This window comes from Dipteris shenzhenensis, chromosome 21, assembly GCF_047967505.1.
Source record: "Dipteris shenzhenensis isolate YYH24624 ecotype China chromosome 21, Dip_SZ_1.0, whole genome shotgun sequence".
Lineage (NCBI taxonomy): Eukaryota > Viridiplantae > Streptophyta > Polypodiopsida > Gleicheniales > Dipteridaceae > Dipteris > Dipteris shenzhenensis.
Genome location: NC_141616.1, coordinates 25,303,743 through 25,375,831, shown reverse-complemented (window position 1 = coordinate 25,375,831; position 72,089 = coordinate 25,303,743). Strand labels below are relative to the sequence as shown.

At 42.0% G+C, this 72,089-nt stretch overlaps 1 protein-coding gene across 1 annotated transcript; it reads right to left on the bottom strand.

The window, feature by feature from the left end:
* Positions 1–36,148: 36,148 nt before the first annotated feature.
* LOC147888680 (wall-associated receptor kinase-like 20) lies at positions 36,149–38,942 on the bottom strand. The gene is made up of 4 exons (XM_087392344.1): positions 37,970–38,942; positions 37,693–37,881; positions 36,338–37,587; positions 36,149–36,265 (listed from the first exon to the last, which is right to left on the bottom strand). Exons 1-4 carry the CDS (start codon positions 38,919–38,921, stop codon positions 36,149–36,151), a joined length of 2,508 nt encoding a protein of 835 aa, XP_087248470.1. The 5' UTR covers positions 38,922–38,942.
* Positions 38,943–72,089: the final 33,147 nt, after the last annotated feature.

The window sequence follows — 72,089 nt, the reverse complement described above, 5'->3', positions numbered from 1 at the left end:
TCTGCATCTCAAGGCTATTGAGGATACAAAACTTATTGAATTTCTCCATTTGCTCTTCGCTCATCTTTCTTTCGATCCCTTTTCCTTGGGGAACCTCGCCAACGATGCAATCATCATCCTTGTTATGCCAAGCTTGCGGCATATCAGGATCCATGGATGCAAGAAACTCCATGATATATACTAATGACTCTTGCACAAGCCATCCCTCTGCCATGCTTGCTTCTGGTCTTGCTCTTTGTCTTACAAATCCCTTCAAAGTTTTCATAAATCGCTCGAGAAAGTTTTCATAAATCGCTCGAGAAAAAACTTGAGTTGTCATATTGCTCGAGGGAAAGTGCTTCTCAAACAAGCATACGGCTTCGATGGATTCCACCCTAGCCTTCTCGATGCTCAATATGGAGATCTCTTTTTGAGATATCCACCTATTTCACATGTCCATGTAAGATATTTTCATAATCAATCTACAGATTAATCAGCTTAAATTGAAGAAAATGCAATCAATGCGATTTGATAGTAAGCATACCTCACAATACCACTGATCTTGAATGTAGCATTTCTAACATCTTCTTGTAAGCACCCTTTTATTATAATTGGGAGGATGAACTATCAAAGCAACAAAGAAGTCATGTCAACAATATAACATAATCATCATTACGCTAACGCATCACGATTATCGGTATGCTAATTCTAAAGCTTAGAATACCTATAAGACCTTGTGCCAATCATGGGACTTGAGCCCACTAAGCTTAGTGTCCTTTGAAAATGCTCCTTTCAAGCAACGCATATACCTTGTCAGTGTTTGAAAAGAGGCAATGTCCACCTTGACTGCTGCCTCCTCCCTTGTAGAGAGGATCTATGTTGCTTTCGGGAGGACAAATTTTCCCGATGCATGCACTTGGGGCCACAAATGAGACATCCCATTCATAGCACGCAAGTCTTCTCACACTCCTCTCGAGTCTTTAGAACCAACCAAGTGTGCCCAAATAGTAGCCCCCACATTCTTGAAGATATGCATGGGATCCAAGAGATGATTGATTTGTAACTGACCCCAATAAGGAAGATCGTGAAAGATCGATAGCCTCTTCATATGAAGAGGACGTTCCTCTCCATTCGCCCTCCAAGCTTGAATCTAGTCACTTGCCTTCAAATATGATGGTGGTGGATCAAGTTGACCTCCATGTGTGAGATGGTCCAGCGGAAGGTATCAAGCATGACCTTCATAAACATTTTTCCTAATATGTTTGGAGTAATGTGCAAATGATTTCAAACCTGGTCCACAAACAGGACAAGCATGGTACCCACTTGTAACAAGTCCTGCACGCGTGCATGAATGTGTTAGTATAAGACATGCATGCGAAAGAGAGTCATAAAAGCATAATTCTATATTATACTTGTAGAGACACAACCACGTACCTGCGCACTCTCCATATCCTGGGTAATCATGCATGGTCCACATCAAGATACCCCTGACCAAAATATCATTGGTATGTCTAGGAGCTCTGGAAATATCAAAGACCCGCACTCCTCTCCATAATATCTGTAACTCCTCTATCAAAGGTGCCATGTACACGTCCATATTTTTTGCCTTGTACTTCCCTGGCACAAGTAGTGCAAGCATGAGGTGTCCCTTTTTTATTGTTAGCCATGGTGGGATATTGTAATTCACCACGACTATGGGCCATGTCGACCAAGATGTCAAGCATAATCCGAAAGGATTCACGTTGTCCATGGCGAGCCAAGATGCAAGTTGCGTGGCTCCCTCGCAAAGTCCGGCCACTGATTGTCTATGTGCTTCCAAGTTGCACAATCTACGGGAATCCTCAATGTGTCATCAGTGGACCGATGAGATGCATGCCATGTCATCAACTCCGCTATGGATTTGCATCGGAACATGTGCTGTATTCTTACAATGATGGGAAAGTGTCTCAAGACCTTTACCGGTATCTACTCACCCTGCAATTCATCTCTATATCATTGTTCCCCACACTTCGGACAACTAGCCAAATCTCCATGCTCACGACGAAAGAGAATACAATCATTACGGCAAGCATGGATGGTATCATAATCCATATCCGCCGTTGTTAGCATCTTTTTTGCTTCATCTCTTGATGTGGGCATGGTATTTGGTGCAGGCAACATCTTCTGGAGCAACCTATCACAATTCAAACATACATAGGCTTCGAACAATGACGATTCGGTACACTAATCCATACATGATGATTCTCAAAACAAACAATATCCAAATAATGAATCAAATTAATGCAAGAGCTAACCTCGTTAAGGCCGAGACACTTGTATCCGACCACCCATACTTTACTTGCAGATTCAAGATTGAGAGACAAGCACGTAGTTTAGACATCCTAGCACCCTCGTACAATTGTGTTGATTGCAACTCTCACATTTTGACCTCAGACTCTGACATCACGTGTACATGGGATGTAATGCCCCTAAAAATAGAATCTATCATGTCGACCATACCCTCGTCATCATCCGGGAGACTATAGTCTTGCTCAACGTGTGAAGGTATATGTGTACCCTCGTCAGCCTCCTCATCCTATTTTAAGATTTCGTGTAAATATAAGATCTTGTATTTTCTAGTATCTAATATTAACCGTGAACTTAAATAGCTTTGACTTATCGATAATCCATCAACACGTGCAACAATGGCAGTGGGTACTAGTTCGGGCTCCTTCCCATACATCCGCAAGTGGTGCATGATAATACGATGTTGATGTCCTACTTCTTGCTTGCAATGAGTGCAATGACAATATAACCTCTCCGTAAGCCACTTTGTGCTCCCGGGCATTGGCGCATCATTAGACGAGCTTCCACTTGTCCCTTCCATCTACACTTATAAAATCACAACATAAGTGGCAAGGAAATATATTAACAGTTATAAAATAGCATCTATGAGTTTCTTTTTAAACTTTAAACATAAAGTGTCTTGAAGCATCGCTATATAGCGACGTTTTGACCTGTTCCGTCGCTATATAGCGATGTTTTGACCTATTCCGTCGCTATATAGTGACGATTTACTCTATTTTGTCACTATATAGTGACACTTTTAATAGCGATGTTGTGGATTAAAACCTGAAACTCAACGCGACGCACGGCGCTTTCTTTAGCACTCTCTAATCTCTATTGTAAGCAAAGCAATCTCTCCTCCCACCTATTTTCGATGACCTCCCACTCTATTCTCCACTCCTCACCACTACTCACCCCTCTCCTAACACTTGTGCTCCCTCTCCACCCTTCTCCCTCTTTGGTTTCTTGAAAGGAAGTTTTTCAAGAAGGTGAGTCTCTTTGAACAATGTAGGTAGGTTTTTTGTGAGATTTCGTTTTGTGAGTGCTTCTCCTTGTATTGCTAAAGCTGTGTACTAGTTTTCATGCTTGATTTCAAAGGATTGAAACAAAAAACGAGATTTCAAGAAAGAAAGAAGACTCACCTCTTCTAGTCTTTTTTTTATTTCTCTTCCTTCTCTTTCTCCTTGTCTCCTCAATCCAATCTCTTTGAGAAGTTGCTTTTGTAATCTCCTCCTTCCTCTAACATCTTATTTGAAAAATGGTATGTTTCCTCTCTTTTGTAGGGCCAGTCCACAAAACACCGAGCGAGACGTACTATTCCAGGCAAGTGCTTCCTCTTTTTTCCATTTGTTATTTTTGTTATTTGAGCATTGGCCTGCAGTGAGCGCCTTAAGCGCTAGCTATAGTGATGGGCGTAGGAACCCTCTCTTCCCCTCTCTTCCCTCTTCTTTCCCTCTTCTCTCCTCTTCTTTCCCTCCTTTCCTTCTCCTTCTCCTTCAATCTTTCAATCTCTTTCCCCCTCTTTTTCCCTCTTTCCTTTCCCTCTTCTTCTCTCTTTATAATAAGCATAAGCATAAGAGAAGGAGACATATGCTCATGCTTATGCTTATGCATGAGCATAAGAGAAGGAGACATATGCTCATGCATAAGCATGAGCATATGTCTGTTTTTCCCTCTTTCATTTTCCTCTTCTTCTCTCTTTCCCCCCCCCTTTCCCCTCTTCCAATCTCTCTTTCCTTTCCCTCTTCTTCTCTCTTCCCCTCTTTTTCCCCCTCTTTTCCCTCTTCTTCCTCTTCTTTCCCTCTTCTTTCCCTCTTCTTCTCTCTTCTTTCCCTCTTTCCTTTCCCTCTTCTTATCTCTTCTTTCCCTCTTTCCTTTCCCTCTTCTTCTCTCTTTCCCCTCTTCCAATCTCTTTTCCTTTCCCTCTTCTTCCTCTTTTCCTCCCTCTTTTCCTTTCCCTCGAGCATCCCATCACTGAAGGCGAGCGATCACCAGGGCCAGGGATCAGAGGCAAAAACGAGGATCAGGGAGGAGGCACAGCTCACGAGGACCAAGGATCATGCCAACAAGATGAGGGTGAGGACAAGGACGACGAGGACGATTCGAATGAGTAGTAGTAGTAGTAGTAGTAGTAGTAGCAATTTGCATATACTTCACCATGTATGTCATTTTGTATATCCGCTCATTTGAGCAATTTTGTATCACCCTTTTCGCTCGGGGGGGGGGGGGGGTCACTTAGTGTAATATGTCTATATCACGTGCATTCAAGGGTTCTTTTCTAAATCCCTATGTAACCTATTTCTAGTATTTCCTAGTATCCCCTCTGTAAATTTTGGGAAATTTTATAAATCCCCTTCTGTAAGTATATTTATTTTCCTAGAGGAATTTTAAAAGTCCTTATGTGAGTCATACAATACTACTTTTGGAGTCCCTTTAGGTAGGACGAGATATTTAGAATGCAAGATCTCTACATCACCTGCATTATTTGAATCTACACAAAAAAAATTGAGGTACGGACTGCAATAATGGGCAATGCATAAGTTTAAGATGGGTTTGTGTTGTGATGATGCCATAAGCAAGAGAAACAAAGAATAAAGACATATGTGCAAAAATTAAGAGGAACAAATATCAAACAAGACAAATCACGTGTGCCGTATACCAAGAGCAAAGAATTGTGCAAAGTCACTTTAAACACGTAAAGAGCTCAAGAAACAACCTTTATAAAAATACTACATGAAAGATTGGGAGCTTTTATAAATGCTTTATATCTTTCAATTTTTTACAAAACCATATGCATGGGTGTTTCACCTAGGAGAAGGGATGATAGATTAGCCAATTTTACAAAGCATTCAATGATGATATATAATATTTATTTCTTGCCAAATACAAACATCTAGAGCTTTCTTATGTGAAAAATTGGAAACTTGTTTAAACAATGTATATCTGAGACTTAGTAATTTCTTCCATGTCTTTATTGTTAGAGAAGGAGTAGAGAAGAGAAAACTAAAACACCATGCTTTCGGCCACATTCACGATTGGCCTTGCCACTTTTTCCATGTCTTGATTGTTAGAGAAGTAAAACATGGAAATATCATTCTTCTTTGTCACATTTATAGAAGACCTTTCCACTTTTTTTCTTCCATGAAAACCCTTACTAAGTCATATCAAACCATGGTATTAAAACCATAGAGGCTACATTCATACAACATCTTGTTGTACGTGATGCCAAAATAGCATTTTCAAACTTGCTTTATGGCATTCATATAAACAAAAGTACCCAGGCGGTTGCAAATCATCCACTTCTGTGATTCAAGGTCTTGCAAAAAAATAATTTAAAAAATCCGTCAAGATAAATCAAACTAAACTCAGCGCATAGTAATAATCGTAATAAAGCTTTTATCATATTAGAAAGATTACAAAGAAGCCCCTACCAAGTGTGTTTAATGCCCCTTTACAAAGTCATTGAATCCATTCCAATCATTCTCATCTAAAGTATACTTATTGCTATTACACTCATAGGTGAGGTTTGCCAATGCAATTACACTCTCAATATTTATCATGTCAAGGTCTATAAGGTCATATGTGAAGCATCTTGAACCTTTTTCCTTTTGATACCACCCAAGCTAGACTTCTACTCCAAAAGGTCTATTTGAAAGGTTGAACCCTCTTCTATATTCCACATACCCCCCACCAACCTTTCTCCTCATTTTTTGAACTCATCCAAGGTACCATATAGCTTGTGCTTTCTTTTTTTGCACAGATCTTAGATTGCATTTCCTTTTGGTTTTCCTTGTTTTGTGTTCTTCGTGAAAGAATACGGCACAATCAAAACCTATTCCAAATAGGTTCTCATTTGATGTAGCAAGAGGTATATCTTCCTTAGAGTAGTATACTCCTTGGCGAACCCTTGTGAGTCTATCTTTAGAGAGTGTGGGATTTCCATTAAGTTGGCTTACCAATGTGGACTTGAAGAGAGTTTTACCATCAATGGTAACAACTGGGCTCACGGCTTCTTGTTCATCTAGGAGAGAATCCACCACATGTCTGATTTCACTTATGGAGGCATCGTTGTCATTATCATCTATTTCTGAGACATGATCTGCTTGACATTGGTCTTCTTCTTCAGAAACAGATTCTTGTGAATATGCATCTGCAAATCCATTTGACCAAGGTTCCATCCACCACTTCATATTCTCACCCTTTGGCTTCATATGCAAACTTTCACACCTTTCTTGAGCACTTTTTAGTCCCTTCTTCAATGCTTCCATGATTTTATCATCAGTTGACACACACTCATAGTCCCCTAGATTAACTTCTCGCATGTTCTCTTTGAGATTCAATTCTCTCTAGACATGTTCTTGCTTCTTATGTGCCCTTGTAAATAGAGGACTATCCTCTTTGCATTCAAAGTGTGCAAGCCTATTCATACTACCTGCACTATGTAGCATATCCATCAAGTCATAAGCGCGTTCTTGTCTTACCATGCTTCCAATCTTGTTGAAGAAGATTTCAACTGCATCTGAACCTGTAAGATGTAAAGGACACCTTAGGCCTGGACAAAATTCTCTAAAGTACTTGATTAGTAGGACCACAAAATGGCATGAGAGTTGCACATCTAAGAAAGCTTCCTTAGTTATGAAGTTTCTATTCAACATATAGTTGGCATGATGAACAATCCAAGACCTCCGAATTTGAAAGAAAAAAAAGACTTTGCACGCAAGATAGACTCGATCCACAAGATTCTAATGTAGAGATAGAAGATGTCGATGTAGTCTCCAGCAATTTCAAGATAAGCTTGTGTTCCTAGCATGCTCCTCTCTTTTCTATGAATTCCATTGTTTGCCAATTCTCCCAAGCACCATTGCACTTAATTCTCCCAAGCACAATTGCACTTGTGTGGGGGTTAAAGGTCACTGTGCCTTTACCCCAGTTATGTACAATACTCAAACACATATATAAATGAATGAAAAAGAAGATTAGGGTGGTTTTGCACCCACCAAACTTGTGTGGCTCTCTGTCTCTCTCCCTCCTTCTTCCATTCTTGCTTCCGTTGAGAGCACTCTCAACTGCTGGTATCAGAGCCCGGGTGATCTAGCTGAGTGTGCGTGAATGCTTGAAGCTCAGCAGCTCTGTGGGAGGAAGGAGAAGCTCTGTGGGAAGCTTTGTGGGTGACTTTACTTGCATCCGAGTGTGCAGAGACCTTGGAGGAACCTTTGGAAAAGTCACTTTGGCTTTGCGAAGTGGTTTTGAGAGCCTGTTAAGAGTTTTCAAAGAAAAAGTCGTTTTTGAGGTTTTCCCTGTTCCGTTCGATGACAGAGACTCCGTATTGACTTGTAGAGATAACTATTGCTTGCTTTTGGTGTCCACTTCACTTCAGGAGCTTGGAAACACCTTCATTCTTGAATTTGAGATCATTTCATTGGATTTCTGGCTCACTGTGTCAGTTTCTGCGTTTTTTGCCCGGGTGTTGGAACTCAAGTTTGGGGCAACCATTTGCAGATCTGTCAGTTCCAGTGGACTCAGGAGGTCCTAAAACTTCTATGTTGCTTATCATTCGCACTCCGGTTGAGTTTACAAAGAGCTCTGTTTCCAAAAACGTTTTTCAGTCCGTGTGTTGGACCCAGTGATTGAGACCACGGTTTCCAAAACCGTCTGTCCCATTGCGTTCCGGACGCCCAAAAACCCCTACCTGTCAGTTCTTGCACAATTCGGTGGAGGATTTTTAGAGTTATAGATCTCTGTGTATTCGATTTCGTCTCTCTGTTATGCATTTTTCATTCTAAGGTTTTGAAACCTCAGATTTATGCCACATGGTGCTGGCCCAGTGGATAAGTGTTGACTCCCATTTCTCACTCATCGGTTGGGATTTTGGAGTTCTGGCAGAAGAGAGATATTTGCAGATTTTCTTGCTGATTCCGATTATGCAATGGCACCCATGTTTTGAGGCATCTCAAGTTTTATTTGCAGTAGCGGTCATTACCGTGGGACTATGATTTCTTGAGCATACCTTATGCAGATTACTCTGGTTGCAGAGTTTGAGCAGCGTGTGCTCATTCGTGGTATGCATTGGGTTGCAATGGATGATTTATAGGCCATTTGGATGCATTGCGGTCCTTATTGGATGCGCTGATAGGCCCAAATTGCCTTGTGGGATGCTATTTTTATGGACACTTTGCACATGGATGCTATTTTATGCTGAGGGACAGCTTTGACACATTGTTGGTGATGCACTGATAGTGCTATGCTCTCTTGGATGAGATATTATTGATGCATATGCCAGTGGACGATGTTTATGCTTGAGTCAATTAGCACTTATTGGCATTTTCTTTTGGGCCAGATTTGCTCATATCGATGCATAGTATATGCACATGAGTCAGATGCATCTTTTGATGCTTTGAGCTTTGAGTTTTTGGTGATATTTCAGTCTATTGTGGCATACACATTTGGATGCACCTGGTATTTGTTGTGATTCTCTCTTGCAGGCACTAGCATTTGGGATTTTGTTTCATTTGCATCATGGCATCCTCTTCCATGTCTGAAAAGGAGTTTTTCAGCATTAAAAAGTTTGATGGGACAAACTTTTCTTTGTGGAAAGAACAAATAAGGGATGTGCTTATTCAAAAGAAGTAGATTAAACCCTTGGCAGGGATTGAAGCTAAGCCTGCAAATATGTCTGAGGATGATTGGAATGAGTTGGATGCATTAGCAAAGTCTACTATTAGACTTCATCTTATAGAGTCAGTTTATTTCACAGTAGTAAATGAGCAGACTACGGAAGATTTGTGGAAGAAACTGTGTGCCACTTATGAGAAGGAAACTGCCTCTAATAAAGTTTACCTCATGAAGAGGGTGTTTGAGCTACAGATGAAGGAAGGGGTCTCCATTGCATCTCACTTGAATGAATTCAATATTATTTTCAGCTAGCTTCAGGCTCAGAAAATGAATTTTGATGCGGAGACTAAGGCAATATTTCTCTTATGTTCATTGCCATCCTCATGGGATACCTTTCGTACAGCTGTTAGTAACTCTACACCTGGTGGAGTACTGAAATTTGATGATGTTGTGGGTAGCTTGTTGGCCGAGGAGATTAGACGGAAGTCTATGGATGGCAACAAGCAGGATGCAGCCTTAAATGTGCAAAGGGGCAGATCATAGTTCAGGGGGAAGTCCCAAGAAAGAGGGAAGTCAAGTAGCAAATCCAAGGCACGGAACATTGAGTGTTACCATTGTGGCAAGAAGGGCCATATGAAAAAGGATTGCTACAAGCTGAAAAGAGAGCAAAAGGATAAGAAAAAGAATGCAAATTGGGGTGCAAATCAAAAGGAAGAGAGTCCAAGGGAGGACAAAGGAAAAGTGAAGATCGAGGAGATCAATGCAGTCACACATGATAGTGACAATGATGTTCTCTTCATGTCTAGTTTATCTACAGAGTTGCTTACCACTTCAGATGATGCATATTCCCAGGATTGGATTTTGGATTCTGGTGCTTCATTCCATGTTACTCCCCATAGGGAATGGTTCTCCACTTATGACAGTGGAAAGACAGGTTGTGTGCATCTTGGAAATGACTATGCATGTGACATAGTGGGAGCAGGTGACATAAAGTTTTCTTTTGCAAATGGGTCTGCATTTGTTTTGAAACAAGTGAGACATGTGCCTAAGCTGACCAAGAGTCTTATTTCACTGGGTCAGCTAGATGATGCTGGTTTTCACACCACTTTTGGCTTTCAGAGTTGGAAAATTCAGAAGGGCTCTATGCTTTTGGCCAGGGGTGCCAAGTGTGGGACTTTGTATCCCTTACATGTATCAGGGGTATTTGATCATGTTGTTGCAATAACCGAGCAGCCAAGCACTTCTTTGTGGCATTGCAGGTTGGGGCACATGAGCCAGAATGGAATGAAACTCTTATGCCGTTTGGGTTATGTATCGCATTTGAGTTTCTCTGATTTTGAATTTTGTGAGCATTGTCTCTATGGGAAGCAGACTAAATCAGCCCATAAAAGAAGGGGAAAGAAAGAGTTTGAAATGCTTGATTTGGTGCATTCAGACGTATGTGGTCCCATGCCTACACGGTCATTAGGCGGGGCTGAATACTATGTGACATTCATTCATGATGCAACTAGGAAAGTGTGGGCTTATGCTATAGCTCGGAAGAGTGATGTGTTCCAGGTATTTCAGAAATGGCTGGCCTTGGTTGAGAATCAGTCAGGTAGAACGCTTAAATGCCTACGGACTGACAATGGTGGAGAGTATCTCTCTCATGACTTTCAGCATTTCTGTGATACACGTGGGATTAAGAGGGAGCTCACATCCCCTCGTACTCGAGAGCAAAATCCAGTTACAGAAAAGATGAACCGTACCATTCAAGAAAGGTTGCAATGCATGCTTTCCAATGCAAGTCTTTTTGGTGGTTTTTGGGCTGAGGCAATGAAGTCTGCAGTGCATGTGATCAATAGATCACCCAGTAAGAGTTTGGATGGTGGTATTCCTGAAGAGGCATGGAGTGGCAAGAAGCTCTCTTACTCTCATTTGCGTATATTTGGGTGTGAGGCATATGCACATGTGCCAAAAGAGCTTCGAAAGAAGCTAGATCCTAAGTCTAGGAAATGCATCTTTCTGGGTTATGGTGAAAGTGGAGAGATGGGCTATCGTCTCTGGGATCCAGAAGCAAAGAAGATCATACGCAGCCATGATGTGGTCTTCAATGAGAAGAAGATGCATAAGGCACCCATGAGGGATGTGGAAATGAGGAGAATCACTTTCCAGGATGTGAATCCACCTGCATATGTTGATAGACAGCAAGCTGTCCATGCACCAAATGTGCAAGAAATGGTACCACCAAGTACTCCCACAGGTATACAATCAAGGGTAGATGATGGATCATCTATTGGTGGAAATGATGAGCCAAATGTGGCTGATATGCAGGTGGGACAGCAAGCTGAAATGCCCTTGAGAAGATCATCTAGAGTGTCTAGACTACCTGATAGGTTTGTTCCAGGGGTAGACTATGTGATGCTTACTGATTGCGGGGAGCCTTCTTGTTACAGAGAGGCTATGATGCGTAAGGATCAATGCAAGTGGGAGTATGCTATGCAATCAGAGATGAGTTCACTTATGAAGAATAAGACTCGGGACTTGGTTTCCTTGCCACATGGAAAGAAAGCATTGCCATGTAAATGGGTCTACAAAATGAAGGTCACAGGTGATGATGTGCCTAGGTACAAGGCCCGTTTGGTTGTTAAAGGGTTGAAGCAAGAGAAGGGTGTGGACCTTGATGAGATATTCTCTCCGGTTGTGAAGATGACCACACTTAGATGCATGCTTGGACTAGTGGCATCAGAGGATATGGAGCTTATGCAGATGGATGTCAAGACAACTTTCTTGCATGGGGATTTGCATGAGGAAATTTACATGGTGCAGCCGGAAGGCTTTGAAGAAAAGGGCAAAGAGCATTTAGTTTGCAAGCTGAAGAAGAGTCTCTATGGTCTTAAGCAAGCGCCTAGAGAATGGTATCAGAAGTTTGATGCTTTCATTCAGTCCCAGGGTTTTAGAAGGAGTGAAATTGTTCACTGCCTCTACACTAAAAGGGCTAAGGATAATAGCCTGATAATCCTTGCACTATATGTGGATGATATGCTATTGGCTAGCAAGAATACTTATGAGCTAGATGCATTAAAGGCCAAGTTGCATGAGGCCTTTGATATGAAGGATTTGGGATTTGCAGGTCATATTCTTGGTATGCGCATCACGCGTGATTGGAGTAGGAAACTCCTTTGGCTTTCACAAAAAGAGTATGTTACAAAAGTATTGCAGCATTTCAATATGGAGGGGGGGAAGGTAGTGAGTACTCCATTGCCTCCATATGTGAAACTGAGTCATACAGATAGTCCCAAATCAGATGAGGAGAGGGCCATGATGGCCAAGGTTCCTTATGCATCAGCAATTGGGAGTCTTATGTATGCTATGATAGCTACTAGACCAGACATTGCATTTGCAGTGGGAGTTGTTAGCCGGTATATGGCTAATCCAGGAAAGAGGCATTGGGAGGCAGTTAAGTGCATCATGAGGTACATGAAGGGTACCAAGCAGATGTGCATCTGCTTTAGTAAAGGAGACATGCGTGTACTTGGGTACACAGATTTAAACTATGCAGGGCATGTGGATAGTAGGAGATCCACTTCTAGTTATGTGTTCACCTTTGCAGGTGGTGCAGTGTCGTCGATGTCTCGCACACAAAAGTGCATTGCTTTGTCTACCACAGAGGCTGAGTATGTTGCAGCCACAGAGGGTTGCAAGGAGGCTATATGGCTTGATCGGCTAGTGGGAGATTTGGGGATTCATACACGTGTACCGACATTGCATAGTGATTCCATGAGTGCTATTCAGCTAGCACGGAATCCGGTCTTTCATGCAAAGACCAAACACATTGAGGTCAGGTACCATTTCATCAGGGAGGTAGGACAAGCGCATAGAGCTTGTCAAGGTTCATACAGATGATAACCTTGCAGATATGCTAACGAACAGTCTACCTAGTCAGCGGTTTGAGTATTGTCGTGTATTGATGGGCATTGGATAGTATGCTCACTGGTTGTTCTCCCTTAAAGGCACATTGTCCTTTAAGTGGGAGGTTGTGGGGGTTAAAGGTCACTGTGCCTTTACCCCAGTTATGTACAATACTCAAACACATATATAAATGAATGAAAAAGAAGATTAGGGTGGTTCTGCACCCACCAAACTTGTGTGGCTCTCTGTCTCTCTCCCTCCTTCTTCCATTCTTGCTTCTGTTGAGAGCACTCTCAACTTGTCTACTGCATATTCTTTGGGCTCCAGCCCAATTTTGGCGGTCATCTTGCCTAATGTCTCCCTCCCTTAGCATATGCTTGTCGATAGAAAAAGTATCATACACAATAATGACATGATTTAAGGTGATCCAAACATTGCCAATAGCCAATTGACGCTTAGGCTTGTCAAGAACATTGACTAACTTTTTTCCATTATGTACAAAATCTTGATCATGCAGCCCAAAAACTTGATTTTCTAAAACTTTTGCTGAGAGAGGCCATCCATCCCATTTTATCCCAAATCTACTACCTCTTTTATCTAGATAATCGGAGATCATCAATGTTCTTCGCCGACTATCACCATCAAATGCATGTCCAATAATTGGACCAACCGTGGTCTTTAGCTTCTCATTCATAAGTTTAAAATAGCATTCCATTGCTTGCGGACAAAACTTGCATCAAATCGGTTGTAAGTGCAATGAAGTCCAAGAACCAAGCGTGGGAGTGCATCATGCAATGGATTGGCAAGAAAAACTCTTGCACGTCCACCAATGACAATTTTGAAATGCATCAATAATCTGATCATATCCTTTTTGTCCTTCTCCCACTTTGATCATGCATGTAGTCATGCACTCATGATCATCTACTTTATATCCATCAAAACCCACAAGCATGTCATCCTTTGGATTCCACATACAAGCAATAATAAGCACAAGTCTGTAAGATCATATGCAATCCTCTTGCATTCAAAAACAAGATTTAGATTATGAAAATAATTTAGAGAAAAAAGAGGTTAACTTATCCGCTTCTTTATTGTAGTTTCATCTTCCACTATGATGAAGGGAATTATGCTGGCTTCTCTTAAAGTGCAGACTCTTACTGAAAGAATGGCAACCTGAGACTTTGTCCACCATAGCTACTTAGAAAGGTCTCTTACTCGACTTTTAGCAAAAAGAGTTGCATTTCTAAGCTCACTCTTTGTAAGATAATCTAGCCTTCTTCCACAACTGGTACCCCTATCTCCTCTCTTATTCTCAACCTTCTCTTCTCTATACAATCTCATTCTAAAGTCAGCAAGTTTAACTATCCCCTTGCAATGGTGGCATGTAAAGCCTTTAATTAATGGTTGCCCATCTTGTGAAATGCGTATGCAACTTATGTGACAAAAGCATCCATCCACATGAATATCAGTACCTCCATTATTTAACGTCGCCTTAACATGATGCTCTATAAACCAATACTTCCTGCCACATTGATCCAAGGGACAATTAATAGAAATCCTCTTAGTAGAAGGCAAGCTACAAACTCCAGTTGAGTCGTTCCCAAAAATGCCTTTTTGAGATGCAGTGCCTTATGAACAAACTTATTAGAGAGCTTATGTAAGGTAAAGGGGAAGGAGTAAGGTAAATGAGGAATCCTAAGCTATGGATGAGCAACCCAACTTCGAATTGCATATATTAGACTCCAAAATCTTACAACCAACCAACGACTGAACAAAATTGAACCGATGTCCACGGAGTGATAAGGATCCCATGAAACTGATTTGCATACATGTGAAAAGCCATGAATGAAAGTGGGTATCTCTAAAAGGGTTTCGGAGTATCATGAGGTAGACGGAACAATCCATTATCGAGAATGAATATGCCCTGTAAGCACATTTCAAACGAGCTTAACCTAAGATTTATGGAACTTTAGGATTTAAGATTTAGGGTGTAAGATTTAAGGTATATAGACTATATAAAATATGCATTCCAAAGTATTTAGTTTAGATATATATAGACTATATGTTATATGCTTTCCAAAGTGTTTTGTTTATAGGTATGATCCTTTGCAAAGGCTTTACTTTAAGTAAGTATAAGTCTACCTAGTCAAAGTATCCTACTGAATAGGGATAAGCACATAGGCTAAAAGCACACTGATTCATATTTTCTTACATTCATGCTACATACTGTATCAGAAGGTACGATCCTTTGCAAAGGCTTTACTTTAAGTAATTATAAGTCTACCTAGTCAAAGTATCCTACTGATTAGGGACAAGTACTTAGGCTAAAAGCACAGCGGTTCATATTTTCTTACATTCATGCTGCATGGTGTATCAGAAGAAATGAAAAAGTATGTGATAAGAAATATTTAGAAGAAATATGTATTCCATATCATGGACACCATGGATATCTAGTGGTTGCTAAAGCAAAACAATGATGTGGATGCAATGATTTGTGCAAAGCCTTAAACAAAGTTTAAGGCTTTTGCAAAGTATTACACATAGTAACAAAGATAAGTAAGTATGCTAAACCTCTTCTAGATTCTATGGTTTTAAATACCTACCTTACAAATACATTATCTAATTTTTCATTCTTCGACTAACTAACAAGTATTATACACATGAAAGAAAAGCATACATGCTAAAAGTACGTGTGTAAAATTTAATATTTTCTTATTTTTTGAATTAATTCAATTCTTTGATTGACTGCTTTTTAAAATTGAAAGGTTATTAGTATATAATCTACATAATTTTAAATGTTATTAATGTATAATATTAATAATTTATATATTTATTTAAATTTATATAATAATTAAATTATATTTATATTAGTTTTTAAGTTAATAATGTATAGAATAGCAATATATTCACTAATTCTTCATTGTTTTAAGAATAAGTATTATATAAAGCACAAATGCTAGAAGACCTCACTTTCAAGTTATATTTTTTTAATTAATGAATTTATATATTTATTTATATAATAATTATATTAATTTATAGATTAATAATATATATATTTAGCAAAATTATATTTTAATATTAGTTAATAAAAATTTATTATATTATGAAGTAAAAATATTATAAATGGATTTCTTATATTGATAAAGTGTCGTGAGAAGAGTTTTTTGGAAAGATTTATGATTAAATTTTGTTTTAAAGTTGTTGCATACGCAATAGGTAGGGAGGTTTGAGCGGTTTTGAGGTTGAGAGAGAAATTTGTAATAAAGTGTCATGAGAAGAGTTTTTTGGAGAGATTTATGATTAAATTTTGTTTTGAAGTTGTTGCGTACGCAATAGGTAGGGAGGTTTGAGTGGTTTTGAGGTTGAGAGAGAAACTTGTAATAGATTGTTTTTTTTTGTTGAGGAGTTTTTTGGAGAGATTTATGATTAAATTTTGTTTTGAAGTTGTTGCGTACGCAATAGGTAGGGAGGTTTGAGTGGTTTTGAGGTTGAGAGAGAAATTTGTAATAGATTGTTTTTTTTTTGTTGAGGAGTTTTTTGGAGAGATTTATGATTAAATTTTATTTTGAAGTTGTTGCGTACGCAATAGGTAGGGAGGTTTGAGTGGTTTTGAGGTTGAGAGAGAAATTTATAATAGATTTTTTTTAAAAAATGTTGCATGCCCAATAGGTTAGGAGAGAAATTTCTGAAAATAGGTTGTGAGAGTTTGAGGTAAAGAGGAAAATTTGTGGGAAAAAAGATTTAATGCAAAAATGGTTTTTTGAAGTTGCTGCATACACACAAGTTTTTGAGAAAAGATTCGGATTTGAAAAAAAATTCAAATTTACAAAAACCTGATTCTTAGAAGTTCTTGCGTACGCAATAGGTTAGAAATGAACTCACCTCTTGCAACATTTTGAAAATTTTTGAGAACCCTGCAACAGGTTGATGAGAGGAGAGAAGCATGGAGTGTAAAAGAATGATCTTTGAATGAAAGAGAGAATGAAGAATGTTCTACTTATAGTGAACCTAAAAGAACTAAAAAAACCTTAAAAACTAAAAAAAGCTGACTTGACCTAAAAGCTACCAATTTCCTATAAAACTCTACTTCTCCTCATTCTCTCTCACAACTTTCCTGGAGCTCCTCCACCACCTCTCCACCCAGGTACTCCCTCCCTCCCTCTCCTCCCTCCCCTCCTGCTTCCCATCCCCTCTCCTCTCGCTTCCTCTCTCCCCTCCCTTCCCCTCTCCTCCCGCTTCCTCCCTCCCCTCCCCTCCCCCTTCCTCTGTCCCCGCTTCTCCCCTCCCTCCTCTCGCTTCCTCTCCTCCCTCCTCCCGCTTCCTCTCCTCCCTTCCCCTCTCCTCCCCCTCCTCCCCCTTTCCCTTCCCCTCGCTTCCCCTCTCCTCCCTGCCCCCCCTTCCCCTCCCCTTCCCTGCCTCCCCCTCCCTGCTGGCCCCTCCCTTCCCCGCCTCCCCCCTTCCCCTCCCCTTCCTCGCCTCCCTCTCCCCCTCCCTACCGTCCCTCCCTTCCCCTCCCCGCCGGCCCTCCCTTCCCCTCCCTGTCGGCCCCTCCCTTCCCCATCGGCCCTCCCTTCCCCTCCCCCTCCCCGTCGGCTCCTCCCTTCCCCGCCTCCCCCTCTGCCTCCCCCTCCCACTTCTATATCAAAACTAGCAGAGAAGGCATTAAACCTAAACCCTACATCCTAAACTTTAAATAATTAATACCAAAACATCTTAACCACCGTAAATCCTAAACTTTAAACATTTAATTCCTAAACCCTAAATCCTAAACTCCTAAACAATAAATCCCAAACCTTAGACCCTAAACTCTAAATCCTAAACCCTAAATCTTAAATCCTAAACCCTAAACCCTAAACCCTAAACCTAAAATACAACCAAAATTTAATGAATTTTTTAAATTTGTGCAACAGGTTGGATATATCAAGCAACAGGTTGGGGGATATAGCCAACCTGTTGCACAAATCAACAATTTTACCCCCCAACCTGTTGCTCGAGCAACAGGTTGGATATACCCCCCAACCTGTTGCTCAAGCAATAGGTTGGGGTCACCCCAACCGAGGCCTGTTGTTGGATATATCCCCCAACCTGTTGCTCAACAACAGGTTGGGGGGTATATCCAATCTATTGCACAAATCAAGAAAATTCTCGATTTGTGCAATAGGTTGGATATACCCCCCAACCTATGGCTTATGCACTCAACCTATTACAAAAATCAAGGAATTTTCTTGATTTGTGCAACAGGTTGGATATACCCCCCCAACCTGTTGCTTGACCCCAACCTGTTGCTCAAGCAATAGGTTGGGGGGGTATATCCAACCTGTTGCACAAATCAAGAAAATTCCTTGACTTTTGTAATAGGTTGAGTGCACCTTATGGATTGAGAAGGGAGCTTATGTACAACACCTTATGGATTGAGAATAAACCATTCAAGATGAGCTTATTCACAGGAATTAACAAGCAGATGTGCCAAATCTCCCCCCAAGCTTGGGGAGCATCCCACCCTTTGCTGAAGGACACCCTTTTGATTATTTCTAAAGCAGCAAGTAGCTCGATCACCGTACAATGAGTAGAATTGAAATCAAAGTTCTCCTAGCATATTAGTAGTTCTTCACCATGAATCATCCATGGTGTATCATCCCACCCATCGTCTCCTTGAACAATGCACTAGACAATCAGCCGTTGAAGGTCGACATGAAGATCAAGGAAGAGGTCTTGCACATGGGTAGCTGTAAGGCATGGAGGACCAGGCACCAAATCCTTAAACGCGTCGAGAAGTGACATAAATATCCACCCTCCTCATGTGGCGTGCATCCGTGAACTGGACCTGGAAAAGTTCCAAATCGGCAATCTAGCAGGAGATGTGAATAGAGCACATGAAATGAAGTACTTTTTCTTTTTATAGCAAGAGTAAACTCCCCACGGTTAGAGAGTTAGAGTTCCCGAGATTTCAATATATAAGCAAAAATCATTACATTTTCATCACTTCCAACTTGTTGGCCTAATGATAAGTCTCCCTTTTGTGAAGGGGGAGGTCTTGGGTTCAAATCCTACTCTTTAATAAAAAGAGAGGAGAGGAGAGGAGAAGGAGAAGAGAAAGACAAGGAGAGGAGAAGAGAGAGAGGGGGCACGGGATCTACTATTACAATTTTGCAGAAACTCAAAAAAACTGTCCACGACCAGAAGACGCAGGAGTCGAGAAAACTGTCACGTGGGTGAACACAGTAGCACGAATCGAATGCATGCGCAGGAACTCAGAAGGAGCATAGATGTTATAGTTCTGCAGATGCGACCGGTACGAGCAGAAGATTCGCCCAGTTGCAGGAGTAACAACTTTTACACCACTAGCCATGGAGATTTCGATCCCAACAACCACACCATTTCTATTGGCTGGAAAAGAAATGAAGAAAAATGGCTAGACACTAAGCATGGCGATGCTCAAGGGCCATAGAGGAAAGGAGAACGTGAGGGTGAAACATTATCATGGGAGCGGAAAAGGGATTAGAAGGGGAGGGAATGAAGAGGGAGACTATGGCACAAAGGGAAAGGGAGAGGGGGAAGAGAAGCATGTACATGATTGGAGGAGGAATGTAAAGATTGAGACATCAAGGAAAGAGGACCATGCTTTATTTGAAAGGAAGAGAAGGGGGAAATCAAAGTACTAGCTAGGTGGCTTTACAAGAATGAGTGTGTCCCATCAAGGAATAGCCCCCTCCTTTTATAGCCAAGAGAGGGGGTCTCTCCCAATAAATGCCTCCTCCCACATGCATGGTGTGTGTGGAAAAGTCTCCCATGTGGGCTAGGCGGTTACACACTCTCAATTGTGTGCGACAACCCTTTGCCTTATTTTTCCACATAAATCAAGCCCCATATCTCAAGTCTATGATACTCCCTTGGTCTCTTCCCAATTTTATAATATGTTCAAACCTCTAGGACGACAAGTGGAGGGTTGGCACAAGGAATCTTGCCACCTCATCCTACTTTCCCCATTATTTAACTTGCTCTCTTGGACCTTCTATACCTCCCCCATATGGGCCTATCCTATATGGAGGGAATAACCCAATATAATATCTATCTCCACCTATTATATTACTTCTCCCATGGACTTTGAGCCATATCTCACTAAATGCAGCCTAGGTGGAGGGGTGGCACATGGAGGAGCCATGCCACCTTACATTTTATAATATTACTACCATGGATTATGTACAACACAACTTATGGGTCCTCTTACGTGGAAGGGTGGCACATGGTCATGCCTTGCCACCTCAACCCTGGGCCCTATGCACACTATATTTTATTATACTATTGCCACACATACAAACACACACTCATATTTATGCCTTTTTTTCCTTAGACAAATTTATCCATAACAGTTTCCCCCCCCCAGGCAGGGAATGCACAGCATTTCCATGCCTGGGTCCATCACGCACAAAGAAGGGCTTGAGGTAACGCTTGTTGATCACCTTCTTGCCATATGGCTCATGTAGCTCTTAAACTTGTAGAGACCCATTGCTACGTTCCTTAATGACTTTGTATGGACCGGTCCACAGTGGCAGAAACTTCTTATCCATTTGGTGGTCCAATCTGTTATCAAAGCATAGCACAACATCCCCCTCAGCAAAGTGTCTCTCCCATCCCTTGCGAATCTTAGCATCCAAGCGGGCCTTTTGTCAATTCTTTTGGATCTCTATTTGGTGTAGTGCAAGGCATCGGGTTTCATCTAACTTCTCCAGTTATACCAATCTGGCCTCTACATGTTCATCTTCTGTCATCCTCTGTTCTTGTGCCAATCTCAAGGCCGGAATCTCTATCTCTAGTGGTAAAACTGCCTCAGTACCATACACCAACTCAAAAGGAGTGTGACCTGTAGATGTTTTATGAGTGATGTTGTAAGCCCACACGGCTTCGGTGACCTTCTGATCCCACTGGCTCCTATTCCCTATGGCCATTTTCCCCATGGTTCGACAAAGGAGGCCATTGGTCCACTCCGTTTGACCCATGGATGCTGGATAATAGATGCTAGAAGTGTGATGATCAATACCCATGTGATCCATGAGTAACTCCACTACTTCATTTAAGAATGGACTCCCATGGTCAGAGACTATTTCCATGGGTGTCCCAAACCTTGTGCAAATACATTCAAATATGAAATTTGAAACTGCCTTACCATTTGCAGCGGGGAGGGCGATAGCTTCAGCCCACTTAGTGACATACTGAGTGGCTACCAAAAGATACTTCTTTTTGTAGGCAGTCATGGGTAAGGGCCCGACAAAATCTATTTCCCACTTCTGAAACGGATGGATGGACATCATTGGGTGATGTTGCCCAGGACACAAATCCTTCCTACCAAAGGATTGGCATGGTTCACAAGTTTTGCAATGCATAGTGACATTCTTGAATAAGGTCGGCCAATAGTACCCAGCATGTAAAATCTTCTTAGCTGTATAGTCACTGGCATAGTGGCCTCCACAAAATCCATCATGATAATGCTTCAATACCTTAGGCACTTCATCTGCATCAATGGCCCGTCTTAGTACCCCATCCATGCCTTGACGGTACAACACCCCATCAAGGAGGGTGTAGCGCCTACTATCTCTGCGGATCTTCTTTCTCTCATAGCTAGTACTTTCTGGAGGAAAGGAGAAAGTAGTTAGAAACCTATAGATACCACCATACCATGGATCCCCAACTTCTATGGCTGCTACAAGGGTTACATCAAGGCACTCCTCTAAATCAATCAAAGCATTCTTCAAGTTGGAACAACCCCCTTTTACAATTTTGAAAGAAAAATCATATTCTTGTAAAACTCAACCATTTGGCCAACCGGCCCATGGGATTTGGCGATTGAAGAACCTGCTTTGCAAGACCAGTGCTAATGAGTATAATGAAGGACTTTCCAGCCACATAATGCTTAAATTTCTCAATGTAGAACACTAAAGACAAGGCATGCTTGTCAGCCTCTGAATAGCGTCGCTCAGTGTCGAGCAATTGTCGAACGGGATACATGAACCGATCCTCCCCTTGCTGGAGAAGAATACCTGCCAGAGTGTGCTCACCAAACCCAGGATTGATATAGAAAGTCTTTGACCAATCTGGATTGTGTAGAATGGGTTCTGAAGCCAGAGCATTCTTGATTTGTGCAAACCCATGATCACAATCCTCATCCCAAGAGAAATCGATCCCATCTTTTAATAGCATAGTCATGGGTCGTGTCAAAGCAGCATATTGATCAATGAAGCGGCGATAGTATCCTGCTAGATTGACAAATGAGCGTACCTGACGTTTGGTTGTTGGTGGGGAGAGCTTGAGGATGGCTTCTACCTTCTCGGGGTCTGGCTTGATGCCCTTAGATGAGACAATGTGTCTCGGTAACCTCCCTTGAGTGGCTCCAATGGTGCATTTCTCAGGGTTGAGACTGCCATTCACATCATTGACCCTTTGAAAGGCCAACCTAACCTTCATGACGTGCTCCTTTCGTGACGAGAATATACAAAAGTCATCTAAAAACACCTCTAAGAAATCCCCCAAATAAGGAGCAAACACCATCTGCATAAATCTTTGAAAGTTAGTAGGAGCATTGGTGAGGCCAAATGGCATTACTTTGAATGCAAATGTCCCCCAGGGTGTGGCAAATGTGGTTTTGAGCACATCTTCTTCGGCAATTCTGATTTGATAAAACCCGGAGTAACCATCACAGAAAGTATACATCTCATGACCACTTACCTTCTCAAGAATAAGGTCTTGAAAGGGAAGAGGATGATGGTCCCTCTTGGTGGCTGCATTGAGTTTCTTATAGTTGATGCAGACCCGCCACTTGTTGTTTTTATTTGGTGTGACTACCACTGGTGAAACCCATTCAGTGTTGTGAATTGGAACAATAAACCCAGCTTCTACAAGTTTTTGCAACTCTGAGAGTAAAGCATCGGTCTGTAGGGGCCCTAATCTTTGATACTTCTAAGCCATAGGCTTCGCATCAGGCTTCAGCTGTATCTTGTGCTCTATGGCAGTCACATGGCAAAGGTGGCGGTAGCTAGTTGCAAAGAGGTCATGGAAATCTCTGAACATTTCTAGGAATTCATCTTTCTCACTTGGAGTGAGGTCTGGGGAAAGCATAGATTCAAGCTGTTGAGGACTGGCTGTTACCTTTTCTACAGGTGGCGGGCTTGGAGACACCCCCATCATGTAAACTTCCTCCTCTGAGAACTCCTCCCCCCTGTTTTATTCTTCCATTGATTCAAACACCGAGGATGAGAGAGTATCACTATCTTGCTCATCTTCTTCTTCTGGTTCCGTGGCACCTGGTTGCACTAGGATCTTCTCCTTAGAAGCACCAAAAGACATGTGTCCTATCTTCCAATAGCTGATTGCATCACTCTTTCTCAACCATGGTCTCCCGAGTATGGCTGGGTAACTCCTGCCTGTATCTTCGATGTCCACTACATAGAAATTGACGGTGGTGGTCAACCCATTGACAGTGATGGGCAAATCCTCAATGACTCCTAGGGTGGCGAGTCGTCGACCATCTGCTAACTTGATTCGAGTGGAGGAACACCTTGTGCATTTCAAATTCAATTTCTTCATGATTCGGGGCACCATGATATTACATGCAGCTCCCCCATCAACACACACATTTTTGACACGGCAATTATCTATGATGACAGTCAATTTCTTCAGAGATAGGATATACCTCTTGTACCTTTTCCTTTTTCTTGCTCCTCCTTGTTGAACCTCTTATACCTTTTCCTTTTTCTTGCTCCTCCTTATTGAGAGCCCTTGCTGTAGCTCACGTCTCACCTTAGGGCTTAATGCTATTAGTTGAGGGAGCGTGATGCTCAAAGATCGATGAGCAAGGTCCTGAACAACAGAATAGTCCTCTTGCCTTGAGCCGATGGGAAAATCCGAGGGCGACCACTTACTTCTGCGAGATCTTTTAGTCTTCTCTGTTGGTGGGTTTGCCATCTCAGCATCTGAGGGCTCTGAGAAGGACACCTTCTTCCTGGGGCGGCCCGGCGGTCCACGGTTTGGAGAGGGGTCGGAGGTGGTACGACTCCTTTTCCCAAGGTCAAGGATCTCTACGTCAGAATCCTCAATGCCTGATTCACTTAGAAGATTCACCCTTGGAATATTGGGACATTCCATGTGATAATGACCCTTCTGGTGGCACTCATAGCATACAACATTAGCACCGGCGGTCTCTTGGAGGGCGGTTGGCTTGATTTCTAATGCCCACCATCTCAAGCCGAAGATCATTCAGGGCCTTGGCTAGGCCATTGACTCCAAGTTCTATTGCAGGGGGGGCCTCTTTAGCTGGAGGGGCCGAGGGAGTAGAAAGGAGGGGGGCTCGTGGGTGAGGCTGAGGAAATCTTCGAGGCAGAGGGTGAGAATATACACCTTGTTGAGGGTAAGCATCTAAGGGAGGACCATACATTTGAGGTGGAGGCGGTGGATACATCCCTGATGGGGGGTGGGAGTATGCCCTTGAGTTAGACCCCCCAGGTTGTTGTTGCAAGAATTGAGGGGGTTGTAACGGGACAATCGTCTTATTTGAAGCAGGGTCAGACTGAACTTTGTCAAACTTTTGAGCAATCTCATGTGCTAGCACCATAGTTTCTGGATTCTCCCATTTAAGCTTGAGGTGGAATTCGTCACTTGCTCTTGCTACAAGGTAGCCCAACATATGTTGAGTCATTCCAGCTCGAAATTCGGCATTTTCCTCCTGCATGGCAATTAAACGGTCCAAGAGCATGGTCGCTCGATCCACATATCGACGCGCCGTCTCACCTTCTGACTGCTTCAAATTTGCCACCTGCAGGTACACATTCTCTGGCTCCTCTTCTTTGCCGAAATACTCAATCATCGCTGCTGTCAACCTTGGCTAGCTTTGGCAAACGTCTTCGGCCTGCTTCTCATACCACACTTGAGCCAAACCCTCTAGAAATGTGGGAAGAACCAACAGCCATCTATCTTCAATAAGAAAGTTGAGAGAAAAACAACGGCGCTTGAAGGCCACAAGATACTCATTTGGATTTTCTTCAACCCGTCCACAAAACACGGGAATGTCAGCCATGCTTGGAAAATGGAAAAGAGAGAGGAAAAATGAGGCTTATCTCTTGACAAACAATAGAAAGAGGAAGCTTGAACTAAAAATCAGGTGAAGATACATCCACAAAGCAGATATAGGTGGGGTAGGGTGTGATTGATGTATTACGAAATACTACCCGAGAAGAATTTTCAGCATAGAATAGTACATAGACAATCTTAAAAGGACCAACCCTCATGATATCACATCCATCTTTACAAGCGAGGGTTAGAGACACGACGCTGCATGAGGTTGTTCATCAAGGCAAACAAGAATGCCATGACAAATGTCAACAGTTGGAGAGCTTGCACATCACCTGCAGCTTCTTCCAGTTCTTGTAATCGCCATGCTATCTGTTCCCAACACTTAGTTTCATGATGACCACAACTTTTGCATTCCTTACAAATGATCACCCTCCTTTGTGGCTTGAGCTTTGTTGGGGTGGTGCTTCCACTTGCGTCATGCGTGATTGAAGTACAAGCTTCATGTGCCAAGAAATTAGTAACTATATTTTGAGTTCGAGGGATATGCTGAATTTTTACCTCTTCAAATTGTTGGCACAGTTCCAATGCTTGTTGATGTCGTGGAACAGTACTTGTAGGTGCAGACTTGCTATAACAATACTCTCACCACCCGGTGAAGTGAGCTTCACACCCACGCCAGCAGCCTTGGTCGAAAGTTTGTAAGCTCCATCAAATTGAAGGATCCAAGATGTCATCACACCAAGACTAAAATTCGGGCATCCCAAGTTTCTCCGTAGTCCAGGATAGGTAGAAGGAGAGGGTGGGGAGAATTCAATACTTGAGCCAAACATTCAGCACCAAATAAACTGGCAATCCTTTGTTGATAGTTTATCTTTAGACCAAAAAGAATTACAACTTGAAGCTCAAAATGAGGCACAAAAGGTTGATTAGGTACAAATGGATTCCTTGATTGAAACATTACCAACCATAGCCGAGGCCTAGAAACCTTTGTAGTGAGATTGAGAATAAACCATTCAAGATGAGCTTATCCATAGAAATTAACAAGCAGTTGCGCCAAATCTCCCCCCAAGCTTGGGGAGCATCCCACCCTTCGCTGAAGGACACCCTTTTGATTACCTCTGAAGCAGCAAGTAGCTAGATCACCGTACAATGAGTAGAATTGAAATCAAAGTTCTCCCAGCGTATCAGTAGTTCTTCACCATGAATCATTTATGGTGTATCATCCCACCTATCGTCTCCTTGAACAATGCACTGGACAATCAACTGTTGAAGGTCGACATGAAGATCAAGGAAGAGGTCTCGCGCATTGGTAGTTGTAAGGTGCGGAGGACCAGGCACCAAATCCTTAAACACGTCAAGAAGTACTGGATGTGTGATTGGAAAAGCTGATCTAGATCATCTTGGTTATGTGATGCTATTATATGTTTTCTGTTCTTACCTTCTCTCCCAATAGATGCCTCCTCCCACATGCATGGTGTGTGTGGAAAAGTCTCCCATATGGGGTAGGCGGTTATGCACTCTCAATTGTATGCGACAACCCTTTGCCTCATTTTTCCACATAAATCAAGCCCCATATCTTAAGTCTATGATACTCCCTTGGTCTCTTCCCAATTTTATAATATGTTCAAACCTCTAGGAGGACAAGTGTAGGGTTGGCACAAGGAATCTTGCTACCTCATCCTACTTTCCCCATTATTTAACTTGCTCTCTTGGACCTTCTATACCTCCCCCATATGGGCCTATCCTATATGGAGGGAATAACCCAATATAATATCCATCTCCACCTATTATATTACTTCTCCCATGGACTTTGAGCCATATCTCACTAAATGCAGCCTAGGTGGAGGGGTGGCACATGGAGGAGCCATGCCACCTTACATTTTATAATATTACTACCATGGATTATGTACAACACACCTTATGGGTCCTCTTACGTGGAAGGGTGGCACATGGTCATGCCCTGCCACCTCAACCCTGGGCCCTATGCACACCATATTTTATTATACTATTGCCACACATACAAACACACACTCATATTTATGCCTTTTTTTCCTTAGACAAATTTATCCATAACAATACCTTTAGCAGTAAGTACGTCATCTATAACATGTAACCCTCAAGTTGTACTGCCAATATCTGTGGCGATAACTACAGTAACTCCAACAAGAGTAACTACAATATCTATGGTGGTAACTATAGCATCTCCAACTGTACCTACACCATCGACTGCTACAACTACAGGAACAAGAAGGAGTGATCGTGGAGTAGATTCAAGTTCTACAGCTCTTCCTAGAAAGAGAGCAAAAATAACTCCTATTGCACGTACAGATCGTTCAAGTGCAGGCTATTTAAAACCAGGCAAAAAATTGGATAGCGATGAACAGGAGGATCTGCAAGAAGAAGATACAAGTCTCGAAGACTTAGACTTACATCCTCCAGAGGATGAGGGGTACATTTGGGGATTTTCACAATTCAGCGTGGCCACAATGCTTATTGATCGAGCTTCGTTGTTCACAAATCAAAGAAAGCTAGATAAGACATTTGCAAGCAAATTGTATGAAGATACGAGGAAAACAAGAACTCCAGTTGCCACTAATATCACTCTTCGTCCTATGGCATTTAAGAGACTTCAAGAAGATGATCCTACATTGCCTGATGTCACATTTCAAAAGCGTGTGGACTTTCTTGATGCTTTTGAGAACTTTAGAAGGAGTGACTTTGTTCGTGGAGAGGCTTTGTACCAAAGCCGATATGGGACTGACATCGAGAAGAGATACATGCTGGCAAAGAATAGATTCTTGGAAAGATGCAGGTTTGAGCCCATTGATGAGCAACACTTTTGTGAAGCTTGCAGGATTGCCCTTGATGAGGGAAGAAAAGGAAACTTGCCACAGATTGAGTGGATGGAAAAGTTTCAGCAGGTCATTTGTCATATATGCATATTTAACGATGACTCGAAGTACATTCTAGAATCAAAAAGGCTGAATTCTGCTCCATTTAGGTTGAAAAAAAGCTCTTCTCTTTATGAGATCTTGATAAAGGCAAGGGAGTTATGGATGGGCTGTGGAAAGCCACAAACAGTGAAGGGCAGGAGACCTACATCTGAGTACATGGCAAAGAGGACTCAGTTCTATAGATGCTTGAAAGGTGTTGTAAGCAATATGCAAGGCATACTAAGTAATAAGGTTGAGGCAAAGGATTTGAACACCGCCGTTGCAAGATACAGGGATGTTACTTGCATTGTCTTCCACGAGGACTCAGTGTTTTAGAGCATGGTGGATGTTTGCCAAGCATATGGAATAGGGAAGATATCCTTTGAGGCACCAGAGCACAGTGCAACTCAGAGGAACGAAATAAAGAAACCGATGTCTATTGTTTGGTGGAGAGCATTAAGGTTTGTTCCAGATGCAATAACAGAAGAAGTATGTAAGAAGATCCTAAGTGGTGACTGCTTCTTTGGAAAGAAGAGCAAGCATAGCAACTTGGATGAAGTGGTCACCCAAATGATTCAAAGCAAGGCTGCTCTCTCAGCACTATTATTTTTATTGAAATCTGATGATGAGTTAGCTGGCAAGTCAATTGATGTGGATAAGAAGAAAGCACTTAACATAGGTCAACTCCTTGATAAGACATGGGCTAGAAAGTGGTTGGCTTCAATGGATGCAGATGCCACACCAACAAAGGATCTAAGACCTAAAATGCCAAAGGTTGTTGAGACAGAATATATGGACATCAATAAAAAGGCATTACAGTCCACTGCCCAAGGTAGAGCAATTGGTGGTTTAGATGATGGTTCTCCATTCAACTTCTCCTATGATATCCTGCTATCAGAGAATGATACAAAATTTTCACACATCAATGGCATTGATATAGAGCATTTCATAATAGTGAGCGGTCATGCTTGGGAGAAGCCATGCGTATTTTTCATAAATGAATTGCAAGACCTTGCAGTGTTATGGATAGTTGAACTTGTGCAGTTTATTGTAGAAGGTCCTATGGCAGATAAGAAAAGATCAATGTTGGTCCTGTTTGTGACAGAATCACAAAGGGATGCCTTGTATGCGAGTTTGACATCTGCATTTGGGTATTTACTTTCAAAAGTATACCGTGGTATAGTCCTACGCAATCATATGACTATCTTGGAAGGCACTGCCATTCAAGTCTTGCAGCCTTTCTTGATGTGCTTCTTATCCAGGGGTGGTGGCAATCTAATCAAAATTCCTTTAAGGACTCTCGAGCTTCATTACTTTGAGGACAATAAGGTTAAGCTTGATGCAGCAATGGTGGATTACAGAAAGCCGATGGATCCTGATGTGATACTAGAGATGACAAAGAATTTACTGAATGATGGGTGGGAAGGAAGTAGCATTGTATCGAATGGGTTTTGTTGCTGAGAAATTGCTACGCCAAGGTAGAAATGTAAATGTCATTGATACCCCCCATCAAATTGAGTTCTTTGACACATATTACAGTTGCACTACCTTCTTTGAAGAGAAAAATGTCAAAGAAGAGGGTAGTGAGAAAAATGTCGAAGACGAGGGTAGTGAGTCTGAGGGTGATGATTCTAGATTAGGTGATTTGAGGATGAAAGCTCTGCATCCGATGACTTACGCCAAGAAGAAATCCGCACAAAGAATAAGGGTGATCAATTGTCAAGTAGAGTCAAGGAGGTTCCACTCATCATACGGGAAGGCTTGCGGCAGCAAGAAGTAGTAGTACAGCACATCACAGGAAAAGGTAAGGCTAAAGAGGTGGAAGCACTTCCCTTGAAATTAAAAGTGAGGAAGGCACCCTTGATCTTGGGTGAAGGACATACAAGTGGATCAAGCAAGGAAGCCTTACTCAAAGAAGGTATGGACGAGGCAAAGCATGACTAGGAGGAGTTACCAGGAGGCATAGATGGTTCTTCAACCATGACCTTACAGACTCCAGAGTAGCCTACTAGTCAGGAACCTAGTAGCCAGGTCCCTACTCACCAACAACTTGGTCATGAGACTCTAGAGCAGCCTACTAGTCAGGTTCTTGGAACTAAAGAGCAAACTACTGAGGACCTTGCTACTGAGACTCCAGTCTTAGAGCAACCTATTAGTCAGGACCCTGGTAGTCAAGGGCCTGGCATTGAGGACATTGGTATTGAGTAACATGATGGCTGACGGCTTTGTAATCACAAGTTTTAAACTTCTATGTAAAGCGAATATCTAATAAAAAGTTTACTACTTTTTTGATTTCTTTACTCTCATTATTGTGTATAAAGATTGTTTATGAGGTCCATTTTATACTTAATGGTGTATTTTAAACTTTATGTCAAATGTATTTTTATAGTTAAGGGTGTTTTCTAATACCAAGTGAGGTGTATATGTACACCACTTACACATAAAAGGATTTATCTACACTACCTTTCTAAGGGATTTATGTACACCACCTTTCTAAAAGAAATGGTCATAAAGGTGTGTGCACACCACTTATACATAAAGGTGTTTATTTACACTACCTTTCTAAGAGAATTGGTCATCTATTGATGTTCTTAGGTGATAGTAGCTCAATTCACAAGATGTTTATATAGACCACCTTTGTAAGAGATTTTTGTGAAGTTATGAAGATGTTTATGTAGACAAGAGATTTGGTTATGCATTGATGTTCTTAGTACTTAATCATCAAATCTTTTGTTTTGAGTTGTCAAATCTAGTTCATAAAACAACATTACTAGTATATTCAAAAATTTTGGACTATTTTTTAGTCCATTTCTCAAATTGGACATTACACAAGTCCAAAAATTTTGAATAGTGTGTTTATTGCAATGTGGACTTCACATGCCTCAGTATGCGTGTAGCCGCATCCAAATGCGATTTCCTTGGAGCCTGCATAAACTGACTTACCAACCCAACAGCATAGCTCAAATCTGGCCTATAATAGTCATATAAATCAAACTTCCTACTATGCGTCTGTACATAGTAGGGTCTTCCAGAAGCTCACTTGCATCTGCGCTCAGCTTCACATTCTGCTCCAAAGGAACTGAAATAGGCTTACAGCCTGTCATCCCATATTTGGATAGCATGTCCGATCCATACTGCCTCTGTAAGAGCCATATCCCACTTGTGGATCTAATCACCTCAATGCCCAAAAAATAACGCAGCTCTCCCAAATCCTTCATCTCAAACATCTGCTTCAATAGCATTTTCACATGAATGATATCTTCATCACTATTACCTGTGATGATCAAATCATCAACATAAATGATAAGCAGCATAATGCCTTTCTCTATTTTTCTCACATAAAGTGAGAAATCTGCCTTGGAAATATGAAAGCCAATAGTGACAAGATACTATCCTATCTTGTCAGACCATGCTCTGGGTGCTTGCTTCAAGCCATACAAGGCTTTCTTCAACCCGCAAACAAACTCAAGATGAATAGCATGCACATAACCCTGGTGGCTGGTCCATATAGACCTGTTCTTGCAAATCATCATGTAAGAAGGCATTCTTTACATCCATCTGATGTAAAAACCATCCCTTTGATGTAGCCATAGCAATGACTGCTCTTACGGTTGCCATCCTTACAACCGGACTGAATGTTTCTTCATAATCAATGCCATATGTCTGTGCATACTCCTTGACAACTAATCTTGCCTTGTATCTGTTCACAGAACCATCTGCATTGTGCTTCACCTTATAAACCCACTTGCAGCCAATTGCATTCTTGTCTTAATGCAAAGGAACCAATTCCCATGTAGCATTTGCTTCCAAGGCATCCATTTTTTCATCCATGGCTTTCTCCCATTTTTCTTTTCCCATGGCTTGCTCAAAAGAAGTGGGTTCTGGTTCTTGTATCACTTTGACCATATAAGCATAGTGAATGGCTGTAAATCCATCATATTTTAGCCTATCCATAGGATACTTAACTCTGGTAGACCTGTGCAAAATAGGCTCACTACGAGGTGCTCTCAAAACATCCCTTGTCTTCCTTACTCCAGGTGTAACAATAGAAGCAATACCCAACTCATCATCAAGGCTCTATTCTGAGCCATTGGATTCACCATCCACATAAGAGTGACCTGCATTCACATCAACCATGGGTTGATCTACTTTCTCTTTTCCTTTTCGTGATACTTGTATACCACTATCTGCATTGCTTTGAGGAGATTCTCCTGATCTCAATCTGCCTATCCATGGCGAAGTATGTGAACCACTGCTAGAGGACACTAGAGGTCTAATAATATTTTGTGATTGCTGCTATGAATTTTGTGCAGCATTACCATTTTGTGCATCTACATCATCAATCACATTTACTGGTTATACCAATTGCTCATCTCATCAAAAACAACATCTGTGCTCATTGTAAACTTATGAGTAGAAGGGTTATAGCATCTGTATCCTTTCTGCTGCAGAGAATAACCAATAAAGATGCACTTCTCAGCTTTTGGATCCAACTTGGATCTCAACTCATCTGGCACATGAACATAGGCAATGCAACAAAAAACATTCAAATGAGAAATATTTGGTTTCCTACCAGTATACCTCTCCTCTAGCATCATGCCATGTATTGCTGCAGTGGGAGTCCTATTCATTATGTAGAGTGGTGTAGGAGCTGCTTCAACCCAATAATAATCTGGCAGGTCTTTTTCATTGAGCATGGCACGAGATACCTCTCCAATATGCTTGTTTTTCCTTTCTGCAAGTCCATTTTGCTGTGGGGTATGACTGCATGAATATTGCTGCTTTATGCCATGCTCCTGCAGGAACCTTGCAAACTCATTTTAGAGGTACTCTCCCCCCCCATCTGACCTTAGGCATTTTATTTGCAAGCCTGTTGCTTTTTCAACCATAGATTTAAAAGCTTTGAAATGCGCAAACATTTCACTTTTCTTTTTCATAAAATACACCCAAACTCTTCTGCTGTAGTCATCAATTAAAGTGACAAAATAATGATAGCCTCCAATAGATGCAGCTTTAGTAGTCCACACATCAGAGTGGATTAATTCCAATGGCCTCTTACTCTCTTGAACATGTCTAGGAAATGGTTTCCTTGGATGTTTTCCAAATTGATAGGCTCCACATACCTTATGCATTTCTGCAACCTTGAACTTAGGCAATCTTGCAACAATATTTTGGGCCTGCATTAATTTAAGTCACTGTACATTAACATGACCAATGCATTTATGCTAGATATCAATATTTGCAACTACACTGGTTCCATGTGTAAACATTGCTGCACTCAATTCAGGCATGTCCACATCCAATGTAAACATCTTGCCCTTCTTCTTCCCTTTTGCTATCAAGTGATCTTTATTATTCATATCCTTAACAAAGCATCCATGAGGATTAAATCTGACTTGCAAGCCCTGCTCAACCATTTGACCAACAGAAACCAAGTTCTTGGTGATATTCGGGACATGAAATACATCAGACAGGCCCTTTCTTTTTCCCATCCTGCATAGACAAAGGAATTTTACCAATGTGCACAATAGGATGTGCAGTATCATCACCAGTCTCCACAAATCCTGGTCTTTCCAATTTCCTTGCATCCTGGATCCATTCTGCATGATCTGTCATGTGGTTTGATGCACCTGAGTCAACATACCACACATCACTGCTTTCTTTTGCACTTGTCACAGAATTGGTCATGTGCTGCATCATAAACAAATGCTCATTTCTATCATCACCTTGTCTACTAGAGGATGCATAATTGCCTTGCTGCAATTTTCCATTCATGATGTCATTCTGCTTTTTGTAGTAGTCTTTAGCCATATGACCCATTTTACCACAGTAGCCGCATTCAACATTGCTGTTTGCATTTTGGACTCTCTGCCATTCACCACGACCTCTTTGGCTCCCCCTGCCTCTAAAGTTACCATGTCCTCCCTCATAGGATTGGTTTTCTTGAATTTGCTACATATTCTAATTTTTGCCATGGCCTCCAGATCGGCCTACTCTACCTCTGCCTCTACCTCTTCTAGCATTTGAGTAGAAGACAGTTTCTTTTGAAGTTCCTCTTGAGGAGAATGCACCACCATTTCTATGCTCTTCAGAAATTAGAAGAGCAATCAACTCCCCAAAATCATGAAAATTCTCACAGATGGCAATGGATGTCCGAAACTGTGCATAATGCTTTCCTAGACCATTCAAGGTCACAGAAACTAAATCATCATCTTCCACTGGCGACCCAATGGAAGCAAGTGCATTTGCAATCTTCTTCACCTTCATGTGGTAGTTATTGATGCTCATATTTTCTCTCTGCACATTATGCAACTCCTGCTTGAGCTGCATTTTCCTGGCTTGCGTATTTGTGCTATACATTTTTGTCAAAGTATCCCATGCCTCCTTCAGCGTGCTTGCATCCTGAATATGCACAATCATAGAATCTAAAATACTGATAGACAGCCAATACATAACTTTTTTGGCTCTCTCATGTCATCCTTTAAATGCCTACAACTGTTGTTGATTGGGAACATTAGGAATAACTGGTTCTTGTTCAGCTCCAGTAATGAACTCCCAATAGCCTTTTCCCTTAAGGAAATTCATCATTCTAAACTTCCATGCTGGGAAGTTGTTCTTGTCAAGATTTTTAGTGACCATCTGTGAAAGAGCATCAGACGCCATTACAGAACACTGCAAAAATATTCTGTCACTGCAAAAAACACAACTTCTGCCTCATAAGGGCAAATCTGCACAACTGACGAAAGTGGTATTTGACCACATAGTCACTTCCTAGTGACGATTATGCATCAACACGCAATAAGAATGATTCTGTCACTCCTAATATCTTTGTGCACAGGCATACAATGCAATTTTTATGGCAACGTTTCACCGACCTGCGGAACAGTGGTCGCACAGCAAAAACAGGGCACTTTCCTGAGTGCTTGCAAAAAAATTCCGCCACCAAAACGGGCCCCAAAATGACATCGAATCAAAAAAATTATGTCACCAAGGGCTTCGCCTTCTCCCGCAGCATATATTGCCCTCTTACCACATTGCAAAGGGTGTCCCAATCTGAGACAATGCAGTCTTGCACTTTCTGGGTGTGCTACCTGCAGAGATTTGCTCCCAAACTCGAAAAAGGAAAGCAACACTGATCCTTTTACCGAGACACTGCGAACTTGGTTTGCTTTCTTGAGCTCCTTACCATGTGAAGAGAGTGGGAGAGAGGTAAGGAGTCTCACTTGCAGCTTTCTTACATACACAATCGGGGAATACACACAAAGGTGGAGGCTGAAAACAGTTTTCCTCTTCTTAGTTGTGAAAGCCAAAAAACTCTCTCTTAGTACAAAAGGAATAGGTGAACCCTATATGTGGGTCTCAAACCAAACTCAACTAACCTAGGTGGCATACTAACTGAGCCACTAACTAGAGTACCTAAAGATAGCTGTCATCCAGCTATTATTCATGGGTGGTGTACCAACCGCATCTGCAGCTAACAAGTCGGTGACGTAAATGCACAACAGTCACCCTGGCATATCATTAGTGGAGCTTGATATCTCAACATCCAATGTGAATTCCAAGTAGGGAAAAACAACCTCAATACAATCATGCGAACACAATTTCCTATATAACCCGCATCAGCTAGAACAATACATTGCTCACAAGGGCTTTCGATGGACTCCCTCCCATTTGACCCATCAAGAATCAAGTCACATGGCCTTATTTACACTGCCCTGTCTAGAGTTAAAGATCCAACGAACCTATTCATTCTACAGAACATAGAAGAAAAACATATCAAAGTTGAACCCACAGTAATAAATGAGATAAAAGGACTCAACATGGAAACTAGAACAAATTGACTTCTTTGATATATCAAACCATGAAATTGTCATCGAGTCGCTCAACACAAGATCAATACACAATCACAAGGAATACATCCAAAGTTGCCCAAGCATCATGTCCGTAGGAATACTCTGTCTACAAGAGACGCACACGCAAAATTGAAATGTGTAAGCGATTATAGGTTTCAAACACATTGCTAAGGAAGACGGAGTAGGCATCACAACATACTATAAGCCAAATATAAGACTCACAGAACAAGATTACTATGCGCAAGAAGAGGTTTAAGGCCTGCTCACAAAATTCAAAACAAATGCAACACATAACCATAGTCAATGTCTACAAACATCCAAGAACAAAAATAGCAATGCTCATTAAAGACAACCATCCCACCAAATCAATATGAAAGGGCTACTTACATTCTTGGAGACTTTAACATCGACTTGAATTAAAAAAATCACGAATCATCACAACTACAATAATTCATGACAACAAACAAAATGCATCAAATCATCCAAACAAAGACTTCAATCTACAACTCCAAAATAGACCACATTTGGACGAATGAATCCAATGACCATACACACACAAGGACTCACTTCATCTATTGGTCTGACCACTCCCTTCTCTACACTACCATCGACCTGCCACAAAATCAAAAAAACAATAACATTCAAAATGGGCAGGCCATTTGAATGCAAATTCAGCTTGTCTACCTTGCGGCCAAGAAAATCATCCTCTTTCACCAAAACTATCACTGCCATTGTCACTTCAGACTTTATTGTCAAAAATAGTGCTTCAGACTTGCAACTTAAATTGGCGCTTAGTTTCTGTCCTGAGGAGGGGAAAAGTGCTTCTATTTCTTCATCATCCAATATATCCTGAGAAGCAGAAGAATGAATTACTGACACAGTGGACTCCTTCGACCCTCTGATCCACATCAGCTCCTGGAAAACTTCCTTCATAGAAGGGCGTTTATGGCCGTCCACCCGTAGGCCGGTGATTGCAAGCTTTGCTACCTGATTGATCGATTGCATCATGAGTGGATTCTGAGGTGCTCTAAGGCCAGGATCGATTAGTGTAGCAAATCTGCCAGTTTTCCACCTTAGTATACAGAACATGGCCAGATTGCTTTCATGCTCCCCTCTTTCCATTGCAACAGGCTTGAGCGAAGTTATCAACTCGAGCAACACAACTGCGAAGCTATAAACATCGCTCTTGTCCGTTAGCTGGAATGTCTGGAAGTATTCTGGATCCAAGTACCCCATTGTGCCCTGCACTACTGTGGAAATATGGGTCCGATTTTGCGGCAAAAGCCGCGATATACCAAAATCAGAAATCTTCGGGGTTAGTGCCTCGTCAAGAAGGATGTTCGAAGATTTGATATCTCTGTGAAAGATTGGCGTAGAAACAGATGAATGAAGGTATGCCAATGCTTGTGCGGTTTCGAGAGCAATTGCAAGGCGACTTTCCCAGCTGAGGAAGCGCCCATCTTTTCCTTGTAAATGCTCGGACAGTGTACCGTTTGAAACGTATTCATAGACGACTAAAGGAACTTGTGTCTCAAGACAGCACCCCAAGAGCTGCACGATGTTTCGATGGTTGATCTGGGACAGGATGATCACTTCATTGTTGAATTGGTCAACTTCGTGTTGTTCCATGTGATTAGATTTTTTGATAGCCACAACAGTTGAGTCCACCAGGATGCCCTTATACACGGTGCCATAGCCTCCACGCCCGACTTCGAGATGCTTTGCAAACTTCTGAGTGGCCTTGTTGAGCTCAGCCTCGGAGAACAGTCTGGGTGTCTCTCTGCCTCTTGTTGCAGAGATGTATTCCTTGAGCCGAATGCCTCCATTCTTCTCAAAACACCTCGCTTTCCTGATTCTCGCATTTCGTGATCTGTAAATGCACCCGACTAGGAGGCTTGTAATGGCTATTGCAGCAGCAGTTTCAAAAGCAGTACCTGAGCACAGCTAAGAAGCACGGAATGAGAACCGTCCCATGCCACGGCAGAGGAATACTGGGAAACTCCCAAAAATCTCGAGTTTTGGTTGAAGTAGCACCGCACCTGTGATAATCATGCTGCTTTGGACATGTTTACGGAGCTTGGTGCACCCAGTTCCATTGTTCCTTGGAGAGATGCCATCTCCTACCGCGCCGTCACTGCAATTGCAGTAAAAACTCCCGGGAACATCGTGGCATATACCATAAGGAGGTCCCTCACAATTGTCTAAGCCTTCGGCGCACTCGTCGATATCTACAGATTCAGATAAAAGTCCCAGCATCGGTTACACGTCGACAAGCGAACTAACAAAAACGCAAGAGATGAGAGTTCAGGTGAATACTTTGACATCCGGTTCCGTCTCGGTATCCATCTCCTCGGTATCCTTGCCTACTGCAGTTACAAACGTAACTCGGTCGAAGGATGTTTCCGTCCAGGCAGGTAGAAAGATTTGCACAAGCATATCCCGTCGTGGTGTTGACGGTCGAACAATTCTGATCAGGTAACAAGGGAAGACCCCAGGTGAGGATCATTCCGTATTGGCCAGCTCCGATTACTCCCAAGACTTCGGGATTAACGTACGTGTTCGGATCAAGCACCGTCGAGAATCCGCATACTCCTGGAAAATCTTTACACGCAATGCCTGCTCCACTGATTTCGATGGATTTGGCTCCTTCCTTTGGAAGCCCGACGATGCAGCAAGCGTAATTGTTGCAGAATTGGTAGGGACTGGAGTTATAGCAGGGGTTGGTGCAACCTCCCGAGGCTTGGTTGGTGGGAGTGAAACTCCTGAAATTGCCTGTCGAATTACAGCCAACTACCGCGAAGATGTTTACAGAAGAAACGCTGAAGGGCGCCTCATCAGGTAGAGCAAGAGCCATGGAGTCGAGGGAGCTACGATTGCAGGACTGGGCCTTGAAGTAAGTAGAGTTGATGACGAGGGTGGAGGTGGAGATGTTGAGCACCTGGAGTGGGGCGGTGCTATTAACAACTTGCAGGAAAGGCAGGGGGCCTGGACCGTAGTGGGGGTCTTCTATGCAGGCGATACGATAATCTGGGAGGCCACAATGGGCCTGAGTGGAGAAAGGGTAAGGTATGGAGATGGATCCACAGGTCTGGTTGGCATAGTTGCAAGAGATGAAATGATCAGAGGTGGCTACTGATGCAGCAACAGGATTAAAACCCACCAACAATATGAGGATGAAGAGTAACTGAGGGGGGAGGAGGTTTTTAGATTGCGCTGAGAGCAGCTCCCGGAGAGGGGTAAGGTTTGTGGGGAGTTTTGGCGTAGCCATAGAACGAGCAAGTCGTCAATGGCAAACTAGAAGTATAACGTCTGAAATTCATTAGAAGTATATGAGGATGATGATACATTGTGCTCGTGAAGTCTTAAAATCAGAAAGGACAGCTAGAAAAGTTTTGTTTGACGATGAATATGCGTCAAGCTAGAGCTTGAAAATTGTCGGGGAAGTTGGTACATGCACTTTGTTGGAAGATTCTCGTCTCTCAACTTTTAACATAGTCAAGCTGGGGCTTGAAACTAATTTACACGGTTGAGAGAGACTATGACACTTTGCAATGAAATAGCATATGCCTTGCCTTTTGTAATGAACGAACCCCCATGCACTCTTTGGGCCTGTTCCCACACAGCCCCAATGTCCACATGTAGGTGCGAGAGCAGCACCCCATTCGGTCTACAATTGTGGAGCTGGAGCTGGCGGCCTGTGGATTTGGGTAGTTGCACGAGCATTTTGACAAATGGTGGATCCATTTGGGCACCAAGGTTGAGCTTCCATGCCAAAGGCTTTGTCAAGGATATAAAACAGAGCACTAACATTCCACATGTCCCTCACAAGGTCTATCTTCCACGTGCTCTTTGTAGAATCATCTATGTCTCCTTCGTATGTCACTCCTTGGTCACTCCTCGGGCTGTTCTTGCATGCTGGGCGAGTGCTATGCAGGTGCGCCATTTTGAAAAGGCCAACATGTAGCCTGAATCTCCGGTGGCAATCTAGCCACCCCACCAAACCCTACCCAGAGTGGGGTGGTAGTCTAGCCACCCCACCAAACCCTACCTAGAGTGGGGTGGTAGTCTAGCCACCCCAGCAAACCCTACCTAGAGTGAGGTGCAAGCTCCCACGTGCAAACACGTGCATCTGGGCTACGTGAGAACATGTCCTTTATAGAACAACTAGCTGTTGAATGCCCATCAAACTGCACATAGAAATTCAAGCATTGCCCACCTACCTTGAACCTAGAGATGCAAGAAAATGTTGATTGGTTTGAACAAAATGTAGAGAGATCTTAAATAAGAGAAGAAAGAAGGTGCACAGAAAGAGACCCATAATGACTAAACACATGGAAAGAGAAGATAGATTGTCTCTTTTTCCTTGCTTTTAGTCATGGGTCAATCTCTTCATCTTTACGTTCTCTCTATTCTTTTTCAAACCAATACCGCTTTTATAAAAGTATTGTCTCACCTTTAGTCCATCTCTCGCTCCATGTCTATTATTGTCATTATCATGCATGTATTCTTATTCATCAATCCTGTTACTAATATATACTTGCTTTACTAGATGATTGATTTCCTTTACGAGCTTTCTATTATGTATTTTCTCTCTTTAATAATAAATAGTAAAAGAAATGGACTTGTTTTCTATTGTAAAGTAATAAGTGCTATATTTTGCACGAACCTTCAAATGAATAATTTCAATTATAATGTGTTGGGACTATGGATGTTTTCTTTAAGTAAATATTCCATGTTCTATATCATTTGAATCAAAGAAGATTCAATAGAACAATAATTCAAATATGAACAAATCTTTTAAGTTATTAATTACAAAGTAACAAATCATTGGAGAAGAAAATATTTAGTCTTCTAGTTGGGTGTTTTCTCAAATTGGCCTTGAAAACAAAAGAACTAGTAGCCCTTCAAATATGAGGAATCGCTGGAAGTCTTGCATGTCTCCTCCTACTAATGATGTGTCAAAAGATGGTCTTGATGTGGACATGTTTGAAGGGGAAGGCTCTTTGAACTTATGTCTCCCATTCATCTATTTTACTCTTTTTACTAGGTTCAACGTTTACTTGGGTGTAGCCAATCGTGAAACTATTTTTGGGGCCATTTTGGGACCCTGATGCGACACGCTCCTGGGTGAACTTTTGAATTTTGAGTCGACCCGCACTCTCGTAAAAAATTTTCCCGATGCCATGATGCCGCATTGGCGTAATAATGAGACACAATCTATTTATTATGAACACTGCAGAGCTGAGGCAGAGCTCGACATACGGCAGCTCTGCACTACACTGTGCATCTCTACGTGACTGCTTCATGCAACACAGTTTGTGGTCTAACCACCTACCATAGCACAGCCTTTTGCCGCACCTTTGCTACTTGTCACTGGGCAGCACGCCCATTCAGATCATTAAAATTCAAGGTTGGCTTGGAGAGAACACCGCACTGGTCCTTGGTGTAATAATGAGATGCAATCTATCATTCTGAACACCACTGCAGTGTAGTATCTGGCTTGACTACTTGTCATTGCACAGCCTTTTGCCACAGCTTTGCCACCTACCACTGGGCAGTGTGCCCATGCAAATCATAGGTTGGGATGGAGAGACAACCGCATTAGTTTTTGGCATAATAATGAGATGAAATCTATCATTCTGAACATCGCCTTAGCGCAATCTCTGGCCTGATGACCTGTCATCACCCATAATTCAAGGTTGTCTTAGAGCGACCTCTGCACTAGTTCTTGGGGTTATAGCTTCGTTACCTATTTTTACATATTACAGGAGGAGGTCTATGATGACCCTCCCGCTGGCAAACAGAAGGAGATCTATGATAGCCACCGCGCTGGTTCTTGGGATTATATATTTGTGTACCAAGGAAAATGTATTTCCTTGTGCAACCAAGCAAAATGCAATTGATGATATGGCCCTTGAAGGGTCCCCTCTAGGGGCAAGGGCCATATCGACATGCCATATCTTTCCAGTGGCATCTTGGATATTGTATAATGCATGTCGATATGCACCTTGCCCCTAGAGGGGACCCCTCAAGGGCCATATCATCAATTGCATTTTTTGAGAGTTTAATTGTATTTTTCTAGATGTATCTCCATGCAACCACAACGGTCGGTGGTTGGAGCTATTTTAGTGTTGTTTTGGTCATAAACCAAGGAATTTGTAGTCCTAATTTATTGGTATTTTAGTCCTTGTTGCAGTAAATATAAATGAGGGCAAAAGTATTCCGAGCCACCATGGTGGCTGGACGCCTAGTGGTGCCATACAGATAATCAACTACAATTCATTGAGCAAAAGAGATTACAATGTACATCTACATCATCCAATAACAGATTATATAAACATTAACAACTTACACAATTGAACAAAGGATCTTACATTTATAAAAATTCAGCAATTGCTGACCCCGCGAAGCCAGATTCGCCAGCCCACAAGCCGATTCTCCTTAGCACCCCGCCGTCCGTGCCTTAAAGGCCAAAAGATTACATCTAGCGAACATAACCATTCAAATATAAAAGTTAACAATAGTGCGTACTGAGAGTCTCGAATTGAACAAAAAGAGATTACATAAATGTAATAAAAACTCAGCAATTGCTGAGAGCCTTAGAGACCAAAACATTACATCCAGTGAGCCAAAAGATCGTTGAGAGCCTTAAAGGCCAGAATATTACATATGGCTGCTGAGTGGTTATGAACCTTGTTGAGCAAGAGGGAATTTGTACAACTCATTATTGCCGCCAGCCTAGCTTCTTACATTAATTATTTTTAGGGAGCCAATGGAGGAGACGATGGAGAGGCCGAAGACCATGCACATTGCCAAGACTCAGAGTACAACCCTGTTGGCTCTTTCCTACGGCTTCCGTAGGAAGAACAAGGTATTCTCAGTATGCAGGGTTCCGAGGCTTTTTGTCACCTACAGATATATTGGGGTGGTTGTTTGTAGTATACGTGCAGCTTAGGACCTCGAGTCGTGTTCCAGTGAGAGACGTAGGCTTAAGTGTGGTAAGCAAACATAGTGCATACATGTGTAAAAGGAACATGTATCATCATGGTTGAGGTAATGAAGACTTTTGTCTTCATTGGGGGTTGTAGGGTTTAGGAGGAGTTTAAGGGTTAGGAGGAGGTTGCAGGGTTTAGAAGGATGTTCCAGGGTTTAGAAGAGGTTTCAGGGTTAGAAGGAGGTTCCAAGGTTTAGAAGAGGTTCCAAGGTTAGAAGGAGTTCCAAGGTTTAGAAGAGGTTCTAGGGTTAGAAGGAGTTCCAAGGTTTAGAGAGAGGTTCTAGAGTTCAGGGTAGAGTACATGGTGGAGAACTCGTCTCCCTCGTAGATCATGGAGGTTAAAGGTTGAGGAACTAAGGGTTTAGGGGGAGCATAGGAGTGGGAGAGGAAGAAGGTGTAAGAGCATGGGGGAAAGAAGAGAGAGGTGGGAGGAGAAGGAGGGAGGAGGAGGAGGAAGAGGGAGGAGGAGGAGGAAGAGGGAGGAGGAGAAGGGAGGAGGAGGAGGGAGGAGGAGAGGGAGAGGATGGGTTGCAAGGTTGGAGGAGAGGGGAGGAGGAGTTGCAAGGTTAGGACATGCTGTTGGACGTGGAGTGTAAGGAAGCATGTACACTTGAGACAATTGCTTGGAATACCAAAGTAGAACTCAACACAATGCCCCAAAGAGTGTGGGCTTCATTCCATTATGGGGTATTTATACAAGTTGGAGAGCTTCTCTCTCTGCATATAGGAATTGTAACACATTCTCTCTCTACATGTAGAGCTTGCATATAGAAGTTGCATGTAGGAGTTGCATGTAGAAGTCGGATGTAGAACTCGCATGTATGTAGAAGTCGTATGTAGAACTTGCATGTAGAACTCGCATGTACAACTCGCATGTAGAACTCGCATGTACAACTCGCATGTAGAACTTGAATGTAGAACTCGCATGTATAACTCGCATGTAGGAGTGGCATGTAGGAGTTGTATGTAGAAGTTGTATGTAGAACTCGCATGTAGAACTTGCATGTAGAACTCACATGTACAAGTCGCATGTAGAACTCGCATGTACAACTCGCATGTAGGAGTTGCATGTAGGAGTTGTATGTAGAAGTTGTATGTAGAACTCGCATGTACAACTCGCATGTAGAACTTGCATGTAGGAGTTGCATGTAGAACTTGCATGTAGAACATGCAAGTTGGATTATTTCTAGCCTTATATGCAAGTACAAGCGGAGCTTTGCCGCTACTCTACACACACATTCTGTTCTACCTAAGTCCATGTTGGGACAAAGACAACATACTCCCGGATCCATTTTATCACCCGTCCTTGGGTTATGGCTTATTTTGATTTCGGAGTTGGGATGCCATGTGCATAACCCAGTGGTTGTTGAGCTTGTGGCATGCGAGTCATTCCTACTGTAATGCTTTTGCACCATACAATTTATGATCTATAGTCAAGAATATTATCTCCTCTTGAGGAGGGGTAGACGGTTGTGAATTTCAGAGGGGATCTCGTTGCTGAAGCTACGAACTCTAACATCGAATCTTCTTGGGAAGAGGTTTGGCACAGGTCTTGTTGTTGAGGTTGGCATTTCTTGCTAGCTTGCATAAATGTTGGATGCGATTGCACCCGTATCATTGAGCTTGTAGATAAGTTTGTATGCAAGTCTGATATTTTTGCATATAGGAGATGGCTGTGATGTTTGACGGAGGTCTCATTGCTGAGGCTATAGACTCTTTTGCCAATTCATCTTGAGTTTTGGCATAGCTTCTTGTCCTTCTTGTGAATTCATTGCATGCTTTGAGAGTATGGAATGAAAGTATGTCTTCCTTTAACAAGCAGTACTAGAAGGCACACCTAGCATAAACACAAGCCCACCTGATAAACGCACATTACTAAGGTGGCAACTAGAGAAGATGGAACTAGAAAGCACAGACATCTTTTTTTATGAAATTATCACTAAATATCAAAAATGACAAAAAGAATTGGAAAATATTTGCCTTGCACAATATGCAATCGAATACTCACATGGAAAAAAGTCAACTAGAAGGAGAGCCAAAGCAAAGATAATCAGATTTAATAACTACAGCAAGCACGAGGACCTCGAAAACCACTACCGAGAACAATCACTACTATACTTACCTTTCGGTGGAATGGAACACTTCCTGACAGACAACTTACAAACATGGCATGACTTATACAATGAAAACAAACAAACAATCAAACTTAATAGAGCCACGTTTACTAGTGTTGCTGCCGAGAATGATATCACCATCAAATGGTAATGCAATAGAGACCTCATCCAAAGGAATGAGAAAAAGTTTGCACCAGGAAAAATATGATATCAGAATTGAAATGGAAGGGTTGACTAAGAGTTAAAAAAAAGAAAGAAGTTAACCAAAAACACAAGCCATGATGAAAAATAAAGAGTATCATGAACTCTTTAGAAATTTAAACAACAAACAATGTCTAATAGTGCAAGACATTATGTTAAAAAAAAGGAAACATGGAAATAAGCAATTCATTCTTTTCCTATCAGGCAATGCAGGTACAGGGAAAACGTATACTTTGCACATGATACTCCAAGCATTGCTATGGCATTACTTACATAAAGAGAACATAAATGTCGAACTACCACGAGTACTACTATTGGCTTACACAGGTAAAGTAGCTTTCAACATTCATGGAACAACAATTCACTTCGCGTTGCACTTACCTCTTCTCATGTCTAACTGCACATGCTTTTCAAAAGAGACATTACAAAACCTCTCACGCTATACCAAAATTTGGACCTGCTAGTTCTAGATGAAATTTCATTGATTAGGTTAAACATATTCATTGCCATTGACATGCGTGTGAGACAGATCATGCATAACCACTCAGAACCATTTGGTGGAGTGGACGTGTTGTTGTGTGGAGATCTTTGCCAGGCAAACCCAACAAAAGATAGCTGGATTTTCTCACAAAGAAACACATCGCTTGCAATGATGCCATCAGTATGGCGAGAGAACGTGATGTACTATGAGTTGATCAAGCCAATGAGACAGATAAACATTGGATAAATAAATGAAGAGCATTTACATTAACGGTTTCATCTTAAGCCAAGTCTAACGCACCAAACAAGTCTATCTCTGACTCTATACCGAGTTGATCTCCTATATCATCATCATACTCTAGCATCGTACGTTCACCTAAGAGTACTTGATCATCTTCTTCAATAAAGTGTGGTGATTCTTGATGATCGTCATCTTCTTCCTCAATATCATGATCTCCATCTTCCTCTTGTACGATGTCATTATGCGGATCTTCCTCTTGGCTCATATTGTGATCATCTTCTTCGCTAGATTCATCTGCATCAATTGGATCCGGCATCTCCATATGCACATCTCTATCTTCAAAAATTTGCTTACTTCATGGTGCAACTTGGATCATGTACCACCATCTTGGATCAGAATGATCCGGATGAAAAACCACCTATATTGAAGATGGGTGCCAAATGCCATCAATTATATATATGAAATTATGCTTAAGTACATGTATCAATGGATCTTTAAAAACGAAAGCTTCGATTAATTAAATCATTAGTATGCGCCTGCTCACAGTGCTCAGGAAGAACATAAGTATCACTTTCATCGGTCCAAAGTTTGGTGGAGTCTATTGCAAAGAAACCGCTATTGTCTTTTCTCACTGTCGCATGGGGACCATTATAAATAGTTCTAAACCATTTTACATCAAGAATGAAAATACTAAATCGTCTGAAATCAACTTCATAGATTTCGCGTATGGTTCCACAATAATCCAACTGTGAGGACAGAAGATCGATATCCAAAGCACTTGCTTGGCTATCTTGTGTGAAGTTAGCCATGACTCCACAATCATACATGACTCTCTTTGAATCGATGCGTTCCACGTGAAAATGTCATCCGTATGACCATAATGCACTGTACTTTTTGTACTATAAAAGAGCATCATTAAAACAATGAAGATGCATCTATTTTATAGCGTATATTGTCACAAATAATTACTTAATTACGTCAAGAGGTAAGAAACTTACATGCATCATACATCCAGATGATAACTCTCGCTCGCGCTCGTTTATTGTCTCTCCATCGCGTTCGGCTTTACGTAGAGCCAGTTGTAGCCAATCAAGTGACATGTGAGTGGGGAGAAAAGCCAGATCCCGTGGATATGGTTGCGATCACCTGTACATTACTCTGAATCTCATCCTTGCATTTATTCTTTCTGCTTTGGCTGCTTCATATCTCTCAATCACCTCGCCAACGATGTGATCATCATCCTTGTTATGCCAAGATTGCGGCATATTGAGATCCGTGGATGCAAGAAACTCCGTGATATATACTAATGACTCTTGCACAAGCCATCCCTCTGCCATGCTTGTTCTGGCCTTGCTCTTTGTCTTACAAATCCCTTCAAAGTTTTCATAAACTGCTCGAGAAAAAACATCCACCGACTATGAACGGTACCTGCAATGGCCACCTCATCAACTATGTGCACAAGCAAGTGCACTTGAGTTGTCATAATGCTCGAGGGAAAGTGCTTCTCAAGCAAGCATACGGCTTCGATGGATTCCACCCTAGTCTTCTTGATGCTCGATATGGAGATCTCTTTTTGAGATATCCACCTATTTCACATGCCCATGTAAGATATATTCATAATCAGTCTACAGATTATTCAGCTTAAATTGAAAAAAATGCAATCAATGCGATTTGATAGTAAGCATACCTCACAATACCACTGATCTTGAATATATCATTTCTAACATCTTCTTGTAAGCACCCTTTTATTGTAATTGGGAGGATGAACTATTAAAGCAACAAAGAAGTCATGTCAACAATATAACATAATCATAATTATGCTAACGCATCACGATTATCGGTACACTAATCCTACGTCTAAGAATACCTGTAAGACCTTGTGCCAATCATGGGACTTGAGCCCACTAAGCTCATTGTCCTTTGAAAATTCTCCTTTCAAGCAACGCATGTACCTTGGGGGTGTTTGAAAAGATGCAATGTCTGCCTTGACCACTGCCTCCTCTCTCGTAGAGAGGATCCATGTTGCTTTTGGGAGGATAACTTTTCCCGAAGCATGCACTTGGGGCCACAAATGAGACATCCTATAGGTTCTTGGTGATATTTGGGACATGAAATACATCACACAGGTATTTCTTTTACATAGGTATTTCTTTTTCCCATCCTGTATAGATAAAGGAAAGCATCCATGAGGATTAAATTTGACCTGCAAGCCCTGCTCAACCATTTGACCAATAGAAACCAGGTTCTTGGTGATATTCGAGACATGAAATACATCAGACGGGTATTTATTTTTCCCATCTTGCATAGACAAAGGAATTTTACCAATCTGGATAAATCTCCTTCACCTTCATGTGGTAGTGATTGATGCTCATATTTTCTCCCTGCACATTATGCAACTCTTGCTTGAGCTGCATTTTCCTAGCTTGTGTATTTGTACTATACATTTTTGTCAAAGTATCCCACGCCTCCTTCGCCGTGCTTGCATCTTGAATATGCACAATCATAGAATCTGAAATACTGATAGATAGCCAATACATAACTTTTTTGGCTCTCTCATGCCATCCTTTAAATGCCTGCAACTCCTGTTGATTGGGAACATTAGGAATTACTGGTTCTTATTCAACTCCAGTAATGAACTCCCAATAGCCTTTTCCCTTAAGGAAATTCGTCATTCTAAACTTCCATGTTGGGAAGTTGTTCTTGTCAAGCTTTTGAGTGACAATCTATGAAAGAGCATCAGACGCCATTACAAAACATTGCAAAAATATTCTGTCACTGCAAAAAACACAACTTTTGCGTCACAAGGGTAAACTTGCAAAACTAACGAAAGTGGTATTTGACCACACAGTCACTTCCTAGTGACAATTTGGCATTAATAGGCTATAAGAATGATTATGTCACTCCCAATATCTCTACACACAAGCATACGATGCAATTTTTACGGCAACTTTTCACCGACCTGCAGAACAGTGGTCGCACAGCAGAAATAGGGCACTTTTCTGAGTGCCTGTAGAAAACTTCCACCACCAAAACGGGCCCCGAAATGGCCTCGAATCAAAAAAATAATGTCCTCTTGCCACACCGCAAAGGGCGTGCCAATCTAAGACAATGCACTCTTGCACTTTCCGATTGTGCTACCTGCAGAGATTTTCTCCCAAACTCGAAAAAGGAAAGCAACATTGATCCTCTTACCAAGACACTGTGAACTTGGTTTGCTTTCTTGAGCTCCTTACCTCGAACCGAGCTCTGATACCATGTGAAGAGAGTGGGACAGAAGTAAGGAGTCTCATTTGCAACTTTCTCACATACACAATGGGGGAATACACACAAAAGTGGAGTCTGAAAACAGTTTTCCTCTTCTTAGTTGTGAAAGCCAAAAGAACTCTCTTAGTACAAAAGCATAGGTGAACCCTATATGTGGGTCTCAAATCAAACTCAGCTAACTAAGGTGGCATACTAACTGCCACTAACTAGAGTACACAAAGATAGTTGTCATCCAGCTATTATTCATGGGCGGTGTACCAATTGCATCAGCAGCTAACAAGTCGGTGACATAAATGCACAACGGTCACCCTGGCATATCACTAGTGGAGCTCGATATGTCAACATGATGACATGGCATCTCAGGGTCTCTGATGATGTGGTAGAGGATAGGCTTACGTGGCAGGCAAAGCGCCACATGTCAATGGTGATATGATCTCACCAAGTCGACGAAATTATCGTAGATGCCGTTGGAATCTTACATATTCCATTGATGGACATCTCTTCCTCCTCGTGTTCTGGTGTAGCTACAGCTCTCCGTGGATGGAGATCTGGTCGTTTGTAGATGGCAAAAGCTATTGGAGCTCGTTGACAAAGGCGCTTACGAGGTGCTATGGCATGGAAGCTGGAGTTGCTCATCGTTTGGAGGCTAAGGTGTAAGCTGCAGCGTTGAATTGGAGATGGAGGTTAGCATGCTGGGTTACCTTGGTCGTTTGCGGCAATGGCTACTAGAGTCTGCAGGTCACCCATTGAAGGAGTGCATGCTCGGTCATTGTAGGACGCACTTGAGGCTTGGAGGTTGAGTGCACAATCGTTTTGAGGTTGGGTTTGCCTAAGCCATGTTGCACTTTTCGTTGATGGAAGCCGTGAGCTCGACTGCAACATCACCTGCTCACTAGTCATTGAAGAGATCGGTGTCGAGATGTGTCATTTGCAGGTGGTAGGAGGTTGTCCCTCAGTCATGGAAGTCGAACTGTTGGCAGCCACACCGGGTCTGTTGTAGAACCAGTCCTAGAAGATGGAAGGCTTGAGGTAGGTGGCTACGGCTGGTCACGGGTCTGTCGTTGTGCCTTAGAGCTACCTTTGATGCCCATATGGTCGTCTGTCATTGAAGTTGGATGAGGCTTGTTGGAGGCACTCACCGGTTTGAGGAGGAGACTCATAGACGTAGTGAGCGGTGGAGGAGACTGTCGTTGTTGAAGCGGCCCGTAGGTGGAGCCGGCTTGCTGTGAGTTGCTTGTAGAAGCTGTTGAGGCATGGAGATGAGGAGCCCGTCAATGGCTCAATCACTGTAGATTGCGAGGCATTGTAGGAGAGCCAATGGCTAGCTCTTGCTTTGGAGGGTAGATGCCGTTGAGGGTCACTGGAGCTGGCTTCGCTTTCGTCTGGTTGTTGTAGATGGGTAGAAGTAGAGCTTAAAAAGCTCACTGTGAGCTGAGGTGAAGAGGCTGTAGTCTGTGTGCTAATGTACTCGGACGACATAGAAGCAATTCTTCACCCACAACCACCGTGCTTCTCTTCACAAAGATCCTTACACAACCTGAAAACTCACAAATTTGATTACAAAACCCTTTGAATCCCTCAAAGAACAGCAGATATTGAAATGGTTATAACTTGAGTTCCATAAAGCGGAATGGAGAGCTTCTTAAACCAGAACAAAGATGAGAAGTACTCTACAAGAAGGGCTAGAAAAGACAATGAAGCTGCCTCACAAAGAGGGCTTGTGCCTTGATGGAGCAAGGGCTTGCATGCCTTAATGAAGCAAGGGCTTGACTCTCTCAATGGAAGATGCCTCACGCAAGGAGGGTTTGACACTCATGAAGGGAGTGGAGCACCATTGGCTCTGATACCATGATAGCAAAAGTGAGAGAGGGAGAGAGAGAGGGAGGAGTGCACACGATATAGCTACCTGTATACACTGTGTATTGACAATGAACATGAAGATATACATGTGAACCCCTTAGGGTTAGGGTTAGGGTTTGCCCCTATGCCCTATGTGGATAGTGCAATTTACACTATCTTTAACACAACCTATCACAATTCAAACATACATAGGCTTCGAATAATGATGATTCAGTACACTAATCCTACAACTTAGAATCCTCGTAAGATAATTATGATATTGAGTAAGCTTAGAATCTTACAACCTGACATTGAGCAAACATTTACAGACTCCTCCATTCTTTGAATTAGAGTAACAAAAGTCTGTATTTGTTTGCTCAATAGTAGGCTATTGAAGCTTCATGTGGGAGGAAAGAGAGGAGGAAAGAGAGGGAAAAAAGGACAAAAGAGAGGAGATAAGAGAGAAAAAGAGAGGAGATAAGAGCCCGATAAGAGAGGAAAAGAGAGGAGAAAAAGGACAAAAGAGAGGAGATAAGAGAGGAGATAAGAGAGAAAAGGAGAGGAGAAAAAGGAGAAAAGAGAGGAGATAAGAGAGAACAAGACAGAAAGTGAAAAGAGAAAAAGTGGGGATAAAAGAGAGAAAAAGTGGGGATACAAAGGCTTCAAATAATGATGATTCTCAAACATACATGATGATTCTCAAAAAAAACAATATCCGAATAATGAGTCAAATTTATGCAGGAGCTACCTCATTAAGGCCGAGACACTTGTATTCGACCACCCATACTTTGCTTGCAGATTCAAGATTGAGAGACAAGCACGTAGTTTAGACATCCTAGCACCCTCGTACAACTATGTTGATTGCAACTCTCGCATTTTGAACTCAGACTCTGACATCACATGTACATGTGATGTAGTGCCCCTATCCATCATGTCGACCATACCCTCGTCATCATCCGAGAGACTATAGTCTTGCTCAAAGTGTGAAGGTATATGTGCACCCTCGTCACCCTCCTCATCTTGTTTCAAGATTTTGTGTAAATATAAGATCTTGTCTCAAGGTTTCATGTCATAATGGTATCCAATATTAACCACGAACTCAAATAGCATTGACTTACCGATAATCCATCACCACGTGCAACACCAACGGTGGGTATGGGTTTGGGCTCCTCCCCATACATCCACAAGTGGCGCATGATAATTCGATGTTGATGTCGTACTTCTCGCTTGTAATGAGTGCAATGCTAATACAACCTCTCTGTAAGCCACTCTATGCTCCCGGGCATTGGCGCATCATCTGACGAGCTTCCACTCGCATCCCTTACATCTGCACACTTCCAAAATCACAACATGAGTTGCAAGGAAATCTATTAACAGCCAAAAAATAGCCACCCATGAGCTTCTTTTCTCTCTTTTAACAATAAGTGCCCTGAACCGTCGCTATATAGCAACTTTTTGCCCTCTTTCGTTGCTATATAGCGGCACTTTGCCCTATTCCATCGCTATATAGCAACATTTTTTAATATAAACGTCACTATATAGCAACTGACTAGCGTCGCTATATAGCAACGTTGTGGGCTTAAACCCGAAGCCCTGTGCTGCAACACTTTCTTTAGCATATCCTTTGCGAGAAAAGCAAAAATCTCTCCTCCCACCTTATATTCGACGACGTCATTTTCGTCCTCTCTATTCTCCACTCCTCACCACTACTTATCCCCTCTCCCCTTGCTCCCTCTCCACCTTTCTCCCTCTTTACTTGTGTGAAAAGAAGTTTTTCAAGAAGGTGAGTCTCTTTAAGCAATGTAGGTTCGCTTTTTCTGAGATTTTGTTTTGTGAGTGTTAAAGCATGTTTCTCCTTGTATTACTAAGGCTATGTGCTAGTTCTCATGCTTGATTTTCAAAGGTCAAAGACAAAAAACGAGATTTTTTGAAAGAAAGAAGACTCACCTCTTCTAGTCTTTTTGGTATTTCTCTTCCTCCTCTTTCTCCTTGTCTGTAGGCTTATGCTTTCTCCTTGTTTGTAGGCTTATGCTTCTCTCCTCAATCCAATACCTTTGAGAAGTTGCTTCTCTAAACTCCTTCTTCGCCTAACTAGTTATTTGAAAAATGGTATGTTTCCTCTCTTTTGTAGGGCCAGTCCACAAAACACCGAGAGGGACTATTCTAGGTAAGAAAGTCCTTCCTCTTTTTTCCTTTTGTTATTTTTGTTATTTGCATTGGCCTGCAGCTAGCACCTTATCTTTCAAATCAACAATTTATTGAAATAACCAAATACTTGCTATGAATACTATACTTGCTATTATTAATCAAATATTTGAGCGTCTAATTCCATAGAGTCATTTTAGTCCTAAGACTCAAGTCATGCTCTTGTGACTCAAGGCCCTCTCTTTGAGAAATGGAGATCTGACTCTGCTAATTGGCGTTCTCATGATAAAGCAGCTCGTTGGTATATTTTATCTGCTCTACATGATTCTCTTATGCTGGATGTATTTGCCCTTCTTTCTTCTCATGCAATATGGGAATATCTCGTTGCTACTTCAGCCCATTTTGTAAAGTAATCAGTGGCCACAATGATGTAGCGTGCCTGTGTTCCTTTTGCTACTGGATGTATGGGACCCACTGTAGAATCCCGTAGGATAGAATAGATGCATCTTGCAAGAGGTGTGAGAGCACAATAAAAGAAAGATGATAGCTCTCTATTATGATTATGAGAGAGAGGACTCTCTCTTATAGAAAGGGGGAGAAGGTAATACCTTCCCTACATAAGTGGCAATCAGCCCTTACATTAGTGGGAATCAATCCCTACATCAGTGGGATTGCCTTTGTCTTACATCATCACTTAGGTCACACACTAGACACATCATAGCACTTGATGTGCCTTTACAACACACACAAATACATATGTGACTCCCCTAGATGCACACATGCACCATAGAGCAAGCCCTTGATCATACTTACCCCAACATACCCCCTCTCAAGGGGTTGCCTCTTGCAGTGTCAAGGATGCATCTAGTCTCATAGTTTCTCATGCCATCTCATGGTGGTCAAGGATAAATCTATGGCTAGGATCTCATGCTAGCAAGGGTTCCCAAGGGTGTGAGGTTCACAGAAATGGGATAGTCAAAACACATATCACATGGCCTACATCATATGGTGACCAGAGGTGATTTACATAACATATTCTTTTTGGAGTACTACTCCAGGAAGAGAACCTCAAAATTTGACCAAGTGATGATAAACAAAAAAGACAAAGTGCCTAAAAAGCATAGTCTTCATTTTCTTCATTTGCTGATGGAGTTCTTCCTTTAGCCAGATTTGCTTTGTTATTGAAGTAGTCCTTCTTCATAAGAAATGCTTGATTTTCTTTGTTGTTCTTCATGGAATAACACATTCCCTTTTCCAATTGTAGGCAAAGGAACAAGATATATTTGAAGCACTTCCCTTGATCAATGTGGTGAATGTATGAGCCACTTAATCCCAAAGATATGATAGCAAGAGCCTTCTTGTCTTTGATCAACCAATTAGCTTTTTCTTTTGTAGACTTCTTTCCATTCACAACATTCCATATCTTCATAAGCATAAACTTAGCTTTTGTTTGCCAAGTATGGAAACTAGTTCCATTAAACTTATCAGAAAAGGTCTTAGCTTCCATGGCAAGGTCTTACCCGAGGGCAGTGTCTAGTGCCTTACGAGTGAAAATATGAGCAATAAAAAACAATCCTTTAAAGTACAAGCATTTAGTGTAGCAAAGACTTGTAACCAAATTCCATACTACAAATCATAATGAAAATGATGCTTCCACTTGCGTGCTTCATAGAGGTGCCTAAATGAAAGTATTCCAAGAAAATCCAGGTATAGCAGCTTAAAGCAAAGCTGTAGCCATAGTTGTATTGATGCTATTCAACACTTTAAAACATCAGAAATGCTAAAGTAGCATCTAATGTAGCATCAAACTCACAACATTGTCAAAATTGTCCAAAAGAAAGACTAGAACTTGGAGGGTGCAATTCTCACAGCTCATAGCTCTATTCAAGGGATTTTTATGCAAGAAGAAGGACCTTATACCAGAGAAGGGATACCAGCAAGGAGGGGCGAAATGTTGCACCAGGTCGCCTTGTAGATACTTGAGAAAACTGACTGGTTTTTTGGCGTTTTCTCCTCCATCTCTTATCCAAACAAGCTCAGATTTCAATAGTAGCTTGCCCTCAGTGTCATCCAGCATGGGCTTAGAGAAATTTGCAGATAGGTAAGTATAGAGGTAGCATTGCATGAAAGTTCATCAAGGAGTGTGAGTGTTGGCGTTCATACAGTCAAAATTTCTCTCAATGCTTGCAACTGGAAGTTTGCCCATACGTGAGGAGTTTGCTGCTCAAAGGGTTTGGGCAATGGTCACTTGAATGAAGAGAACAGAGCTCTCAAAGATTTGGGGAAGAAGGAGGAAAATGGAGAAGATGAAGAAGTTTTGAGAAACTAGTAGTTTTATGCTAGAGATAGCATCTAATGCTAGACTAGGCTAGATCTAGAACCTAAAGCTCTGATACCATTTGTAGAATCCCATAGCATAGAATAGATGCATCTTGCAAGAGGTGTGAGAGCACAATGAAAGAAAGATGATAGCTCTCTATTATGATTATGAGAGAGAGGACTCTCTCTTATAGAAAGGGGGAGAAGGTAATACCTTCCCTACATAAGTGGCAATCTGCCCCTACATCAGTGGGAATCAATCCCTACATCAGTGGGATTGCCTTTGTCTTACATCATCACTTAGGTCACACACTAGACACATCATAGCACTTGATGTGCCTTTACAACACACACAAACACGCACGTGACTCCCCTAGATGCACACATGCACCATAGAGCAAGCCCTTGATCATACTTACCCCAACACCCACATAGTCAATCCCCCATTTTTTAAATGGTTTTTGTGCAACAACTGTTGTTAGGGGATTGAAGTCTTTGTGTTGTGGTTTAGTAGTCCGTTGGCATACATCGTAGCCTTTTACATATTCATAGGAAACTGCCCACAGTGTTGGCCACCAGTAGCCTGTGAGGAGAACTTTTCTTGCTATGGCTTCCCCTTGGGAGTGTCCTCCGGCAATGCCTTCATCGAATTCACTTATGATTGGCATGATCTCATGAGGCATTACACATCTTCTTAATATCTGGTCCTTGACCATCATGTACAGTTGTCCTGCAATGAGTTGAAAGGGTGCAGCCTTTGGAATCAATTTTCTGGCATCTACTGCTTTCAGTTCAGGGGGTGGCCTTCCTACCATCAAGTACCCAATGATATCTCCATACCACTCTAGAACAGCATCTATTTGAAATAGTGTGGCATCTAGTAAGTCATCTTCTACTCCAGTGGCTTCTTCTCCCGACTTGACACGAGACATGTGATCGGCAATGTAGTGTTGGGCACCTTTGTGGACCACTATTTTGAAGTTGAATTCTTGAAGCAAGAGGAGCCATCTGGTTATTCTTCCTGTTGTACATGGACGGTTCACAAGATGAAGCAATGCTTGATGGTCAGTGTAGAAGACAAAATCATTTGCCAGTAGATAGTGTGGAAATTTCTTTACACTATACACCACTACTAGGGCTTCTCTTTCTGTGGTCGTATAGTTGATTCTCTGCATCATTGAGTTGTCGACTGGCGAAGTAAAATGGGTAGTCTTTCTTATGGTCACCAGGTTGACAAAGAATACTCCCAATTGCATACTAGGATCCATCAGTATGAACATGAAATTCAATATCCCAATTGGGAGATATAAGGATGGGTGATGTGATTAGGTGACACTTTAAAAGCTCAAAGGCTTGGTTGCACTCTTCGGTCCATAAGAATTCCACTAATAATTTGTAAAGTGGTCTAGCTATCATGGCATACTGCTATATAAATCTTCTTTCTATAATAACCAGCATGTCCCATAAAGACCTGTACACCTTTGGAATTTGTAGGAGGAGGCAATTCCATGATGATTTTGATTTTTTCCATGTTAGTTGCAATCCCATGTTGAGAGACGATGTGTCCCAAAACAACTCCATGGGTGACCATGAACTAGCATTTTGTTGGATTTAGGGAGATGCCATAAGTCTCCTTGCATTTGATTAGTACTGCTTCGAGACATTTGAAGTGGCTGATGCACAAATCATCCAAGAATGCCCGTAAAAACTTATTCAAAAATGACTTGAAAGCTGTGAACATGACTTGTTGGGCATTACAAAGGCTGAATGGCATGACTCTATATGCAAAAATACCCCATTTTATAGCAAATGTTGTTTTTTATTGGTCTTTAGGAGCAATTTGCACTTGATTATAGCCACTGAAGCCATCTAAGAAGCTATATATTTCTGAACGTGCCACCTTTTCCAACACTGTTTCTGTTAAGGGTAGGGGATAGTGATCCCTAATTGTGGCGGCATTCACATTTTTTAAGTTTACGCATATTCTAAGCTTCTTGTTGTGTTTAGGCACAATGACAACGGGTAAAACCCAATTAGGTATCGTGTGTACTGCCACTTCTGGTGACATTCCTTTCATCTCTTTGTATGACCATGCTAGGCAGTCACGGTATTCCATTAGGAGTGCTTTGAGTTTCGTTTCATCTTCTTGTCGAAGCTGTTTCCCAATGAAAACCAGTTTTTCTTCCTCCCCTTCAAGGGGAGGTTTATTGTGTGTGTTTTGCTAGTCCCTCATAGACTGGAGTTTCTCCAATGCTATCGATTTCTTGGACTTCAAATTCTCTAAGTGGTCTTGGCATTGCTATTGGCGCACTGCCACTTGTGTAATTCTTGAAGTATTCCGGCACTTCTCGAAGATCAACCTCTGATGGTGTTGAACTAGCCTAACATGTGTCATGTGTACTGGGTGGCATAGTTTCATTTACCGATTTGTTAGGCTATTCTTGACTTTCTTTTTCTAAAGTCTCTTGATTGCGAGCTTGATCCGTACATGTGGCTTATATTTCCAAAACTTCTTATGTTGGGAACTGTGGGGTAACTTTTCCACTGGTATGGTGTTTCCAAGTTAGGGTTCATTTGTTGCCCATACTCCTTCCAGTCCCTCAGGGGACCATGCAAGAGGCAGTGGTTATGATTTTGAGGGAGCTGACTTGGCAAGGTACAATTTGATGATCCTTGTTTAGACTCATTTGAATTCATTGAAGTGCTGAGAGGAAGAAGGTGTAAGAGCAAGGGGGAAAGAAGAGAGAGGTGGGAGGAGGAGGAGGGAGGAGGAGGAGAAAGAGGGAGGAGGAGAAGGGAGGAGGAGGAGGGAGGAGGAGAGGGAGAGAATGGGTTGCAAGGTTGGAGGAGAGGGGAGGAGGAGTTGCAAGGTTAGGACATGCTGTTGGACGTGGAGTGCAAGGGAGCATGGACACTTGAGACAATTGCTTGGAATACCAAAGTAGAACTCGACACAATGCCCCAAAGAGTGTGGGCTTCATTCCATTATGGGGTATATATACAAGTTGTGAAGCTTCTCTCTCTGCATGTAGGAATTGTAACACATTCTCTCTCTACATGTAGAACTTGCATATAGAAGTTGCATGTAGGAGTTGCATGTAAAAGTCGTATGTAGAACTTGCATGCACAACTCGCATGTACAACTCGTATGTAGAACTCACATGTACAACTCGCATGTAGAACTCGCATATACAACTCACATGTAGGAGTTGCATGTAGGAGTTGTATGTAGAACTCGCATGTACAACTCGCATGTACAACTCGCATGTGGGAGTTGCATGTAGAAGTTGTATGTAGAAGTTGTATGTAGAACTCGCATGTACAACTTGCATGTAGGAGTTGCATGTAGAACTTGCATGTAGAACATGCAAGTTGGTTTTCTAAGAGGGATTATTTCTAGCCTTATGCAAGTACAAGCAGAGCTTTGCTGCTACTCTACACACACATTCTGTTCTACCTAAGTCCATGTTAGGACAGAGACAACAATCTCCCCCAAAAAGTCAAGAGTACTCTATTGTGAAAATCTAGATGCCTTCGTCGATGTCTAGGGGGAACCATAAAGAGGCCAGAGATGAGCATGTCATATAAGGTGCTAGCATGTAGATATGGGGGGAATCGGGGAAGGAAGGGTGTCCACTAGTTCCAACATTTCTACTCTAGGTGATTGCAACACAATCACTTTATATGAGAAGGCAGATAACATCGGGATCATAGTGCATCAAGGGGGGGTGGTAGTAGGCATGGTGACGATGAGTGGGTGAGCAACAGATGAACAGGGGAGTGGATGAGTGACGAGAGCTGGAGGAGGGAGCATGGAGCAAAGTAGAGAAGAGGAAGGAAAGAGTTGGAGGAGGGTGTGTGGAACAAAGTACTAAGAGCATGTGGAGCAAAGTAGCAGAGTAGGCCGGGCAGATGAGAGCAACATAGTAAAATGCCAAATGCCACGGATCTTATATATTATAAAGTTTGAGCTACCGTGGAGCTCGGGGTTCCATCCATATTAATTACAGGCCATCATGGTGAAATCTTAGGTGCCACCCTATATGGGTTGGTAATCATGAAGCAGATGCCCAGTGGTCAGTGAGCAAGCCAGTGCAGTGGCTGGTAATTAACTGCCAGCTCAGTGGAATCTTAGCCATGATAGACGTGGCTGATGACAGCCACTGCCATCGGGCTACAAAAGTAAATCTTGAAGCCTAATCACTCATTACCATGCACTCTAGTACTCCATTGTGCATGCAAGCCCAATTACTGGTAATTTACTGCACTCGTAGTAATCATGCATGCAAGCCCAATTATGGTAACTCACAATGAGTAATTGCGGGGACTAGTAGTTAACTACCAACTCAGTGGCCGCAGACATGGCTGATGAGAGCCACCACCACCCAGCAGTAATTACCACAAAAGTAAATCATGAAGCCCAATCACCTCTAATCACTCATTACCATGCACTCTAGTACTCTACTGAGCATGCAAGCTCGATGACTGATAATTTACTGCACTCATAGTAATCATGCATGCAAGCTGGTGGTGGTAACTGGCAGGTTAGTAATTGTGAGGCTAGTAATTAACTGCTAGCCTGGTGGAATCTTAGCTGCCACCAAAGGTGTGGCTGGTAATCTTAGATGCCACCACCTCTAATCACTCATTACCATGCAAGGTAGTACTGTCACCTTGAATTAATCAAAATTCGGTCCAACCACCCTAGTGGCTCTCACCTTGAAAGTGTAGTTGGGCTACAAACTTAAGCCTCCGCTATTCCATTCTCTTAACCATTTTGTCTTTTATCCCTCTCGAGCATTTCTTTCTCCCTTGCACTAGGACTCCAAACTCAAGGCTCCACTATTCCATTTCCTTCACTGTTTCATCTTCTATCCCTCTCGACCATTTCTATCTCCCTTGCACTCATCCTGTAGGGCCATTGTTTGCTTGGGTGTAGCCATTTGTGAGGTTTAGGGACTTTTCTGTATATAGGATCTTGCATGGCCCCACACCTCTAATCACTTATTACCATGCAAGGTAGTACTGCCGCCTTGAATTAATCAAAATTTGGACCAACCACCGTGGTGGCTCTCACCTTGACAGTGTAGTCGGGCTACAAGTGCATGGACAAAGAAACAATTCAAAATTGTAAATACTATTGGATTTATTAAAAGATCTTTGCACATGCACAAATTGCACTTTTTCAACTTCTTCCATTTTAGGGTGAATCTAGATACCAAAACCAACAACTATAAATGTTTTAAGACATTATGCAGTAGTCCCACTAGTTTGGATTCCAAATTTTCAATCCATTTTGGTTTTCAAAAAATCAAAAAAAAAGTTATGGAGCATGCCCTCAAATGTGTGTGCATACTTTAGCACAACATTGGAGGCCCGTTTACCCATTGCCTAATGTTCTCATTTAGGTGTGTCCTAAGGTTGAGAAGAAGCTCATGTAGTGTACTTTTGAATGATTACTTGGTTGCATATATGTATAAAATAACATTTTGATGTTTTTGAATAAATCGCTATATCCTATAGTCTTCAAGATGCATGCTTCACATGCAACATAGCACTTCTTATTCCAGCGCCCGCCTGCCACCCCGCCCCCCACCCACCACCTTGCTCCCCACCCACCACCTCGCTCCCCGCCTCGCCACCCGCCTGCCACCTCGCCCGCTCCCCGCCCCCCGCCACCCCGTCCCACAGCCCTACCCGTGCCTCGCCCCCCTATCCCCTTTCCCCTCGCTCCCCTCCCCTCGCTCCCCTCCCCTCGGTGTAAACCCCCCTGGACGCCCCCTCTGCTCGAAAACCTCCCCCCCCGTGCCGCCGTCGGGGAAGACCCCCCCACCAGTTCTTTTTTTTTTTTAAAACACCTAACCTAAAACTAACCTAAGGTTAGGTTAGTTACTAACATGAGGTTAGGTTAGTTAGTTAACCTAGGTTAGGTTAGCTTAGTTGGGTTAGTTAACTGAAGTTAGGTTAATTTAGTTAAGTTAGTCTAATCTCGATTACTTAATAACAGTTAGGTTAGACTAACTCTTAAGTTAGTAACTAACTATAGTTAGTCAAACCTCCCAGTTATAGTAATTGGAGGATATAGGTTAGTTAACCTAACTAGATCAACTTGGTTCCAACCCGTCAGTTGGACTTAAAATGCATTCACACCACCCTTAGGACACCCTCCCCCAAAAAGGTCAATTTTACCCCTACTTTAACCCCTCGTCACTCATCCGTTTGAAACCCAAACTGAACCCCATTTGAACCCAAATTTTACACACGAAAACACCATGTTATAGGGTATTTTTCCAGCCCATTGCACACCATTTCGGCATCCCTAGCACTCGCTCATTCACACCCCCGTGTGGGCCTCGTTTCACACAAATTCGCTCATATCTTCACATCGTGACCTTTGATTAACGATCCATCTACACCGGCATATTTCCCTACATACGTAGGACAATCTTAGGCACTTTATTAACACGACGGTCCCTACACACACTAACACCACTCTAACCCTCCCAACAACACTACATCCACACCTGCACTTGTGGCAAAGACCACAAATTGTGAAGATAAGCTTCTTGACTATAGACCACAAATTGTATGGTGCAAAAGCATTACCACAGGAATGACTCACATGCCATAAGCTCAACAGCCACTGGATTACGCACATGGCATCCCAACTCTGAAATCAAAATAAGCCATAACCCGAAGATGGGTAATAAAATGGATCCGGGAGTATGTTAACTCTGTGCCAACATGGACTTATGTAGAAAGAGAATGTGTTACAACTTCTATATGCGAGTTCTACATATAGAAAGAGAATGTGTTAAAACTTCTACATGTAGAAAGACAATGTGTTACAACTTCTACATGTAGAGAGAGAATGTGTTACAACTTCTACATGGCAACTTCTACATGTAGAGAGAGCATGTGTTACAACTTCTACATGTAGAAAGAGAATGTGTTGCAACTTCTACATGTAGAGAGAGAATGTGTTACAACTTCTACATACGACTTCTACATGTAGAGAGAGAATGTGTTACAACTTCTACATATGACTTCTACATGTAGAGAGAGAATGTGTTACAATTCCTACATGTAGAGAGAGAAGCTCTCCAACTTGTATAAATACCCCATAATGGAATGAAGCCCAGACTCTTTGGGACATTGTGTTGAGTCTACTTTGGTATTCCAAGCATTTGTCTCAAGTGTCCATGCTTCCTTGCACTTCACGTCCAAAAGCATGTCCTAACCTTGCAACTCCTCCCACCTTGCAACCCATCCTCTCCCTCTCCTCCTCCCTCCTCCTCCTTCCTCCTCCTCCTCCCTCCTCCTCCTCCTCCTCCCTCCTCCTCCTCCTCCTCTCTCCTCCTCCTCCCTCCTCTCTCTTCTTTCCCCCATGCTCTTACACCTTCTTCCTCTCCCACTCCTATGCTCCCCCTAAACCCTTTGGTCCTCAACCCTTAAACTCCATGATCTACGAGGGAGACAAGTTCTCCACCATGTACTCTACCCTGAACCTTGGATCCTCCTTCTAACCCTAGACTCCTTCTGAACCTTGGAACTCCTTCTAACCCTAGAACCTATTCTAAACTCTGGAACCTCTCTCTAAACCTTGGAACCTCCTTCTAAACCTTGGAACCTCCTTCTAACCCTGGAACCTACTCTAAACTTTGGAACCTCTCTCTAAACCCTGGAATGTCCTTCTAAACCCTGGAACCTCCTTCTAACCCTAGAACCTCCTCCTAACCCTTAAACTCCTCCTAAACCCTGCAACCCCCAATGAAGGCGAAAGCCTTCATTACCTCAATCACGATGATACACGTTCCTGTTACACATGCATGCACTTTGTTTGCTTACCACACTTAAGCCTACGTCTCTCACCGAAACACGACTCGAGGTCCTAAGCTACACGTATAGTGCAAAAGACAACCCCAATATATCTATAGGTGACATAGCCCCTTTAACCAAGGGATCATCACCTAGGCATACCCATCGTAAGGGAAGGAAGAGTAGGACAATGCGGATGCAGTGAGAATCTTCTCTCTACTATCCTAGAGGAGCTCATTTATTTTTACACCCCTTGGGGGTATATTAGGGCCATCAACGACTTGACCTACTGGACAACTGAAAGCCTCAGAACCCTGCATACTGAGAGAACCCAGCTCTTCCTACGAAAGAAGTAGGAAAGAGCTAACAAACACACCCGTTCTGCCACTGGTGAGGTGCTAAGTACCTACGGTATCTAGCCATCTCCTTGAAGCCCTCCTCTGATTGTCAAACTTTTGGGGGTTGTCCCTGTACTCCTTCAAAATCTTTCAATCAACTTTATCCACCCAGCTAGGTTTATGCTTTTTTGCTGCTGCAATGGCAATTCGCAAGATTGACCTACGATGCTTCAAGACAGATGCTTCAAGACAGCACACATGCACGCTCGCATGTAATTGTCTTTGAACTCCCAATTGGAGGGGTTAGGGTATATTCTTTTCAATTCCTCGATGACCGCCTTCTTCTTTTCATCATCTTGGTGCCGCCAGTCAATTGTTATGCCGCTCTTGAAATGGTGGCTGATCAACCGCCTCATGGTGGCCAGCACTTATTTGCCCTTTTTTTTTTCTATGATCTCTCCACCCCTAGTGAGGTCATAGCAGAAGTCCTCGATTAGGGATAGGGGAGTGGGAGTGGCAGTAGTAGAGCTAGAGCGAGGGGTGGTATTGTAAGTGCTTAAGAAGTGAGGAGTAGCAAAGGGAGTGGGAGTGGGAGAGGACAAGGGACTTGACTGGTACTGGGTCTCATGACCTCCATCTATGGAACAAACTCATCGAGACTCCCGAGGAAGCCATGGGCTACCAGTAAAGGAGTTCTATTTGCTCTTTCCCATAGCTTCCACAGGAAGAGTAGGGTTATCTTAGTATGCAGGGTTCCAAGGCTCTTTGTCACCTATAGATATATCCAGGTTATCGTTTGTAGTATACGTGTAGCTTAGGACCTCGAGTCATATTCCGGTGAGAGACGTAGGCTAAAGCGTGGTAACCAAACATAGTGCATGCATGTGTAAAAGGAACGTGTATCATCATGGTTGAGGTAATGAAGGCTTTCGCCTTCATTAGTGGTTGTAGGGTCTAGGAGGAGTTTAAGGGTCAGAAGGCGGTTCCAAGGTTTAGAAGGAGGTTTGACATTTAGAAGGAGGTTCCAAGGTTTAGAAGAGGTTCCAAAGTTTAGAAGAGGTTTAAGGGTTAGAAGGAGGATCTAAGGTTTAGGGTAGAGTACATGGTGGAGAACTCGTCTCCCTCATAGATCATGGAGGTTAAGGGTTGAGGAAGTAAGGGGTTAGGGGGAGCATAGAAATGGGAGAGGAAGAAGGTGTAAGAGCATGGGGGAAAGAAGACAGAGGAGGGAGGAGGAGGAGGAGGAGGAGGAGGAGGGAGAAGGAGGAGGAGAAGGAGGAGGAGGAGGAGGGAGGAGGAGGGAGGAGGAGAAGGGAGGAGGAGGAGGGAGGAGGAGAGGGAGAGGATGGGTTGCAAGGTTGAAGGAGAGGGGAGGAGGAGTTGCAAGGTTAGGACATGCTTTTGGACATGGAGTGCAAGGAAGCTTAGACACTTGAGACAATTGCTTGGAATACCAAAGTAGAACTCAACACAATGCCCCAAAGAGTGTGGGCTTCATTCCATTATGGGGTATTTATACAAGTTGGAGAGCTTCTCTCTCTACATGTAGGAGTTGCAAGTTGCATGTAGGAGTTGCATGTAGAACTCGCATGTAGAACATGCATGTAGGAGTTGCATGTACAAGTTGCAAGTAGAACATGCATGTAGGAATTGCATGTAGAACTCGCATGTAGAACATGCATGTAGGAGTTGTATGTAGGAGTTGCATGTAGGAGTTGCATGTAGAACTCGCATGTAGCATGTAGGAATCGTATGTAGAACTTCATGTAGAACATGCAAGTTGGATTTCTAAGAGGGATTATTCCTAGCCTTATGCAAGTACAAGCGGAGCTTTGCCGCTACTTTACACACATTCTGTACTACCTAAGTCCATGTTGGCACAAAGACAACATACTTCCGGATCCATTTGATTACCCGTGGCTTATTTTGATTTTGGAGTTGGGATCCATGTACGTAACCTAGTGGCTGTTGAGCTTGTGGCATGCGAGTCATTCCTGCTGTAATGCTTTTGCACCATACCATTTGTGGTCTATAGTCGGGAAGCTTATCTCCTCTTGAGGAGGGATAGACGGCTGTGAATTTTAGAGGGGATCTCGTTGTTGCTCAGATGTAGACTCTGCCATTGAATCTTCTTGGGAAGAAGTTTGGTGGGGGTCTCATTGTTGAGGCTGGCATTTCTTGCTATCTTGCATACATGTTGGATGCGATTGCACCCGTATCATTGAGCTTGTAGATAAGTTTGTATGCAAGTCTAATATTTTTACATTTAGGAGATGGTTGTGATGTTTGACGGGGGTCTCATTGCTGAGGCTACAGACTCTTTTGCCAATGAATCTGGAGTTTTTACATAGCTTTTTGTCCTAGTTGTGAATTCATTGCATGCTTTGAGAGTATGGAATGAAAGTGTGTGATACTATTTTTGATGCAATCTATTATGTGCCTATGCAAAATCGTGTGAGTGCACCTGATGTGTTATTAGGTAGGAACTAACTATATGCTTATTTGTGGGATTTAATAGGGAAACTAAGACTCAATCATCCCTAATATGAAATTGATTAGGTCTTTCTAAGTGTGCAAAAACGTGCATATGCCAATGAGTGTGCATGTAACAATCTACTAGTGCAAACTATATGTGCCAAAAAAATGTGCATATGCTAGTGAGTGCACGTGTAACGATCTAATCCTAACTAAGGAAGACTTGGGTTTCCCCAATCTTCATTTTTGTCGGGGATGGCTTTGCGTGTTGAAGTAGTAGTGCTTCAGTCGCCTCCCATTTATTGTTGTGTTGAATTGGACTCCATCCAATGTTTCTAGCAGCACAGCTCCGATGGGATTCATCTTTCTTACTCGGTAGGGTCCTTGACCTAGATACTTCAATTTCCCCTTGTGTACTTTGGCATTGTATAACAAGACCAAGTCACCTTCCTTGATGTCTTTAGCTTTAAGATTTCTGTTAAACCATGACTTTCTTCAGCATTTTTCTGTTGTCATGGCATGGTAGGCAACTAGTCTTGTTCTGTATGCTTCTCCAATTGATAGAGTCTCTCTTTCAAGGATACATGGTCTCCCATGCATTCCTGTACTACTATGCGTAGGCTTGGTGTTACAAATTCTAGTGGGACCACAGCTTCAAGGCCATACACTAATTGAAAAGGTGTGTTCCCTGTACTGACCTTAAGTGTGGTTCTGTATGCCCATAAGGCTGCATTCAATTTCTCTACCCAATCAGAAAGCTATGGTTGTACTACCTTGGTGAGGATAATGCATAATATTTTGTTGGTGGATTCGGCCTGTGCCCATTCCCTCATTAGGGGAGATTTGGGGTCTCAAAAGGGCCTCAAATGAGTGTTTCCTAATTTCAAGGGATTAGTGAGAAATTTGAGGTGTACCAATGAGAGTGCTCCTTTTTGTGAGGTAATGCCATGTTGAGGTGGAGGGTGGGTAGACAAAAACATTTAAGGATGGGAGACCTCTAACCCATAGTTTGGACCCATGGTCTTCAATCCTAGCCCTTGATGAAATCTCTATCCAAGGGATACATTCAAATTTGAGCCAGAGCACTCCCAACCATTAGATGAAGGGGTAGATCTAAGGGACATGATCAAAAGATATAGAGATCAATTTCCACCCTTGATTAAAAAAAAGATCTAATGGAGGAGATGAGAGGAGAAACATGCTTCAATCAAGGCCATACACTACAAGGCATAGGCCCTTTTCCGATGAAAATACCGACACTTTTTACATTATTTTTTTTTTTAAACAGACACAAACGTCGTTATTAAAGTCGTTAAAAGCATCAGAAAATAATGGTCGCTATAAAGCATCGCTATATAGTGATGCTGATAAACGTTGCTATATAGCAACTCTGATAATCGTCGCTATATAGTGACACTGGTAAACGTCGCTATATAGCGACGATTAACAGAACTAAAAAAAAAGCATTAGTGGGGCTAAATAGGGCCATAGCAAGCCCTGTTTTGCCCCACTAATGCTTTTTTTTTTTGTAATTACAAAAAAAAGTTTTCTATTATAAAATTTTCCTTGCGAAAAGGGTGATACAAAATCGCTCAAATGAAATGATCGAGCAACAAAAGCATATACATGTCGAACATATACAACACTGTTTGTTACAAAATTACCCTTTCAAAAAGGCTCGAGGGGGTCAATCGTCATATGTAACCCTATCACGTGAGTTCAACCGATGGGTTTTTATTAATTTAATTACTTACATATTTATATATACATAAGGAAGTAATTTAATACCCAAAGGTTAATATACAGAAGGGTGTTTTATATTAAAAATTGTCCAGAAGCTTGCAACATGTGACATGGATATTTGCATAGAGTGGCTTATGTCATGGGACATTTTGAAATGCTATTACTGGCATTTTCCTTTTGAAATGAGTAAGCGCTTCTCTTGCATTTTCTTGAATTCTAGAGAATTCTAAAAACCTTTTCTCTCTTTATTGCTCTTTTTGGCCTTTGCATTCGGATGAGATTAGGATACTATGCTTTCTTGAATTCTAGAGAATTCTAAAAACCTTTTCTCTCTTTATTGCTCTTTTTGGCCTTTGCATTAGGATGATATTATGATGCTATCATTTTCTCTCTTTATTGCTCTTTTTTGGACTTTTCATAAGGATGAAATTAGGATGCTATGCTTTCTTGCATACATTGATCTCTAATCTTGATGAACACCATTAATTTTGAATTTATTTTTTGAAGTTTTTTTTATCTCGTCACTCTCTTTCTTTTTCTTTCTATCCATAGAGGGATTGCATTAAATCAATGGTGGAGGAGTATTTTTGAAGTTGGTGCCTCTTATACTTGATTTTCTTTAGTTCTACTTAGTCTATTTAGCACTGCCTTTGTAAAGATCCTTCAGGCTCTCAAACAATTGATCTATTATTTGAAAATGGATAGATAGTGGAGAAACACTTCTATAATTAAATCCATCGGATAAAACCTGTGAGAGTAAAGAAGTAAGGTATTTATTTTTAGATAGCCCTATTCAAAAGGATTCTCCCACTTGGGAAAATATAGTATCCATATAGCAACAAGGAATCAAAGCAAAAGAAAAATTGTCATTGAGTGAGAATCCCATTATGTTTGAGGGTTTTTCACGCACTTGTGCCTAGAGTTGTAGATTAGCAAGTACCATGAGCATCACTACCAGTGATAGTTTGAACTAGAATATGGTAAACATGATCAATTTAAAGTAAATGAAAGAATAAAACTATTTCTAGGTTAGTAGAACATAAGCCCTTGTGTCTGCTACATTGAGAGCTAAAGAAGGCTCTTATATATGGTATCTTCAAAGATTAAAGAAGACCCTTTCTAGCTTCTTAGACCATATCTTTTCTCGAGGTATTATATATGCTACACAATGCCTAGAAATGTCATCTTGTTGTTTGTAGCATATGCTACACAATGCCTAAAAATGCCTAGAAATGGCATCTTGTTGTTTGCAGCATCTAGTGGTGGATTAGTTATTACAAGGACAATGCTAAAATCTCCCCGAGTTGTCATGGATGTGGTTGTACATAGGTGTTAGCATGGCATTGGAGCATAGGTCCTAAATGCAGTTATATTATAGTCATACATGCAGTGATGCAATAAGCTATGTGCATATATAATTGAGATATAATTTATATCATTGTCATGTATTATATGTTGATTTTGTGATGAAGGGATGTAGAAGACTGGAAGATGTGGCTACTCGATTGTTTTCTTTGTTGCAATCTATTATGAGTTGCATTCTTCTTGGGCAACTTATTTTCCATTACTTTTGGTCTAAACATTTGTGAAGGATTCTACATCTTCTTGACATAGGCGGAGTGTATAAGAGTGTGGTATGACATTAAGGCTGCATTTTTTGGTGACTAATATCTTTCCAAGAGCGTCTCATGGTACAACTTATAGAACATATAGATGACTACAACTCATAACATGGCATGAAGAGAAATCTTGTTTCTGGATTGCAAAGTTCTAGAAATCTATTTAATGGGCCTAATTGTAGTTTTGCACTATTTTGCATAGTGTATCTCAGACATAATAAGCACCATTTTGTGAGCGTTTTGTTGAGAATTTGTAACTCTTGTAATCTAGATGATATGAGAGTGATTCAAGCACCTATATTTTTCATTTTCCAAGTAGAAAATTCACATGCATAAAACCAATCCACATTAAATTTCATAAATTGGCATTAAGGTATTGGCACTTCTGCTTAATAGAAGCTAACATAAGCTACTCCGATTAACACAATGTACAGTAATAATGAAACCTAGCATAATTTAACAAGAAGTAGCTAACCTAATGTACATAGGGTTGAGGGGGGCACAAGGAAAACCGTTGAGCCACCTCCCTTTCACCATAGCTAGGAATCTTGGTGGATAGCAGGGCAACCACATGGCTAGGTGAGTTGAAGCAATGGATGAGCAGAGGTCGGTGTGTAGCAGAGAGCAAATGCTCGCCAAGAGGGCTACTATTTCCACGAGGCAAGGGGAGGCACAAGGCATTGCTAGGAGGACTAGGAGAGAGTGGGGCAAAGGAGGCCAAGGGGCATCCACCATGGTTATATGCCTATGAAAGGGAAAAATAATTTTCACAAATATTTGGTGTGCATGGAAACTATGGAAAATCTGCATTGGTCCACTGTACTTTTGGCCATCAATCTGCTATTGCCTTGTCAAGATTTTTAATTCTTGACATTGATTCCACCCATTACAAGCTATGGATCTTATGGGGTGGAATCTACATTTGCTAAATGCCTACATCTCCATCCTCTTCCCTCTATCATCTCTACACCAATGACAATGCGACCCTTGTGTTCAAAATCTATCTGCCATCATCGGTCACGAAGTTTCATTTCTTTGGCTAGGTCCTAGCACCCATTGCTCTACAAGAGACCTTTGTCTCACCCTGCCTCTGGCATAGAGCAATGAGAGGGAACTTGATCTAGTCTTGGCTAGAGAGGTAGCCAATGGGGCAAGGCTCAATGTTGCCTCAATTGGAGCCTTGGTGCCTCCCTGATGGGCATCACAGCTCTGTTTACTAACTCAAATCATTAGTCATGCCTTCTAATAGAGCACCATTGTAACACATAAAATTAAGCATACTAACCAAAACATCCTAAATGGCATGCCAAAATCCCTTATAAAATTCAACAATGAGGCCATCTTGTTTTAGAACACAAGTCCTCTCCCATTCACTATCAACCATAGGGGAAGAATTGTCGAGGATGCAATCACAAAATGAATCCAACCATGATGTCTACGTTGTGCAAAATATGGAATAAAATGATATATGAATAACACGGTTGCAAGCAAGCTGTGAAGGTGATAGCTCATGCAATCTTATCTTAATCTTGCTAAATCTTGCTACCAAAATTTAATGGCCCTTTAATGGGCCGCCGCTTTTGAAATCCCCTCCTAATCCTCTTCCATCTTCCTCGCCATCTCCTTCTCTCCCATCCTCCATGATCCCCTCTTGCTAAATCAACACCCTCTCCACTTCTTCCTCTTTGAACACTGATGTGGATCTATCAAAGGCTTCCCCTTCCCTGGATTCCTTGAGCATGCAACGCTTTACCTCCCTCGGTTCAGGCTTCCCTGGATTCCTTTTGATCTCGTGCAAGTTGTAGATTACTGCCCAACTCTCTAAGACTACTATTGGACCTGTCGTAATCTTGGTTGCTTTGGGCTGCAGCACTGTGATCGTTGCATGCATGAGAGGTTGGTCTGGTGTAGTCATTGCTAGTAGCTTCATCCATTGGTCGTCAAAGGTCTCCATCTCCAGGATCGCATTCAGGTTCTTGTTGATTTTGCGATTGGCCCTGTGGCTCACTGGGATGGAAGGGAGTGCTAATCGTAAGGCAAAGAAAGAAAGAATTATTTTTCTTTACCATTCTGGGATCGTCGCACATTTCGATGTCTAGCTTTGTTTCGCCAAATTCTGCTCCTGTTTGGGGTCGGAGTCTACCCTCATCTTGATCTTCCATTTTCGGTGAAAAAGACCTTTTGTTAACGTCAGGGGTCTTTGAGTTGCCCTGTTCTGTGCCTCTTTTGGGCGAGAGAATGCCTTGCATTGCTTCTATAGCTTCGGCTGAGGCTTTCATAGCCATTTCCTTCGAGTTCTTGCCCATTCGTACATCTACATCTTTTGGTTGCAGGTCGCCTTTGATGTTTCCTGCATTTTCTGGTAGTAGGTTACCATCGCCATTTGTGACGATCAGGGTCTTTAACTCACCCTGTTTTTCTCCATGACTGGGCTGGAGGGTGCCTTTGTCAAGGTCTTTGTGCCGTTCTTTTTGTCTTTGCCCTTCGGTGAGGGGATGGAGATCTATGTCTACTGCAGCGTCGTTGGCTACTTCACTATTTGCCTGGTCCTTTGTTTTTGCCAGGTCTTGTTGGGTCTTTCTTGTAGGAGCATCTGCATTTGTAGGCTACAGGTCACCTTTGTTTTGCAGGTCTATGTTTGCTGCATATTGACTTTGCCCTTTGATTCTGGGCTGGCACAGGATTGTGTTCTCTGCTCGATCGTCTTCCTCATTGAGGAGAATTAGGAGACCTGTGGGTCGCAGAAGTCCATGCTTGGTTTGGGTCCATGCCCAGCTTGATACAATGTAGAAATTTGAATCATGCACATAGACATAGAATTGATTGTATTGAATCTTTGGAATGTG

What these genes read in the sequence shown, in the direction of transcription:
- LOC147888680 (XM_087392344.1), bottom strand. Translation starts at nt 38,921, where the DNA reads ATGGCTACGCCAAAACTCCCCACAAACCTTACCCCTCTCCGGGAGCTG. An exon ending in AGACGGAACCGGATGTCAAA is followed by an intron (nt 37,882 to 37,969) that starts GTATTCACCTGA and finishes CTGAATCTGTAG; the next exon opens with ATATCGACGAGTGCGCCGAA. An exon ending in ATGATTTTCTTGGCCGCAAG is followed by an intron (nt 36,266 to 36,337) that starts GTAGACAAGCTG and finishes ATTTTGTGGCAG; the next exon opens with GTCGATGGTAGTGTAGAGAA.